This window comes from Nicotiana tomentosiformis, chromosome 11 (genome assembly GCF_000390325.3).
Source record: "Nicotiana tomentosiformis chromosome 11, ASM39032v3, whole genome shotgun sequence".
Classification (NCBI taxonomy): domain Eukaryota; kingdom Viridiplantae; phylum Streptophyta; class Magnoliopsida; order Solanales; family Solanaceae; genus Nicotiana; species Nicotiana tomentosiformis.
The window spans coordinates 119,543,084-119,615,172 of NC_090822.1; the positions used below are offsets into that span (position 1 = coordinate 119,543,084).

Genomic DNA, 72,089 nt, shown 5'->3' on the forward strand with positions numbered 1-72,089 from the left:
CTTTGTCTATTTTATTCTTATGTAAAAATCCAGTAAGTACTTGCTCCGTTTTTATAATATTAGCATAATGTATATGATCTTCTTCTACTTTATTAGAGAATCTATCTTTAATATCATTGTAAAATAGCTAAGAACTTTGCTTGCTTATTGTTCATTTCAGAATTTAATCTTCATATCAATATGTGTGCCTAATTCATTTTACTTTTATTACAAATTGTTGAATAAAAAATATTTGCTTCTTTGGAAATGAATATCTTCTGCTACTTCTACAATATTAGGTTTGTATTAGGGGTGTACAAACCGAATCGAAAAACCGCACCAAACCGAAAAGTCAAACAAAATTGATTAAAAAATCCGACTAGGTTTGGTTTGATTTAATTTGGTATTGAGTAAAAGAATCCGAACCAGTCCGACATATAAATATATATTTTATATATATACGTTTAAGATTTTATATAGATTTTTCTTTAAAAATATCTAGATATATTTGGGATTCTCTTGCGGGATATAAAATTTAATAGAATATGAAGTGCTTCATATTTATTGACCTTAAATACTGGGCTGTATGATCACTTTCTTATCAAGTGTTACTGAAATGTGTCTATCTTCTTGTTCTTCTATATTCATATCATATGTTAAGATCTATTAAATTCTTATATCTTTTTCGAATGTGAAGTGATTATTAATATTTAGGTATCATATTGATTTTTATGTTTAATTACTAAATTCGGTTAACCTGAAAGTGTACATCAACAAAAAATTATTGTTAGACGATTAAAAAAAACTATTATGTGTTACTAATAGAATTCTCCCATAAGAATATTTTAATCAATAATATGTTTGTCAATTTTTTATATTTTTACTAAATATATATTTACCTACCAAATATTTAACAAAGTAAGATTAAAATAATATTTAAGTAATAAAAAACCCGAAAATCCGACAAAACCGAACCAATCCAAACCTATATAGTTGGTTTGGTTTGGTTTTGATAAAAACCGAACCAACCCGGTCCATGTACACCCCTAGTTTGTATGATGTTGTATTTTTTATAGTAATCTATTATTAAGAAAAAGTAATTTTCTTTACTACAATAAGTATTTTATATTATCTCCACTGTATTAGGTTCGTATACTGTTATTTTCTTTACTTCAATAAAAATTGACCTTAAATTGGAATGAATAATAACTTTGAAATTTAAAAGTTAACAAGGTGATCCTTTTTATATGAGAAATAGGGTTGGATAGTAAAAAATTTAAAAGGTTAAATTCCCAAAAAAAAACGAAGGCATTATGAAAAGCTTTTCAAGGAACATAGAAATGAATTTTGATTCTGGGACTTGACAATACATTATTTATAACTACAAATAATATAAAATTTTGCACAAAAAATGATACGGAAATTGTTTTGATAGACCGGAGAATACAAGGCAAAAGAGGGTCGGGTATAAAAGAGATCATAAAAAAGCTGCTATGTACTGTTGGGGGACCCACGTGATTGGGAAATGGCCATTTCAAAAAAGCTGGGAAATTCATGTGGGCCCTGAAAATTTATCAGCTTGTACATGTGATAAAGCTAACATGTACAATACCTATAAAGCAGATAAAGTATGAAATGTCGGAAATACCCTTATAGTCAAACAGACATGTTGACCGAAAGCTACTAAACTCTCACTTATAGAATAAGAGAATTATTGATTTTTACAGTTACTTTTTTTTTTTTTTGGGAATTAAATGCTTTCAATTTTGCACACCGTGAAGGGGGGCTTGTTTTTCTTTTTTAGGAAAAGGGTTTTGTTTGACAATACCAACAAAATAAGATATTTATTAATCTTCATGTTGATTTTAGAGGTTAATTATTAATGTATCTAGTACACACAAAAAAATATTAATGTATTTAGTATACTTTGAATCAATTTTTTTAAAATAAGAATTAGATGAAACTCTCTTTAGATTCACAGAGTAAATGCAAATCATGCATTCACTGTATTCAGAAATTAAATACTTCAATTTTGTCACTATTCTCTTCTCTTGATTTGTCATATTGTAGGTGTCTAAAATATAAAGCAAAAGAAATGAAATTGACTTAGCAACAACTAAAGGAAACCGATAGTTCGAATTGAAAATGTGTTATTGGATTATCAATACGGGGTTATTTGGTTAATTAGGTAATATTTTACCTAATTAACGATTTGAGATACCCCAATAAGCTTTATTAATAATAATTTTATTCTTAGGTGTAAAAGCTACCTTAGGTAAGCTTTAATATCATTGCTAAAAGAATATTACATGGGCGTATTTGTTAAAAACCAGCAACCTCTATAGTTGATCGGTTAAGACATTACTTATATCCATCTTCTAAACTTTTAAAGCTTCTGATTAAAAAATTTATTAATATCTTGTTATCTCCTTGATTATTAAGGCATTATCTCGTCTTATCGGGTAAATCAATAATTGAATAGTTATGATCGAACCGATCAATTGATATTCAAGAACTGATATCTTATTGGTTCAATTATTGATTTAGCATATTTATAAACATATTATCGAATTGCCAAATCGACTAATACCCATCCAGCAACAACCATTTTGAGGGATCATTTGGGAACAAACTAAAAATCGAAAACCAGCATGACATACATTTATACTCCATTCTTTCCAAATTTATTGTCATATTTTGTTTCTCGAAATTCAAACTATGTGAGCTTTGATCGATATTTAAAAAATATAATATTTTAATGTATTGACATGAGAAAAATAGTAATTTGTAGTACTTTTTATATCATTTTTAAATATTAAATTGATCCTTGAAAGATTGCTTAAATTGACTATTGAAAAGGAAAACATGACAACTAAAAAGGAAGGAAGTGACTATTTAAGAACAATGGAAAGTTTAGGATCTAAGTTCAATTCTTAAAACTCTATGGGCGCAGACGCTAATTTTCAACCATCAAAGTGAGTCAAAAAGCAATTCACTTTATACTCCCAAGTTGTATTTCCTTACTTCAGAAAACCCCCTCTGGTTACACACATCTCCTTAAACCCCACTACGTACAATACTAGCAGCATAACGTACAAGCTAGAGAAACATGGAAGCGAAGATCGGAAAATTCATGGAATCGGTCGGAAATTTCTTCAGCGGCGGAGATCAGATTCCTTGGTGTGATTCGAATATTGTCACTGTAAGCACCTTATTTATCAATAATTTTGCAATTTGATTTATAAAGCTTTGGTGGGTTTATCCGTAAATTGCTATTTTATCAATACATCTGTTTTTTTCATTTGAAATTTTGTATAGTTGGTGTTTATCCTATGATCTCTAGGTATTCGTGCAGACTCAGTGAAAGATTGAGCATAGCGTTACCTATTAGTTGAGAATATGTTTGAGATGTTAGCACTTTTACTTTAGGTCCTTGTATCAACGAAATGATTTAGCCTTTCAGAGATTTATAAGTTCGGAAATATAGAGAACTTATGATAATTTTTATGTCTATTTGCATAATATTGGGATGATATAAGTTTAAATGGTGTAACATGGTCAGTGAGGATTCATATAGTTGACTCCAAATTTGGTTGGGACTGAGGCATAGTTGAAGTTTGTTTGTTTGTTGTTTCTTTATTTTGAAGTTGAGAAGGAAAGAACTAACTCAGATGGGTTTTGCGGCAAATTATGGAGTAGCCTGTTTAGGTGCATGCTGAGGGATTCTTTAGCTGAAGGTCGGGTGTGTGTGCGTGTGGTTTTTTTGGGGGTGGGAGTGGGGGGAATAAAAATGGTTAGGGATGGTTTGAACAAAGAAATGTGGATAAAGAGGAAATTTCAAAATTATAAGTTTCGGTTTAAGATTTTGGAAGGCACGTTTTCAAGTGGTTTTCAAATCAATCCAAAATAAGAGCTCAAAATGAACTTTGCTTTTTATTTTTTTATTTTTTCCGAGCAGTATGAATATGTTTGCAATGGGTTTGATTTATATAGAGCGGCGATCTGGAGAACATTTACATTTTAAGTGCAACATAATTGACTTAGCAAGTGATTTACCAATTTTAGCTTCCCCAGTCCTTCTTTGTTTTACTTTCAATAGTTGTCTTTTGAGGTCTTGATCTCATTTCCAGAAGGTAACATAAATCAGTAGCTTTAAGCAAGAAAGAAATATATGTTAGAGAAACACAACCACCCGAGAGATGAAAAGCTTCCAGGTAAAATGAGTAAGCTGTCGTGGCAACTTTACTACAAACTATTTATATGATGTATATCAGACTGGTGTTGCTTACTTTGTTGAAAGACAGTACCATTTTTAACTACTATTGGAGTTCAGATATGAGATATGACTCTCAAGTGATTTCTGAACTCAAATCAGAGGCACTTAAAGCATATCTGATGCCCACAAACCATTCCACTCAAGACAACAGAACAAAAGAGTTTAGGTCGGTCTGCTCACTTGGCTCTCTGGAGTCTGGATGATTGTGCGTCAATTTTGTGTGTTTTCCTTGAATAATCATTACACATTCGAAGCAGAAATTCATTGTGGGGTGCCAACCATCTCTAGGGATTCATGGTGTTGATAATTATAACAGGGACTAAAGGGGAGAGTATGTTTGAAGGATAGCATAGTAGATAGCATCTTAGGCAATCATTTGCCAACAAATATTTGGAAGATGTTGGTTAACGCGTCTTCCAGAAAGTTTGAAAACTCTCTCTGTATATCTTGCTGAAAGAGACTTGCTTGGTTTAAGAGAATAATGTGTAAATTTATAATTGATTTGCATTTGCTAGCGAGACCTGATCAAGGTAATATTGAGAGTATCTGAGTCTCTCACGAGGGCAATCTGTGTACACTGTACAGGGTTGTGAACATGAAGTTGCTGAGGCGGAAAAAGGTTCCTCTGATGAACTCAAAAGTGAATGCATCATGCGTCTGTCATGGGCTCTTGTTCACTCAAAACGGCCAGAAGACGTGCAACGTGGAATAGCAATGCTTGAAGGTGAGATCTTTAATCCTCTTGCTTTGGAATCCATGCCCCCTTTTCATTCTCGACTCTGGCATGTTCTTGCTTTTCATGCCCCCTGGAATCCATGTTTTGGCTTATAAATTTGTCTTTTCCCTAGCTCTTAATCGTTTTAGCTTTGTACTCCTCTCCCTCCTCCTATCTTCTCCTTTTGCGTTGCAATTTATTGTTGTAACTTCTCTTTTAACCAGCTTCCTTCCTTTGAAATATAGTTCCTACCTGGCTATTTGGAAGATGTCTGACTTATTTTGTCATTTGCAGCTTCTCTGGGTGGCAGTAACAGTCCCCTGCAAATGAGGGAAAAGATTTATCTTCTGGCTGTTGGCTACTACAGAAGTGGGGACTATGCAAGAAGCAGACAGCTTGTTGAGCGTTGTTTGGAGGTTTGATCTTTGTCTTTCAATCTTTGCTGGGATATTATCTCTTCACATTGGCATTAAAAACTTGAGATATTTGTTTCCAGGCTATGATGTTTTCTCTGTAAGTATGTTTTGGACTGAAGTTTTTGGCAGCTTGATTTATGAAATTTAGGAATTGCATACTTGAACTAAGCTCGAGTTCTATTAGCATTTCAGTTCTTTCAACCTCTGTTTTTCAAGAGTCTTAATTTGTAGCTGTTTGAATCTGTAGATTGCACCGGATTGGAGACAGGCTTTGACACTCAAACAAACTATTGAAGACAAAATCACAAAAGGTAGCAAACGGAATATGTCTTAAATTATTTATCAGAATCTGTTTCTGGTTAAAGAAAGAGTTTAGGGGTTACTCATTTTGCTTTGTCCTAGCAGATGGAGTTATTGGCATTGGCATTGCTGCTACTGCTGTTACTGCAGTTGGTATCCTGGCTGGTGGAATTGTAGCTGCTTTGTCCCGCAAGAAATGACCCATCGGTAACCACTAACGTGCATAACGGACTCCCCCGCACTGGTCTATGTATACATCTGAGGTTTTGATACTTCTTTCTTTATAGAAACACTGACAGCTGCAACTGAAGCAAGGATGTAGGGTAGCTTTGTTTGATGGTCTTATTTGTAATAATGATGACTTGTCTATGTTCGTCTAAATTCTAGCAGAAATGTTCTATACAACAAGAGTTGGTTTCCCTTCTCCCTCTGATATTCGGGTTTCTTTGCGTATTGAAATCATGAAGGTTTCGCCGAACTCTTAACTTGTTCATAACTGGCTATTTACACACAGTAGCGGATTCAGAAATTTAGACGCCATGGATTCCAGGTTGAGAGAATGAGTCTAAAATGTATATCTAACTCTATCTACACTTGTTTTTTACGCACACATATATAAGGAGACTTGAAAGGACTGGGTTTCTCGAGTTAGTAAACGCATGGTTGGATCTGCCATTGTCTACAGAGAGAAAAGCATCATTTTTTCTTGTACAATGGAATATTGTACAAGAACAACATATCTTCATCTCTCTACTCGCTTTTTCTAACTCATATTTTATCGGAAGCAACCTCTCTACCCTCACAAGGTAGGGGTAAGGTTTGCGTACATACTATCTTTCGTGGATTCCACTTGTGGGATTTCACAGGGTGCGTTGTTGTTGTTGTTGTTGTTGTCGTACTCTCTTTCCAACTCATTTTTCATCCCTGCGTTCGTGATCTTCTTCTAATTCGCTACTTAATCACCTTTCTCTATCCTAATCAATTTCACTTTTAAAGATCGTTTTTGGTTCTCCAAATCCTTAGAAAAATGCACACTTTAGCAGAAATTCATCAAAATTTATAGTTCTGCCTCAGTTGTCACACCAATCCCGTTAAATACTGACATTTTAACATAATTCTCGTTCTAGAAGTCATTGAAAGAAGTGTGTTATTTTGCTATAATTTCTGGCAGTTGCTATGTTGCTTTTGAAATGTATAGTAGTCGATTCTGTCCCTTTAAATTAAGTGTTTTTATGATTTATTAAAGGGCAAAGGTTCAAATATGCCCTTGTATTATACGAAATTGAGCACATTTGCCCTTCGTTAATACTTTAGCTCAAATTCGCCCTTACCGTCACATAGTTGGTCTATATATGCCATTAGAGTTACACAGTTAGCTCATATATGCCCTTTTCGAAACGGAATCCAATCAAACTAATTAGTTATTTCGTTAATTGTATTAAAGTGTATTACAAACACTATTTCCTTTTTATTAGTACTTTTTTTTTATTTACCTTTCTCTTTTCTTTCTTCTTTTTTCTTTTCTTCATTTTTTCCCCTTTTTCTTTCTCCCTTATCCGATTTCCTCCATTACTTATGTCTTCTCCATTTTCGTCACCAATTTCACTTGACAAAACTCATGAATTCCAATTACTAAGAAAATTCTCCCATAAGGTAATCAAGTTCCAATTTCACTAGCCCTCTAAATAAACGAAATTAAATTGTTCCAAAAATTATGGTTTAAACTTTAAAATAATAAAAGCATCTCAACCTTTAACAATACTCAAAAGATCAAAATATTTAAATTGTTTCCAGAAAGATAATTTAATGATTAAAAGCCTAAAGTTCAAGTTGTAATGTTATAAATTTAAGTTGTTAATCTTTTTTCATCTTTTTTCAACTGGATCTATTTTTTTTTTATTAACTATGAAAATTAGGGGTTTACATGGAACGGGTTGGTTCGGTTTTTATCAAAACCAAACCAAACCAAACCAATTATATCGGTTTGGATTGTTCGGTTTTGTTGGATTTTTCGAATTTTTTGTTACATAAATATTATTTCAATCTTACTTTGTTAAATTTTTTAGAACTAAATATATGTTCAGTAAAAATTAAAAAATTGACAAACATATGATCTATAAAAGTATTCTTATGGGAGAATTTTCTTAGTAATTGAAATTCATGAGTTTTGTCAAGTGAAATTGGTGACGAAAATGGAGAAGACATCAGTAATGGAGGAAATCGGATAAGGGTGAAAGAAAAAGGGAAAAAAAAAAGAGAACGAAAAGAAAAAAGAAGAAAGAAAAAAGAAAGGTAAAGAAAAAAAAAGGTACTAATAAAAAGGAAATAGTGTTTGTAATACACTTTAATATAATTAACGAAATAGCTAATTAGTTTGGGTGGATTCCGTTTCGAAAAAGGGTATATATGGGCCAACTGTGTAACTCTAATGGCATATATGGACCAACTATGTGACGGTAAGGGCATATTTGAGCTAAAGTATTAACGAATGACAAATGTGCTCAATTTCGTATTGTACAAGGGCATATTTAGACCTTTTCCGTTTATTAAAAAGCAAAAGGCGCAAAATAAATCGTAGTGATACATTTGGTAGCAAATAACAACAACAACCCAATTAATCCCATAAGTGGGGTTTAGAGAGGATAGAGTGTACGTAAACCTTACGGTTAACTTGAAGATAGAAAGGTTGTTTCTGATAGACTGTGATACATTTGGTAGCAAATTAGAAAAAGTCAAAAGACATTGTGAAATCAAGAAATGTTGCTTACATTAGGGAGAACATTGTAAAACAAAAGGATTCAAGTTAAAACATGATACATATGAGGTGCAAAATGTTCATTTCTACCAACTTTTTCGAGGGAAAAACGAGAAGTGAGGTATCACTATTAGTAGGGATCCGCTTTTATAGTAGACTTTGTCCGATCCCGAATATCATGACTTATCTTCAAATGTGTTTACTCTCAAGTAATCGATGTATTGGTTAATAAAATATATTAAGTCAAGTAATAAAACATGCAAGACTCTGTGGCCCAATGGATAAGGCGCTGGTCTACGGAACCAGAGATTCTGGGTTCGATCCCCAGCAGAGTCGGTGATCGTTTTTTTTTTTGCTTTCAAACATTTTTTCCAACTCTTTGCCGTTTGTCTGCTTTTAACATTTTCCCTCTTGTTTGTAGGACCTATAAATAAATAAAATGTTTTTTGTTTTCAAACATTTTTTCCATTTCTTTGCCATTTGTCTGATTTTAACATTTTCCCTATGGTTTGTAGGACCCAAACAACAACATATCCAGTATTATCCCACACTGTGGGGTCTGAGGAGGGTAGTGTATACATAGACCTTACCCCTACCTTGTTAGGATAGATAAGCTGTTTCCAATACACCCTCGGCATAAGCACCTCATTAATGAAAATATAGAGAAGAAGGAACAATCCAAAAAAGCCATATAAAAAGTAGAATAAAGATAACAAGATAGTAAGGTGATAACGATGAAAGAAAACAACGGTTAGTCAATTAAAACCTACTACCAACAGAAAGCGATACTGCGTGCCGATACTACTGTTAAGAACACTCTAGACTACCTACTCTACTACCCTAATCCTCGACCTCGATACCTTCCTATCAAGGGTCATGTACTCGGTCAGCTGAAGTTGTGCCATGTCTTGCCTAATCACCTCTCCCCACCTCTACTTGCATGAAGGTTTTTGTTGTGAGTTTCACGAAGATCTTATAAAAATCATTTTCCAGAAAAATTCATGGTTAACTGCACAAAGTGAAATAATTGAAGTCAAAAAAATATGACGAATATTACAGCTCCTTTTTCTTAAAGATAATTTTTGAGTAGTTTTGTGTGATAATGAGATCAATGAAACTGTACAAAGTGTAATTAGGTAAAATAGATTAGTCTCAATGTTCGCTTACCAAAACGTAAACATGGATTTAATAAAAGAGATCTTAACCTTTTCGAGTGGCTGGGAAAAAGTAAGATAAAAAATTAGAATTTAAATAGAGATCAAGATGATAAATGAAAGTCAAGGCTGAGTTACTGAATAGTGCTAAAAGATGAGAATCTATTAGTCAAAGAGGTAAAGAATCCCTACCTCTTATTAGTCTATGGATTTTAAACTTATATACACTGACAACGTAAACAACAACAACATACCCAGTATAATCCCACAAGTAAGGTATGGGGAGGATAGAGTGTACACAAACCTTACAACTGGTGAGGTACAAAGGCTGTTTCTAATAGACACTCGACTCAAGAAAAGGTGAAAAGGGAAAAAGAACGAAAGAAGAAGAAAACAAAAGACAAGGAAGAAGGGGAGAAGAGGAGAAGCCGAAGAAGAAAAAGTAACATCAAATAGTAACAACACGGAAATAAAATAAACAAAGCGAACGAAACAACAGGCAAATAATAGAGATAGAAGAATATGAAAATACAAGAGTGCTACTAATACTATAGGTAATGAAAGGGGAACTCTCGATTACCTACTAGCCTTCTACCCTAATACACTGACAGTGTAAAATCGCTTGAAAAGAAAGGCAGTGTTATTGAAGTCAATCAAACATCATCTGATCTCAAGTTCATTAAAAAATGAAACATAAACAAAAACTCCACCCAATACTTCAAAACAAATGCTATACATATACAAGATACATTCCAGCAAAATTAGGGACAGGAAAAAGAGAAAAAGCAAAAAAGAATTAAATCACTCCTAATATTCAACCTTTCATCATTCCTCTGTTATTATAGATATTTTGCAATTCACCGCGACTACAACTGTGATGCTTAAGGATGTACACTAAACCAATATTTGAAACTGCTATAACTATAAACAAATTCTTTAGTTTTCGTTCTGCCAACGAAAGCACAACGAAAGCTGCCATGTGATGATCTTTCAATAGCTCTTTCTTTAAGATCCTGCGAAATCCTTACCTTGCTGCTAGAAAAACAGATGCAATAGAAGAAGAAATTGACACGCTGCAGCTTTGGACGTTTGCTATGGATTAACGGTTGCATGCTTCACTTTCTAATAAAAAATCGTTCATATTAAACCTGGAGTTCCTGTCGTCTAGAATCGACTTCCTCAGAAAACGATCCACTTTCTTCTTCATGCTTAAGTGATTCCCCATTTGTATTACATAGTCGGGTTGATAATGTCGGGGATAAAGGTGTGTAACTTGTACCTGCATTTTGATATTACTTTTAGAGCTAGAGCATTTATGATATTAAGTATTTAGGGGAAGAATATCAGTATTTTTCATAAAAATTATAGTATGAAGAATAATGAACCTCTGAAAGATGAACTTCTCTCCATATCTTTGGTAACATGCAACAAGATGGTTCCGGACAGCACAACGATAAAACCACATATTCCTGATATAATGCTCCCAACATTCTGGCCATCCCAGTCCTACATAATTTAGTATAAATAGGTCGATAAGTATGACATCAGAGTTTCGGACAACTAATCATATTCCACATCATCAATATGCAGAAATGTCTTTGACATCCCTAACAGCATAGAATTTTTTGTTCTTGTTAGTCGATATTTCCAAGTCATGTATAATATTGATCTGAGATGACCTTAAATGGAGCGCTATGGTAAGTGAAGATTCATATATCAGACAGTGTTGTCAAAGGAGAAAAGCTCTAAAAAGCGCTCTAGGTCAATTGGGGCTTTAAGCGCAAAACACAATTTTAAGTGTGGGCTTTAGATAAAAAAGGCGCAATGCTAGAAAAAAATAAAAATATATATGTAATTCAATAGAAAAGTAACAACCTATTCTTGAAATAAACAACTCACAATCATTCATATTATTTTCCATAACAACTAATACACTTATTTGCCGATTATATTTGTAGTCTAGCATTGCTCCATTCAAGATAGAATTCATGAGCAATAAGGGGCACGTCTTTGGTGGCTTGCCTACACTGAAGCACAACTCAAGGGACGCGAAGCGCCTTAAATGAGCCTTTGACAACACTGATATCAGACCTAACTTGATTAGGATTGAGACGTAGTTGTTGGTGTTATTTCCAAGAAAGGGCGGAGCTACCCTTAGCAAAGGATGGTCAGTTGAACACCCTTTGCTGGAAAATAATAAATTGTGTACATAGATCAAATAATACTTTTTATACATACTAGTCTTAGGGTACGCGCTTTGCGCATGTACCTACATTAATAAGTATATATATTAAAAAGTTACATTAACATTTTTACCAATATATTTGAGTTATAAAATAAAAATTAAATAGAAAAATATAAGTTTATGAAAATGAAAATGTTGGTCGAAAGAGGACTTTCTACATATTTAAGTAACCATTTCTAACTGCTTTTAATGAATTTTAAAGTCCTACGAAATATGACTTCATACATAAATGAAAAGAGGCCTTTTCCGTACTTTTAGAGTATATGCAACTATGTGACTATCCCACGTGCAATTATAATGTGTCATTTTAAAAGTACTTATTAAATTTGATGTTGAGTAACAGAGTATCGTAATTGTAGAAGTTAGGCTATTTATATCTAATTATCGTATTTATTAGAATGTTTATTTACATTTTGATACATGAATTTTATAGAAGGCATGTTTGGTCAAAGGATAATGGATATTCTATTGTATACCAGAGAATCAATCATAATTTTTCACGTAAAGGGCTTTTCTTTTTCATTTTACTAAGATAATTAAAGTATGCAAAATTTATGGGAATTCTACATTTGATAATAAATCTAGAATTAAGAATAAGAAAAATCGAAGAAGTGCCGGTCGACTTTATCGACTTCCGTTGTAATTTAAACTTTGTCTTTCTCTAATTTCTTTTTTACTAAGATAAAATTAATTGGTTATAGTTATGCGCCAAAGAGTAATTCAAACATACAATAAGTAATAACTACTTTTTACTTATTTTGTGTTAATTGTTTAATTTATGGTATTAATTGTCTTTTATAAATTACTATGTTACATCATTCAAAAAAGAAAAATTTTGCAGAAATACATAAGAAAGAATTTAATGCATAAAATTTTGTCTACGAATAAAAGACATTCAATGTCAAACAAATTGATAGTTTTGTTATTATCATATCCTTATTTGAGTTAGAAATTGATAAGTTAACAACCTTTTTTTTCTGTCTTAGTTTAATAACAAACTTAGAATATCGAAATAGGAATTAGAAATATTGACTACCATATTTGTAAGTAGAAATATACTGCTTTTGAATTTCTAAATATGAGAACTTTTTACCAATATTAACCAAATTTTAGTTAAAATTAAAGCCCTAAGTATTTAGGTTGTAATTAAATGACTATTCCTAAATATTAGGAAATTAATTAAATGATCATTCCTACATATTAGGAAATTAATATAAATGACTGTTTTGTCTAGTGTGAACTCTATTTTTACAGGGTAAAAAAGACGAACGACATTTCGTTAAGGGCCTTCGTGCTCTTAATATATTAATATAATATAGATATATATTAAATCTTGAACACCATTAGCGAAATTCCTAGCTTCGTTCCAAGTCATGCTATTTTGTGACTGTCCGTAAACTTTGGGATAAATTCCCAAGAAGCGGATTAACTCTAATTGTACTCATCATTCTATAGCAAGCTCAACACAAAGCAACAAAAGAAAAAAAGGTAGATGCTAATACCTTAAACATGATGACACTGGCAACAATAGTCAATGTTGTGAACATAACATAGTATATAGGAGATACAACGGCAGTGTTGAAGGTATCAAGGGCCTGAAACATGGAAAGCAAAAAGTGATGTTAAAGAAGAGATTATCAGTTTACACTAGAAATCAGGAATCAGGAATAATAAGAGGAAGATGCTATCACACTATTTAAGATTGATACCCTAAAGAAGTTCAAGAATAAATGCTAAAATTTCAAGAAAGGCTGCATACAGTACCAACAAGAAAATGAAGTAGTGTCTGAAGATTGACAAAGAAAAAAAATAAAAAAAATATGATATCTGCAACGAGAACGACCTTCATAAAACAATAGTATCTAAAAGTTAATCTAAAACTCTTCAATTAGATGTTTTAGAATCTTTATCTAGAAACTGTTTTTTCAAGAGATATATGATACTGATTTTTCAGCCTTCCTCAAATTCTTCTGTCACTTCTTTCATTGCTTCATTGTTAATATACTTTGTCAATATACTATTATTCTAGAAAATCAACTACAAGGACTGAATGAAACCTAGACACATAAAGTTACTGTCATGATAAAATGAATTCATTTTGATGAAAATCAACCCATCATGCAGTTAAAGATTTTTGCACCTTTTATAAAGTTTTTGAGTTGCAATGAAATGGTTTTGGCATTGTTCGAGGGAAGTTGAAGGGGACCCTTGGAGCAATGGTAAAGTTGTCTCCGTGTGACCTATTACCTATATGTCACGGGTTCGAGCCGTGAAATAAGCTACTGATGCTTGCATCAGGGTAGGCTGCCTACCTTAAAACCTTGCATGAATGCGGGATGCTTCGTGCACCGGGCTGCCCTTTATTGTTTGAGGGAAGTTCTAAGTTGACAATGTTGGTATTTGAAAATAAGGAATAAGATAAAGCTCAAAATTATAATATTTTTCTATTCAATAATCTGAAAGAATAAACTTCTTGACAAAGCCTCTCTCTCATGACTTGCAATATACAAAATTAGAGGCTGCCTTGTACTTCTCTGATGCAGTAAATAGTATACTGATAAATAATAGCACAATAACTGACAGATTTTGAAGGGGTGGAATACGGCTTTGTAAAGATTAGAACATGGCTTATAATTTAGATAATGGTTGGAGCACCAATGAGGTTCCTGTTAGTATAGCTGGATGTGTTTTATAGAGAATAATATTTTCGCGTAGTTCTCTACAATTTGATATACTTCTTGTATATGGTGTTTCCCCCACAACATCAACAAACTATTACTTTATCGATAAAAGGAAAAGCACAACAAAGGGAGAAAAAAAGGCAAAAGAAAATGAACGGATTAGAAATATCGTCTATCTTTCCTTGGGCATAATATCTGACAGTGCAAAGGATTTGCATTATCTCAAATATCACCCAGATTGAAACGAATGTAGTGTCGTCAGCTGCCAATTCATTGGTTCCAAGATGATCAAGAGAAAAGCAATAAGAGATTAATATACAAAGAAGTGGAGATTCCGATAAGTAGAGAACAACATTACTTGGAGCATACTTAGAACCTCCTTTAGACTTGAAAAATTAGCAAGTAAAGGGGGGAAAAAAGATCTGGCAATCAGAAATATTATCAAGAGACTAAATCTAATACCAGGTAAATGTAAATATAACAAATTTGAACCGAAACTTGATGAATCAGGCTTCACGCAAGGATCATATAAAAAGACAGTTTTTTTCTTATTTTTATTGTTATTTTCATTAGTTAAATATCAGTAAGAGAAGTACAAACAGGGCAATTTTCCCAAACTGTTTACCTAATCTACGTAGTATCATAGTTTCTACTTTCTCACCTGGTTCTTACTTCTATAAATGAATAAATAGGAAAAAAGAGGGGCAAAAAGAAGGAAACAAGGAATTCAAAGAAAGAGGACAAGGTGAGCAGAAAATTATCAGGGCACTCTTAGAATCTCGAAGGATGAATTAGCAGTCAATTTGAAGAGGAAGTTTGTGGACAAAATGTGTTACATTACAAAAATAATTAGAATAGTAGCTACTCACCTTATTGAGATAGTTCATTTGTGTAACGACGCAAACTGCGACAACAAACATAAAAAACCAGGTTTCCGGATACATCAACTGGTTCTTTCCTTCAACAGTTAACTTTAGTGAAGTACCAAGGGCTTTAACACTCATAACCTGCATATTAAACAGAATAGAGGGACATAAATTCTAGTAATTACAGAGATTTTTGTTATTCACTTAACCGGCAGAAATAAGATTTGCAGAAATTGAGCATTTAGAAGATAGACCACAAGGCAAGAGCATCCAATTTAAAGTTTTACCGAGAGAGAACCCATCAATGAGCATATTCCAGTGAAAACAAGGACGTTCGAGTGTCCACATTGAGGAGCAAAGTAGAAGACAAGAATGAAAACCAAGACAAGCACCGATCCTACATAGAGCAAAAATGCTGGAATTGAAAAGAAAATGAAGTTAGAAAAGTGTAGATGGTCGCAAAGGAACTAGACGATTTGGTCAAGATAGAAGCGTCTCACCTTTCTGAGTTGCCATGTACCATATTTCTTTGACAGAAGCGATAGCATGCTCCTGTGGTGCGTGGATAACTATCACGATAGAACCAGCAATGCACATCACACAACCCAAAATTCCAAGAGGATGCAACTTTTCCTTCAAAACAATCTGAGCTAGTGCAGCACTGCAAGAGTTTTTGGCCATAAAAACAGTTAAACAACCAAAAGTATATCTTCAGTCTTACCGAATCACCAAGATTACACACCTGACAATGATACTCAATGCACCAAGAGGGGTAACAAGAACTGCCGGAGCAAATGCATATGCCACAAAATTCGCAACCTCTCCGACAATCACTATGAGAAGCAAAACAACAAGAACATCCTATGGACAGTCAGCCAATGGCCAAGAAAGAAAAAACTAGACATAGGACACACCTTACTTCTGTTAGAACAAATTCAGGAAACATATCAATAACATCAATAGGCTAGGTGGTTGATTAAGATAACTACAATAACAACTACTACTATGCCTCAATCACAAGCAAATTAAGGTCGGTTATATGAATCAACAGTGACCATATCGCTTCATTAAAGCTCATCTACGACCAATATTAGTACAAAATTATAAAAGAAAAAAGAAGAAGAAAGGACCACACTAACCAATTATTAATCTTACTTCCAAAAAAATTTCAATAAATTATATTTAAATATACACTTCTACCAGTCCTTTCTAGCAGTAGCACTGTATCAAAACATTCTAAGAACACACACACACAGACAAAATGCTGTAATTAAGGATATTAGGACAGCAGAAAACAGAAACAAAAAGGAGAAAACTTACTTGTGACCATTCCAATCCACCAAAGGGGCTCCAATAGATATGAATACCCACCAACACCTACAAAAATAAAAACCAAGAAAACTCAAACAAGATTCATGCTACAGAACAAGCAACAAAAAGCCAAAAAGATTAAAACTTTACACACTTCCATAATAGAACAAACAGAAAATTAGAGACCCCACATACCAGCTCTAACACCAGAGACTACAGCAGCTCTTCTAAGACCTTTTTTCTTGATTATAAAGCTTGCCCCTATAAACACACTTGAAAGCAAAGCCAAAATGATCCCAGTCATATTATCTTTAGAAAAAACCATGTTTAAAAAACCTCTGTTTCTTTTTTCTTTCTTCTTCTTCTTCTTCTTTTTTTCTTCATGGAAATGTGAAAATCATCAACTTTTCTTTATTGGGTCATCAAATCTTGAACTCAATCACAGAAAAGTTCCTTTCTTTTTTACACTTGTTGTTTTTTTTAATAGGATTGTATTGGCATATTGTATGTGCTGCAATTTGTCAGATCCAGCTCATTCTTGAAGATAGCACAAATGGGTCCTACGATGTCTGACACTGGAGAAAATACCAGCCTTAGATCATAGTCATCTAAGGTATATACTCATTCTTGATTCATGATTCTTGTTTCTTGTTTCATGTGCATATCCTCACATGCGATTTTTATGTTAAGAAAATATGTATGCCTCTTGGAAAATATTAATTAAAATGAGTTTTGAACTTTTTTTTTTATGTCTTAAAATATATTATTTATTTCAAAAATAATTAATATTAAAGGTAAAATAAAAAAAATATTTTTGTTTCGAACTTCTAAAATGATAACTAATCCGAAAAACTATTTTAAAAAATTATGACAGATAATTTAAGATGGGATATTACTTTTCCAAATTAACACAATTTTAACCGGGTAAGAACTTTTATGCTAAATTACATATATTAAAAATAAATTTTTCTACATAAAGTTATTTGACTTTTTAAATATTAATTGTGCCACATAATAAATTTTCTTAAGGAATGTTTTACTGCTCCCTTTGTCCAAATTCTTGTTGGGTTTGATAGTTGAAGTTATATGTATATACCAAAAAAGAAAAAGAATCTAATTAGTGGTCCTAAATTGACTTTTATGCTCATTTGACCAAACTTTCAGAGTAACAGAAACTAGAAAATGAGAGTCGTCATTTCTTAAAATAGGATACAAATACTATGAAATTGTTAAATTTGTGAAACACTGCAAATAATGCTTTTTTAATAGTCAAACATCAAGAGTTTTATTTGCTTGATTTTGATCTGACGATTGGGATTATTTAAATGACAACCATTTTAAATGATAGCTTTCTTTAAATGTGAGAATTTTACTGGTTATAGTGGTAACTATCATCTACAATCTTGATCACCATAAATTTCTTTTTCTTTTGAAGGAAGTGAGACAAATGATATTTTTTTTTGTTTTTCTTAATAATTTAGCTTCAATCTACTCATCTCTATGACTTGAATCTTATGTCAGTATATTATTACATCGTGCTGTATCGTTGACCTACTAGGCTGGAGTATATATCTAGTGATTTAATACTCCTTTCGTGAGAACAGTTCCATGTGAATATGCTTCACCCCTACATGTCCAATCAATTGTTGTGCCTCAACCCATTTCGGGAAGAACCAACTAACTCTAGGTTCGAGTGGTATTTCACCCCTAACCACGACCCCTAACCACGACTCCCTCGGTGATTCTTCAACATCAGTCGGTTCAAACCTCCACTTAAGATCACCCAAGTACGGGTCCATAAGCAATAGCCCTATGAAGACTCGCTTCGGCGATGACTCCGGTGGATTCCCTTAACCAAGCTACTGCCAACCAAATTGTAGAGGGATCCATTGGAAAAGATGCTGATACATCAAGATTTTGTGGTACTGACATTGCCATTTGCCACAACAAAGATGTAGAGTGACCCTTCGTTGCTTAGTGCAGAGCAGTCCTATTATTGATTAGTAATCTGATAAAAAAAGATAATTAATCAGTTGTAATATGTTAAACTACATTAATCATGTAAAAATATTCAATTGTAACTACTCCAGGTTGAGGTGAAGAAAGTAGTGGTCGTGCGCAGTGGAGGAGGAGAGGGCAGTGAGTAAACAACAAGAATAGCATTGGTCACCAACCATTTAACCCAAAAAATAAAATAAAGATGTGACAAAACAATTAGGAAGAGCAAATCAAAGCTAAAAGATCTTTACAGAGTAAACATAATTTCACTAAAAGAAAGAAGAAGATATAACTCAATGTAATAATACATTAACAAAAAAGAAAATATAAGTTACACAATAGCTATATCCAGAACATCAAGTGATTAAAAGTAACAACAGTTCAGGGAAAAAAATCATGAATTCAGCAAGCTCCGAGCAGCTTCCAAACTCAGTTCTTCATTCACCTGAAAGTCATGAAGGTTTCCAAAGTATAACTTACAGCAGAAAGTTTTTAGGCGATTGGCTAAAACGAAATGAAGATACACATTATAAGTGAATCATACGTAGAGAAAGCAGGAAAATTTTCTGCTTGGGTTACTTCAGAAGTATTTACTTACAAGTTTCCTGTAAACTTGTTGAAATGCCTTGCAAAAAGTTTCCGCTTCCGCTGGACCCATCTGTAGAAAGCCAGACCAACACCTTGTTAGTCGTTATCACAGATGATGTATTTTTCTTTTTTATAACCGAGAAATTCCTGAGAGGTAGCTGGTGTACGGTTCAAAGTTCCGTGGATAATCTGCCAGCCCCTCTTGAATACCAGGCTTTTAGCTTTCGGCAGGAATCGAACTCGTGACGTGCACCTAATCTACATATCATGTGTTGTGGTCTTACCACTCTTACCACTGAGCCAAAGCCCCGGGGGCTAGTAAGATGAAATATTGTACACAAACCATCTGATGAAGTTTTGTTCAAGACATTCTCAACCGTCTAACTAGGATTATAATTATTGAGTTCAACTCTCAACGAGAGCAATACTGCTTGCTTGGTCATTCAGCAGCTTTTTCAGTAGTTGTTCCTACCTAATCGTCCCTTCTAACATAGCACAAAACATAAATGACTTTTGAATTAAATGTGCTGTAGTTTTAGCTATATTATTTCGGTGTCAGAAAAATCTCCAGGGTGGTGATCATTTGAACTAATTCGCCTTCTAATGCCTCTAATTAAAGCAGTCCTCCTAAACGTTTCCACCAAATTCTATTACTTCCAGAAGCCTCATGCTAATCGAAAATGGGCATTTGGTTAAACTTGCATTAGTACTTAACCAACAAACCATTCAACTTCCTCCCCAATCTGAAGGTATCGATTTAGGAGTTTGTTTATGTATCCTCTTTGATCATTGATGGAATATGAACTATTTATCAAAATTTGATGATTTATCCCTAGGAAGAATCATTAAAACAGCCCAATGAAAGAATTATTAGGATGTACAGACCTAAGGAAACACTGTAGTAATGAACTCACTCCATCTGCTCAAGCAATTATATGAAGGAATAACAGATTCAGAACAATAAGACGTATTAATAACCCCCCTATAGTATGCAGACATGAATTCAAAGCAAAGTTTTGAATCTACTAGGCATAGCTGGACAATATCTAGTAGTACAGCATAGGGATCTTCACTCTACGCAAAAATTACATAAACAACGATTATAACAGGACACACCTTTTTCTCAGCAGCTGCTTTTAGTTTGCCCCAAAATGCTTCTGTAACAAGAAAGTGATTCAGTTACTGAGATCTTTCCATAAAGGTGTAAGAGATACAAACTGAGCAATCTCAATATTGCCAAATAACTTCATTACCATTAAAAATAATTTCAACTCTGAAAAGAATCAAAATAAGTAGAGTTTTTGAATTTTATTTTCAATATCAAAAAATTTAGATAGGTTTTTGGAATTTAAATTACTAACAAGAAGATTGCTGCAGAAACTTTAAGAGGGGACCTCCGAAAAGAGAAGAAAATGAAAACAAAAGACAGTACGCAGTAACTTAAGATGGATATTAAATGACTAACAATCTCTAAGAATATATACTTTAGAGAAATGAGCGCACCCTTAAGAAACGCAGTTGAGTAGGTTGTTTAGTTTTTACGATCTAAAGACAGCAGTATTCTCATGCAGGTTGAAAATTCCAAAGTTATTACTACATGATAAAGAATAGTTTTTGGTCATTTTCACCCGAGCAAAGCAACTGATAACGTCATAACATACCACCATGATCCATTGCTCGAGTACTGGACTCTACACTTCCCTTACTATGCCCGTCTAGCAATTGCTTCACCTGATGAAGCTTTTGGTGTTAGGAGAAATAATCATAACCTGAAAGCAAAGCTTCAGACGATTACATAAGGAAAAATTTCTGCCATACCTCCTCTTTCTGCTTGGATTGGGAAGTTGATTGCCTTGATGTATCCAACTCAAGCTGATGGGAACAACACAACACAAAGGAGAGTCAGCAGGTAAGACGATTAAAAAGAAAGCACTAGGAAACTGAAGAAGAAAAAGAACCAGCTGGAAAATAAATGAAACTAGCACTAGATGAGATCAATATGATCAGGATGGGAGCATGACAGGTATTGGGATATACTTGTCTAGAATTCACACTTTCACATCTCAGATATTTGAATTCTATTTCAGCAATCCCACATTCATTGAAGCATAAGAGTTTACAGTTGGACATCCCTCCATTTCACATCTTCCTCATTTACATCCAAAAAAAGTTGAGTTAAATCCCACCATACAGCAGAGTTTACATCACTCTTTTCTATTTTTGGACCCTAACAAAAAGGCTATGAAATCATGTAATACTACTCCAAAGGGAATAGAAGACAAACAACCTAATAGAGCCTTTAGGCTGGTATGGACTATGGAGTGGACTTTTGTTGAGATTTGAATACTTATGAGTGTATAACTGTAGATTCAGGGCAGAAAGAAGCTGAAAGAGGACAATTGCTTTTTATTGTTTAGACCATATCAGTTAATTCTGTGAAGTAATAGACCAAGCAGGGGATATTGATATTAATTTACAGTGATGAATTTAAATCACATTACACTAGAAAAGCAATTCAGTTTGACAACGTTTCTTCCAGTAAATGGAAAAGCCAGTTTTTTTATAGACGTCTCTTGCTTTATCGAAGGTTGATATAGAGAATAAATTCCTATATTTCTTATCTAAGCTCACCTACTGCCTTCTTTCCAGAGCAACATAAATTCTTTTTAAATAGATGCATATAAAGACAATGTTGGCCTATTAATTCATTCGCGCTTCAAGGGGAAAAAAAGGAACAATCAAGGTAATGGCTTCAAAAGCTCCTTTTATACTCCACAATTGGATTCAAACTTAACATAAACTTCACAGGCTGTTTGAGTTGCTAAAATCACCAGGCCTACGACTAAAAATTCAGCATCCCAATTTGGTCCAAGATTCCACAAAGCAAGTTGGATCAACCAAAAAAATGAGAACTTTAGCACGATAATTCTAGGAGAAGTTACAAATAATTATACATATATTATACACTAATTATGTATAATATATACATTTTTGGGCTATTTTATTGGCGGGCAGCTATTTAAGTTAATTTCTCATAATTTTTTAAAAATTGTAATTTCTAAGTCTTGATTAGAAAAAGTAACCCTAACACTGCAAATCTCAAAATTTAAAAATAAAATAAAAAGGAAACATTTTACTTGCAGAAAATTGATGATAATGGGGAAACTCAGATTACTTAATAAGCTCCAAGTTTTAAAAAAACTACAGCATGAAAACACCCAAAACATCAATTTGGAGCTTAATAACCTTAATCAAGTTCAAAATCAACTTGAATCAAGTCAGCATATAATAACCTTAATCACCCTACTTGAGAACTTGATTAGAAAAAACCCTAAACAACCCAGAACCCCCACCCCCCCCCCCCCCCAAAAAAAAAGATAATCAAGTGGGTATTAAGTGAAAAGGATACTTAATTAGAACCCATTTTTTCAATTTTAATGAATGATTTATTAAAGATTGCTCATTTATAGAGAGGAAAAAGGGGAGAGCTTTACGTAGTAATCGGGAGAGCGAACGGCTGGGAAGAGCTCAAGAAGGCGTCTAAATTCTTGCTCGTCCATTTTTCTGATCTCTCTTCTGCCAAAAACTGCTGGAGAAAGTGTGTTGTTAAAATTTGCTTAAGATGAGCGGAAACAAGCGTTGGGAAAGGAAAAGAAAGGAAAAAGGGAATTTATAAGCAAGCGTTGGATTTCAGATATTGCGATTTATAAAATAGCATTCTATTTTGCGCTTTATAAATTGCATTCACCTCTGCCTATTATAAGTCGCATTCAGCCATATATGTATGCTATATTAAAAGTACGAACACCTATCAAAATATTAGTTCGTCTTTTTTATGTTGGATATACTTGTAATAAATGTAATCACTATTTTTTTTTTGGGGCAAAATTAAAAATTGCCTTGTGCTTGCTTTTAGGTTTAGGATTCTTTAGAATTGGGATTCTTTCGTTATAGACTTTTTTTCCTTTGGTCTTTTCCCCCCTTAGTTTTAGGGATTCTTTAAATTTTTTATTTATTACGATGTGTATTGTAAATCAATTAATTTTAAAGACTTAATTATTTCCTTACATCAAAATAACTATATCAGATTTTAAAACTTATTCCTATGAAATCGGTACAATAACACTTCTATTTATAATCCAAGGAAACAAATAAAAGCAGGCGTAATAATTATTTCCTTACGTCATTATTACTATATAGATTTTAAAAACTCATTCCTATGAAATCGGTACAATAACACTCCTACTCATAATCAAGGAAACAAATAAAAAACTACTTAAAATAGAAAAAACCCTATATAAAAGAACCTTAACAATGAAAAGAATGCATTAGGCTACAATTCTATTGTTTTCTCAATCGTTTTGCTCTATTGATATTATAATGTTATGTAGTCTTGTTTTAGTGCTTTCTATGATTTATGCTACATGTTGGTATTACCCGATATATCGCATTAGTAGATATATCATTCTTAGATTTTGTGTTTATTTTCTTGATGCCTCTAATGGTGTTTCATGTGTAGTTTTTATTTCATAACTTTGGGAAATTAACTTTTTAATTGATGTTGCTTTAATACTAGGAATATGCATCTACTTAGGTTTTGTAAATTTCTATATCGGTTGCCTCTAGAAAAATAAAATCCCCCAACAATATTATTTAGGAACACAAACTTTAATTATTTTTAAACTCCTGCTCAATTGAACACCATCATATAAATCGAGACAGTGAGAGTATTACTTTGAATTATGCTAATTCCTCCTTTCATGTTATAATTTTCAGGACTTTGGATGACATTAACCTGATTAAATGGACTACGAGGTATGTGACATTCATATCTCTTTCACTGCTGTTGATTTATTTGTGTTTATTTTTCAAGTTTCCTACTTAGCATATGATCTTCTTTTAAGGTTTATCATAGATATTATCAGTTTCTTATGCCTAATTTGATTTTCATCAACAGTACTCTCACTGAGAGGGAGAGCCACCAAATATATTTACATGTTGATTTGTTCATCCATGCAATATAGCGACAATTGGTATAAATGACACATTTTTAATAATCACATTTTGATCTCGAAATGAATGTCAGGAAACATTTATAGTAGAATATTTTTTTTATGAACTCATTAATTTCTTACTCATCATTTGACCTTTAATAATTAAAGAACTTTATTGTTTTCCTTGTATTAGATTTTAGTTAACAATTTTTTTATTATTTTCGTGTATGACATTAGAAAAATAGTAAACCTTTTTTTTAGAGCTTTTAAGTTTTACTCTAAATTTTCATGTTCACAATAAAACAAGAAATATTCCAAAATATACGCATTCTTGCTTTTTTACACCTTTAAATCTTTTTTATTTTATTTTATTATAAAAGTATGAAGCTCTGTAACGAGACATTGGCAGATATTTTTAATAAACATATTACATCAAAACTATATCGCTAATAACGGTTTGATATAATCTATCTACAGAGGTGGATTCAGAATTTAATATTTATGTGTTTCAATAATGACTTCGAGTAAATTTTCTATAGTAACTAGATTTACATTCAAACATTTATAGATATTTAGTGAATTTTTCGAACACATTTACACTATTTGGACAAAAAGCTACCGAGTTCACGTGAACCCGTAGGTCGCAAGGCGAATCAACCCATGTCTATCTATTTCTATATCTATGTTATTATAAAAGCATGAATATTAAAACGTTGAATGTTAAATGACGAAAATATCCTGAAAATTTAACTGTCTTTTATGCCCTTTGAAAACTAATTAATTCGAATAATTATATGGCTTTCGATTGGATAAAATTGCAATACTTTTCTAACAAGTGTTTGAAATCAACTAAACTTGACCTATATACTTCCATGCTGGACAAATTTTGTGCTTGACCACGTCTAAGATATAATTGAAGAATTAAGGTAACTAATCACAAATTAAATAGAATACAACCACAAAGTGAAAATTCGAGTTGCGGGAGAATTTTATGAATTTTATCCTAATCGAAAATGTAATTGTGGGAGAAGTATGTTCTATGGAGTCCCAATTGAAGGTCTTATTATATTAAAATTGAGTGACCTATTACTACATTTCAAGTCTTCTCGGTTCTCCAAATTCTCGAAAGGGAAGTTCAATATACTCCATAAGAGTAGTGGAGAACCACTCATCGACGCTAGATTGAACTTCATATTTTAGACTTTAAAGTTAATTATAAATTTGCCAATATTAATGTGATTAAAATAGCATATCTATTAAAATTACAAAAGATACATCCATGACATTAGTTACATAACTTTGATATAAATTAAAGGAACTATATCTAATTTTTCCTATTTTTGTTAATATTATATACACGTATAAATTTATTGTTTTGACATGTAAATTTTTAATGATTTACGCAGAATGACACGTGCAACGCACGTAAACATAAACTAGTTTACTCAATAATGCTTAATCAGTTAAATTTTATGTAGGCGCTTAGTAAATACATTAAATATGCGTTATGCTACATTGAAGAATAAATTATTACTTTGTAGAGGACAAATCTCATCTTTTTTTAAAGTCATTCTCTACCAGAGAATTATAAATAAAGAGCTAAAATTTTGGGGGGAAAATTATATGAATACGATTAAGGATCCAAACGCGGATCGAGAATGGAAAAAAATTGAGGCGTGTCCATTAGCGAATATAAATCACATTCAATAATGTTACTTATAAATCTCATTCAAAAAATGCGACTTATAAATCACACGATTATAGCTTGAGGACGAATAAAAAAAGATTATGTTCTTTCTTTCTTTCTTTTTCTTCCTTTGTTCGAGAAAAAGGAAAATAAACAAATATGCTCGAAATAAACAATATTTTTTTTTATCATTTGATTGACGGAGAACAAAGGAAAGAAATTTGTTCGACATTCCTTCACATGAATAAAAAGTTTATGAACCTAAGTTTTTTTTTTTTTCAATAATTTGTACAAGGCAAAGAAGAGATTCTTTCAACTTTTACTTCAATTCAGCTGTGTCTAGACTGTGTTGTACGAAGCTGATCCTGAATCAACTTGACTTTCTCCAAGGCATCCCGAACCAAATCAGTACCTAACAACCTAGCCTCTCCCGGCTCAAACCAACCAACTGGAGAACGACACTACCTCCATATAGGGCCTCATAAGGAGCTATCTGAATACTCGATTAGTCGTTGTTGTTGTAGGTGAACTCTGCAAGCGGTAGGAACTGATCCATGAAGCCCTCGAAATCCATAACACATGCGCGTAGCATATCCTCCAAGATCTGAATGGTGCGCTCAGACTGCCCGTCCGTCTGTGGTGAAATGTTGTAGTCAACTCAACCCGTGCGCCTAACTCACGCTGCATGACTCTCTAAAAATGCAATGTGAACTACGTGCCTCGATCGGAGATAATGGACACCGGCACACCATGGAGACGAACAACCTCACGGATATAGATATGAGCCAGCTACTTTGAAGATTAGGTAGTCACCACCGGAATATATACATATATATATAGTTTCGTTCTCCATTTTATGTTCATTTGTATTTTTTTTTTGTCCAAATTTCATTTGAAAGTATACCTTGGCGTTTATTTGGAGTTTTTGATTTTGCAAAATCAGTTTTTAAGTTTTACTAAAGAATGGTTGTTTGAGCTAAATCTGGATTTTTTTTTTATGTATATGTATATACACACTGTATAATGTGTGCGTATACAGACATACTAAGAAGGTTCTTTGTGTATCTCGATGATAATGGAACGTGTGACCAGGAGGTCACATATTCAAGCCATGGAAACAACCTCCTACCGAAGTGCAAGGTAAGGTTCCGTACAATAGACTCAATATGGTCTGACCATTCCCCGGACTTGGCACATAGCGGGAGCTTAGTGCACTGTGCAACTTTTCTTTTTTCCTTTTTTACGAAGTTCAAAATGACGTCTACGCCAAAGAAAGCCTGGTGAGAAGTTGATAACAAGTTGAACAAATATGAAGAAGAAAAAGGGAAGCATAAATCAATACTCTTTGTATTAGATATGCTGCAATGAGCAGCCTGATGTAGTCATAGATGGCATCTTAATTTTGACAACAGAGTCTCAAATACATTATTTTTCATCAAATTTTGATAAGTATACTCTATAGAAGTGGCATATATATTATAATCTCTATCTTCTGGTTTTTGCACCTTAAGTGAGACCATTTGATCACATCTGGGCGCGAGTTGTTTACTTTCCTATATCTTGGATGCATCTGCTGTGACTCTGCTCAAAGCAATGGCTGCTTTAGATCCGGATGGCCGGTCCAAATACTTGCTGATGAACTCTCCGGCTAGCAAGAGTTTCTGTATATCGACGTTGGTTTTTATCCCTAGACCGTTAAGCATATAAACAACATCTTCAGTTGAAACATTGCCAGTTGCTCCTTTGGCATATGGACAGCCTCCGAGTCCAGCAACCGACGAGTCTATTGTGCTAATACCCATCTGTGGACAATACAACAGACAGTAGTAACATGAGTTGAACATTCTTGAAATCTTTTACACATTTGAAAACTCTGCAACAATAGCCAGACTAAGAGGGGAATATTAGAAGCTCAGTTGATTGGCTACCTAAACTTTCATCTTGTACTTGAATTCCAAGAGAAGAACTTACTTGGAGGGAAACTAAAATATTAGAAAGAGACTGTCCATAGGTATCGTGGAAATGCACAGCAAGCTTTTCAACAGGAACCACAGCCATCACAGCTTCAAGCATAGGAACAACACTTCCTGTAAAACAAAATAACATGGAAAGGAAGTTAAGTCACACACTTTTTTTTAGGAAGTCACTCCACAAATTTAATATGTAGAAACTCTGTTTTTCGTTCCTATCCGCTCTTACCAACCATCCAATTGAAATACGATTTAGATACCAACTAAAGCAAGATAAGAGGTCGAAGCTATATCTTAACTGTATATGTTGTATTTTCTAATCCAATAAGCTTGGTTACACTGGAAAAAATCCTTTTTTCAGCAACAAAATACTTTTGTTTTTGAACCACTTACCAAAAAGAAAAAACTTGAGTTTAGGAACCTAATCATAGAACTAGTTCAGAAACATAAATAGCATTTCAGTTGAAGTAATCACTGAAAAACTAAGGCATTTTTCACTGGAAAAGTAAAGTACATCGTTCAAAATATTTTACCTGGAGTAGCGACTCCTATTGTGTCTCCAAGGGAGATTTCAAAGCATCCCATGTCATGAAGTTCCTTTGCTACATATGCCACTTTCGAAGGTGAAATTTCTCCTTCGACTGGGCAACCAATAGCACATGATACATATCTGTCACGCATTGAAAGGTCAGATTTTTAAGTTTGAACCACATATGATGGTAAGGCATAAAATGCAACATGCTACAACATCCAAGCTGGCTGCAGCAAACTAATAAGATTTCTTCTTCTCTTTCCCTATAGAAATATTTATGAACACTTGAATAGATGATGGAAATACTATTTCTGTTATTGAATGCCTCAATGAGTTTAAATACAAGTTACAGTAACCATCTTTCTAGAGTTTTATGTAAACCAAATAACTGACGAATCCTATCTAAATCAAAGGGATAACTCTGAATACCTAACTATAATATCGATAAATGCAATCTAATCTAAAGAGATAAATACTAAAAACAAACTGATAGCTACTAGTAACAAGGATTGTTGATCCAATAATATTAAGGTCCTCATCCTGTCATTAGTCTACTAATGAAATTGAAGTTAGGAAGTGAGGTAATTTAGACGGCTCGCTTCAAAATTAAGGCAATTCAAATGATCATTAGAGGTCAATGAATTCGAACTCATGGGAAAAATAGAAAACGAAAGAGCATTTCATTTAATATAAAGATATGTGGGCATGAAATGCATACCCGCGCACGGGTATTGACAGCTTTTTGGCAGCAGAAGTAACAGCTCGATATCGGACAAGGCTTTCCTCAATACTGCAATTAATGTTTGACTTTGAAAAAGACTCCGAAGCTGATGCAAAGACAGCTACTTCTTTCGCCCCAGCTGCAACAGCTGCTTCAAAGCCCTAACAGAAATTCAAATAACACCAATATAATTATCAGACGAAGAAAGTGGTAGCTAAAGCATGAAATTTTTTCCAATAAGTGCTACATACTTTCATATTAGGTGTCAATACAGGCAATCTGGCACTTTCCAGATCCTTCACTGCCTCCATTACATCCTTGGCATCCGACAGCTATCAAAAAGAAGCAGGAGAATGAGTATAGTAAGGAAAAGTTTCACAGAATAAACGCATAAAAATCAAGCTATTTAATCACAGAGTCTAAAGCAAGCTTCTATATAGGCTATAGCCAATGTTTAAGTTCAGCAAAAGAGGTTTCCTTATATATAAAAGGAGGAAGAATTACCTGAGGTACCCATTTTGGAGAAACAAACCCCGTCACTTCAACAACAGGTAGCCCGCAAGAGACAAGTTTTTGAACTAATTCAACCTTCACTGATGTAGGAACAATATTCTTTTCATTTTGTAACCCATCCCTTGGACCAACTTCCACTATCTTCACATACTTTGGCATGCCATCAAACAACTGTTACCAGACAAAGAAACAATCAGGAAATTAGATTAAGAAGGACCGGAAATCTGTGCACGTAATAAAGAAACAATTGTCTTGAAATAAAACATTATCATTGTGTTGGATCTCCAACTGATGTACGATAAACCAAAAACATTCAGGCAAACCAGAATCACTGTTCATTCCATGTTTTCTAGACGAGCTAACAGAGGGACAAAAAGGACTTCGACGAATTACCTTGAACGTTTTACTCACTGTACTTCTATGGTTGCTGTAAGATTTATATTGATGATCTGTCAAGTACTGTGAATGAGACACAGTTCCACATACTCTATAATTAGTGCTAAAACTCTTGGACCTTCGACTTGAGATGCCGTTACGCGATCCATGTCTTCTCCATTTGAAATTCTCTCTCCCATATTCGTCATCATCTTCACTGAAGACAAACATATTAGGAATTTCATACATCAAATTCAGTCAAGCACATCATCAACAACAACAAGCCCAGTAATTTCCCACAAGTGGGGTCTGGGAAATTCAGTCAAGCACATCAAGGCGAAAATTCCTAAAAAAAAAAAAATCCACGTCGAGATGCCAAGTGGCGAGAAACTTCAAGGATTATTAGATAATAGTGCCTCTGTTAATGAACCACCAAATGATAGGAACTCTTTTATTCAAAGAAAGAGTGGAAAAAGTTGTGTCCTTTGTCACGAAAAAGATAACATTCTAGCTTTGTTTAAAACATTGCTCAAGACATTGATAGAAAATTAATGATCCAAAACAACAGAAACCATTATAATAGCAATACAAACAGATCTACATTATGAATAATTTTTCCTAACACCGATTTTTATGTTCATGCAGGCTTCAATTTTACCCAAGATATCGGCCTATTTGAACCTTTGTTACTCAAAAACAAATCAGTGGAAGGAGCAGGCACCTTGAAGTCAAATATAATAAGAATGAGCAAGAGGAACAACTTGCAAAAAAAGGATATAAGCATCTAACCCCGTGCAAAGACATATACAGTACAAGAAATGGCTCCCCATCACTATTTGTCACTCTAAGTTGTGCAGAGAGAAACACCGAAAAGCACAACCTGAGTCATGATATATACTAGCTTAATAAGAGCAACACTTTATCTACTTACACACAGCTGTTGGATGAGCTGCAACTTCTCCCATCAGTCCAGGAGTCCCCCATCGCCATATCTTCTCCTATAGGCCTGCAGCCACCAGATGAGAATCTCTCTAGCCAATCAATGTTGCTCAAACTTGGCAACCTGTCCAGGTTAAGAGGCTCTTCCAAGCTTGACATTGTTGGGGGGGATGAAGCTGCTGGAACGAGAAATAAAGCAAGACAAAAGTAAGCACTTTGCCTTAAAAATTCGCCAAGAGACTTTCTAGCAAGAATCAGATCCATAACAATTCAAGGGTTTGACCATCTTGTACTGTTGAAGTAATATTAAGAACTCAAATAAGTGTGGCTGGTGAGAGAAAAAAATCAATTGTAGAAGAGTCTATTGGAAATGCACATTGCACTATGCTCGTCAGGATAGTTTACTCGTTTTGTCGAAGCACATAGCTTTGTAGGTGTAGAGAAGGAGAATCATAAACCCATAGCAACAAATACCACTCAGAATTGATCACAACAGCATTCATTATCTTTTGTCCAAGCACATAGCTTTGTTTGAGCATTCCACCAATTTTAAGCCTGAACCCCAAAATTAAGCATATAAAAAAGGAGATTCACAAACACTAACATTAACTTATTCATCCCCTACATTGTGCAATGCTGAACTATCGACCTGCAATGAAAAACTTCTGCATCCAGTTCTCCCTCAGATGAGCCTCAAGACTTTTTCAAAGGGAATCATGCAGCAAATGATCAACATAAGCTAACTAAAGTAACCAAAGTTTAAACACTCTCACTCCCTAAAATGAAATGCACCATATCAGTTTCCCGCTAAATGACAAGAATTATGTAAACTGTATATGATCTCCGGTCTCCTCGACGAGGGTGTAGTATCATTGACACATCCTGAGCTGACTATGCACCAAATTTCATTGTTCTTTATCAACTTAAAAAAAAACAAAAAAACAGCCCGGTGCACAAGGCATCCCGCATTCACACAGGGTCCGGGAGAGGGTCGCACCCAAAGGGGTGTGATATAGACAGCCTACCCTAATGCAACCATTAATGGCCGCTTCCACAGCTCGAACCCGTGACCTATAGGTCACACGGGACAACTTTACCATTGCTCCAAGGCTCCCTTCTTCATTGTTCTTTATCAACAATTGCAACAAATAAAGGATTTCACTCAAAAGCTACACTCAACAGGAATTATGCACCCTTTAACATCAGAATCACAATTCACATCTTTCTTCCAAAAAAGAAGATAAATTCCTACTTAGTCTTCCCATATCATCAAGATCACAACTTTCTTCTCCAAAAAATAAAAAAAAATAAAAAAATTCCTACTTAGTCCTTTCCATAACATCAAGATCACAACTTTCTTCCAGTAAATACAAATTCTTACTTAGTCCTTCCCATAAATCAAACTGATAACCAAGATAACTAAAAGAAATCCAAGCTTTCACATGTATTCTTCTAAAACTCAGTTCAATTTCAAAATTTAACCAATACCAACTACCCAAATTAATCAATTTCCAAACTTTAATTCTTTTCAACAAGAAACAAAGGTGGGTTTAGCAGAAAAACAAGAAACTCACCTGAAAAATCAAGAAAAAGGTCAATACAAGAATCAAAGCTCTAAACTTTTTTTTCAGGGTATTTCTGAAAACAGTGGAAAAAATTATAATAAACTATAGAGGAAGTAATATTTACCCCACAAAGTACCCCACAAAGGAAACGTGAAGGAGAGTTCTTTGTTGTTTTGGGGAGAGTCTTTGTCTGTGTTTGGTGATCAGTAGCTAATATATATGGTGTGTGTATAAAGCTACAGTAATTAATAACTTTCAGAAACTTCTTTCTTGTTACTATTTGTTGTTTGTTTTTATTGTTTTTTCTTGTGATGTGAATTGAATCGCCAACAATTTGGAGGGAGTAGAGGTAGAGGTAGAGGTAGAGGTAGAGGTGGGGTTTATTATTAGGACAAGAAGGTGGTAGGTAGTTGTTATTGGTAGGCAGTTGGTCAAATTCTTTGCACTAAAATTTATTGGTTATAACTCCTATTCCCTTTAGGTTCTCGCAATTGCAATTATTTCCCATACTTTGTCATTGTGGGGTAGTCTACCGGCAAATATTTTGTTAATTTTTAAAAAAAAATAAAATTCAAAGGAAACCTGCGGCCACTATATTCGGGCGCGCACCGAATAACATACTCGCTGTGTAATATCTAGCAAATTTTGTTAATTTTTAGATTGTGTAAAAATAATTTTACAATAAAACTTAAGTTATATATACTGACAATGCAAATCGTTTTTATAGATTAACAGTGAATTTTAACCCGTAATACCAGGTTAATTATCAATTTAACTAGGTTATAAATTAATGATTATCAAAATATTTAAACTCCTTATATTATTATCTAAAAGCCTGTTAACTGTCTAAAAATATAAAGTGATAACTTGAAACTAGTTATATAAGTTAACTACTTAAATAATCATTTGTAATAGGAAAAACTAAAATTAGAAATTGGAGAAATGTACCTAATATTTAAGACCATACAAAGATATGTTAAATATGCCGAACCTTGGTAAAGATACGTGTAACTCTCCCCATTAGCTAAATCGAAGTGTATTATGTTACCTTAATTGAATTTGGTAGCTATTAATCTAGTGTGTTATACAAAAAAAAAAAAAAAAAAAAACTCCAATGCAAGCATTTATACAATTATACTTTATTTTTAAGTGAATATTTTCTTCCTCTAATTTTGTGTTGGAAAAAATGATTCTCATCCAACTTTAAGCTATAAATACTTATTTCCCCCTTTTTATCTTAAAATATTATTATTAACGGTGATTTTAAGAAGACAATGTCTATTTAATATCAACCTATCATTTATTTTTGTTTTTGTTTTGTTTTCCAAAGTATCCACTTCTCTTTTAAATTAGTAAATATTGTTTCTAAACCTTTAAAATTATCTTATATCAGCATAAGGTGCTATTTTTTATTTTATTTTGCTTTTAAGTAATTTTATAATCTGTTTATTTTCCTTTTTTTCGTTAATAGGGGACCCAATGGGTCAACGGCGACAAGGAGATTACGGAATTGAAACTTATACATTGTGCATAAGATATTGTTCTTTTAATAATTGACCAGTTTTCACGGAATATAATTTGTTATTATGTTAAAAATAAATGGTGATCTTGAATAGAAACGACTGGCAATGGAATTTATTATCTCCTTGTTTCTTATATTTTTAATTTCGTCTATTTATTTTGTTTCTTTATTTAATTTTTGTGACAATGTTTGAAGTGGTAGAATATAACTATTTTTATTTCCATTAAATGTAGCCGTCCATATTTCATGCCAGCTATGGATGTCAACGTAACAATTGGCTGCGTAATTTATTGAGTCTTTTAAAAAACAAAATGGAGTCAACTTTGTTGAAATTTATGGATACTAGACTAGGAGCTTGTTTGGATTGGCTTAAAAGCGGCAGTTTTTAACTTGAGAAAGTATTTTGCAATCAAAAAATAAACTTAAAAAAAGTTAAAATCTGCTTAAAAAAAACAAAACCAATAAGTTGAAAAACACAACTTTTTCTAAATTGGCTTAAAAGCCATATTGCTTTGACCAAGGATATTACATTCTTATCCCTTATAATTTTTCTTAATCCCAAAATTACCCCTAAGTAAAAACCCTACAACATACTATTTTTTTTCTCCATTCTCCAATATTTGTCAATTTCTTGAAGTTCTTAACGTGAAGCAAACAATAATTTTTAAAATAATGTTTGATACATTCCAATATTTTGTAAATATTGTTCTTTTGGCTTCTTTTTTGGTTCCATAACATTTAATTTTTTTGGTTGTTGAATCCTTCCTTTTTTTTAATTGGTGTAACTATATTCTAAAATCAAATCATTCAATGAATTTACGTGTTACCCCTGAATTTGAAGCTATGAACGAAAAATATAATATTATATTCATCATCTTCTTTATAATGTTAACAACTTTAAGGATATTTCAATCATTTTAACAAGAAAAAGTGCTTACCAGCACTTGTTTACCAAACACTTCATCAGCTTGTTTTAAGTTTCAGCACTTTTATCCAAACACGTAACTGCTTATTTATAAAACAAATTCCAGCACTTATAAAATACTTTTAATCACTTAACTTAAAAACCATTTTTTTTAAGCCAATCCAAACGGGCCCTAGAAGCACCAATGCTATTATTTTATATTAAGTGATTTTCTTATAAGTAAATAAAAAATTAAACAATATACATGCCAATTGCATATATAATCTTTAATCTAAATATAAAAAGATTGAGTCCTCCTTGTTAAAATTTTATTAATTCCTTACCCCCCAAAAAATAAGAATCCTCAGAAACATGGATAAAGTTATTTTTAGTTAAAATATTCTACGTTTATTAATTTAATACAAACATTGAATACAAATAATTATTTCCAACCATTCCACCCATATGACACACTAGAGTTCACACAATATTTTTTCTGTTTTTGTCTCTCTTGTGTTTTTTACACAATATTTCTATTTTTTTCTTGTCTTTTCCATTGGCCCCAATATTAATAAGGGGTCAATCTAGCTCACAAGTCACAACTCCAAAGGTATGTTTGTGGCCTGTTTTCTTTTCTTTTGGCATTTCATCCGATATTTGCTTTGGCGTGGTCTAATTAAATTCCGCGCCGAAATGTTCCAATTAGGAGTAAAGCACTTTTTATTAAAGGCATTATAGTCAAATGTAACTCTAAAATTGAATTTTGGGATTTTTTCCTTTCTATACACTATATGAAACTTATTTTCCTAAAATATTCAAATATTATAAATTACCCACTATAAACATGTTTTCCCTACAAAAATTATACAATCGCCTAATATAGTCTCCTTATTTCTGTGGGCATCTATAATTAGACGCGAGAGAGAGAATATTTTTCAGTTGCAAAATTTATACGCTGCAATCTACAACCAAAATAATACGCAATTAACTCCCAAGTTTCTGCATAATCATTCTCTACGATGATTTCCTTAGCTTTTTCACAAAAAAGGCAACAAATTCAAAGCAAAATCCTTTCAGAATAAACCGATTGCATATGAATGTAAAGTATTCTCAATTAGCTCTGACCATATAGTAGATTTCTAAAAAAATTATATGATTGCGAAATTGTTTTGCCTAGCTTGAATTTGTGGATACGACTGGATTACAATGTCAAAATTGGCGATAATACTTCAACGCAATGGTCAGTGAGATAGCTTCGGGAGATATATAGATTTTGATATTGACAGAATTGTAATCAATGAAGATTCAAGTTGTAGTGCTTTGAATGCCGCAATTGCAGAACACCTAATGACAAATACTTCTGTAAAAATCATCGAGATCAAATACAGAGTGAACGAACGGTGTCCTCCAATGGAAATTCGGAACGATATGGGTGCGCGAGTGTATATGGAGACGAATGAAATTACATGATTTGATAAGATCTGAAATGCCTTGTACTGTTTTAAAAATATTTTCATATGAGTAGAGAGGATAAAATGTTTCATAAAGTGTATAGCTCGGTAAAAATCGGTTGAATTTATACATGTTCATTCCTATATGTTGTTTGTTGATTTGTGAATTCAGCTAAGGTTGTGCCATCTCGCATGGATATTTTACAATGGTGCAGTAAGCCTGCATTTTCCCAACTGCAATTCTTTGTTGAAATTAGCAAACAAGGAATTTGGAAAATGATAACGTTTATAGACATTTGGGGGGAAAATAAAGGAATATTAGGCAATTTTTTTTATTTTATTTATTAATAATGAGGAAATACTTATCGGTCCACTAGAATCTTTGTAGCATGTAAGATAAACTCTTTTAACGCAAATCCAAGTCGTAATTTCTAGAAGAAATAGGACATGAACGGACCTTAATGAGGACAACTAGGATTCTTTTATGCCTCGAATTTAATATTTGAAAATTGGCATGGCATGCTTATTTCTAAGAACCTGTTTGGATTAGCTGATTGTAAATAACTGATAAGCGTGAAGTGCTAAAAAATATATTTAACAGCTGAAATTAATTTTTTAAATAAACATTTACGCGTTTGGATAGACATGCTGAAACTGATAATAAGTTGTTTGGTAGAAAAGTACTGATAAGCTATTCTTTTGTTAAAATGACTAAAATAACCTTAAAACTTTATAAAAGATTACTATAAATTAATAAGTTTCGTTGTAAAGAAAATGATGAATATTGAAAATGGAATAAAGAGAAAGTTAGAAAATTTATTTTGGGAAAAATATTTTGTGAATTAAAAATTATTACTAAGGATAAATTAGTAAAAACCCTGGTCAAACTAAAAGTGCTTATAAGCTGAAAAGTCATAAGTTGGAGGTGATCAATTTATGACTGATTTTAGCTTAAGCACTTAGTTTATAAGTACTTTGGGTGTTGCCAAACGCGTAAATAAACCAAAAGGTATTTATAAGTGAGTTTGACTAACTTAGAAGCTTAGCCAAACACTCTCTAAAAGCAATTTAAACTGTTATTTTGTGGGTAAGATAATAAATGAGAACTGAACAAATAAAGATGGTGAACCGTGAATATAAGTGGAAAGGAAAAATGTAGAATATGGTTTTTGCACGGAGTTTTGCCGGTTCAACAATGCAGAGTTTATAATATTCAAACAGATTTTGTTACGACCCGAAATTCCTATTTTCGGGACCGTGATGACGTCTAACATTTCACTTGCTAGGCAAGCCAATGTTATAATAATCTTAACCATTTTTAAATAAATTAAATTAAATGAAAGTCTGTCACGACCCCAAATTCCCTCCGTAAGATGTCGTGATGGCACCTAGTCTCTAAGACTAGGTAAGCCTATCAATGCAGAATAAAATTTAAATTTGAAATAAATAAACTACAATTCAAACAATTTCAACTCCCAAAACCCGGTAGAAATAAGTCACAAGCTTCTACGAATTTATCCTCAATGTCTCTATATATATATATTTAGGTCTAAAGAAAATAAGGAAGCAACACAATAATGATAGAAGTGGACTCCGGAATCTGCGGACGCTGGCAGATATACCTCTAAGTCCTCGTGCACAGGTACTCACTGATATCTGAGTTGGTAAGAAGTACCAGGATCTGCACAAAAAGATGTCCAAAAGCGTATTATGAGTACACCACAGCGGTACCTAGTAAGTGCCAAGCCTAACCTCGGTAGAGTAGTGACGAGGTCAGGTCAGACCCTACCGGAGAATAAATAATAACATGAAAAAAATACTTAAATAATATAATAAGATAAAATGATAATAGAAATGGATCAAGTAGTATGTCACATTTAATTATACCAAATAATGGCAAATAAATACCTTGTGGAAACAAAACATAATTTCTTTTCAATTTTAAGAAAAATCACAACAAAAATCAAAGGCAATTACGACCATAAATCAATATCAACAAGGGAACTACCGAGGTACCGCCTCATAGTCCCAAATCATAAATAAATCCACAATATCTCATTTCCTTATCTCACCGCGGGAGCCTTCACAATTTATTTTAAAGAAAATATTTTTTTCGAAATAGCATCCTGCGTTTTAGCCATCCTTATCACACCGCATGACTTTTAGTAGTTCCCTCTATTAGCCACGCATATCAAGCCACCCTTATCTCATCGCATGCGTTTCAATACCTAGACCTTATACCACCGCATGCGTATCAATATCACAATTTGCACCTCAAGTGCCCAAATATTTCAATTTGCCAAAGTAAATCAACAACGATATTTTTCCACAATAAAGAGCTCACGGCTCATGCCAACATACAATAAAGAGCTCACGACTCATGCCAACATAAATCATCAATAATATTTTTCCACAATAAAGAGCTCATGGCTCCATCACAATGAGTACAAAATTCTTACAAAAATATTCAGGAATAAATAATTTAGCAAAATAATATTTCAAAATCTTTAATACGTTGCTTCAATATCAAATTTAAAAATGTCAAATACTTCATATTAATAATATTTAATTTAAAGAAAATCAACCTTCAAATAATGCACAGAATAAAGGAAACCAAGTTTCAACTAAATAGGTAAAACAATTAGCAGGAAAAGGTCAAACAAATTTAAGGTATATATTTCAGATTAATGATAAAAAATATAATAAGATAAAATAATTTAATAAATGCGCAACAGTGATCTACATAATTTAAAAATATAATCTTTCACATTTAGCCCGTGTACACACTCGTCACCTCGTGTACACTACTTTCAACACATTTCAATAATCACATCAATATCAATCCTAGGGGAAATTTCCCCCACACAAGGTTAGATAAGTCATTTACCTCGACTTGTTCCAATTTAACCAAGTAATATGCTTTTTCCTCGATTTTTCGATTCCAGTCGACTCATATTTAGTCATAATTAATTCGATACAGTCAACAGAAATTATAGAATTAAATCTATAAGAAAATACTATATTTTTCAATAAAAACCGAAATTTTCTCAAAATTGGCATGTGGGGCCCATGTCTCGGAATCCAGTGAAATTTATGAAATATTAACGCCCATTCAACCATGAGTCTAACCATACCAAAATGACTAAATTCCAATAATAATCCGACCCTCAAATCCTCAAATCTATCCAAGAGGGTTTTTAAAATTTTCCAACTTAAATCACCAATTAAATGTTAAAAACAGTGATGGATTAGGGTAATCTAACCAAGATTGAGTTAAGAACACTTATCCCGATGTTTTCTCTTAAAATCTCCCAAAACTCGCCTCAATCCGAGCTCCAACTTAAACATTATGTCCAGTGGTTTCTTCTTCGCGAACGCGATCCTTGCCTCGCGTTCGCGAAGCACAAAAACTGTGTTGCCCAACTTTCCTCTTCGCGAACGCGACCTACGCTTCGCGAACGCGAAGCTTTGCAAACTCAGACCTTCGCGAACGCGTCCCTTACCTCGCGAACGCGTAGACAAAAGACTGGGGTTCCCTAGCTGCCTCACTCTCCTTCGCGAACGCGACGCCACTCACGCGTTCGCGATGTACACACTGCCCTACCCCCTCGCGTTCATGTTCTCTCCTCCGCGAACGTGGAGAACAAAATTCTCACTAGCTCAGAACACTCTTCGCGAATGCGAGGCTCCTCTCGCGAACGCGAAAGAGGAAACCAAAAAAATTGCAGCAGCAGATATCAGCTATCTCACCAAGGCCAAAATTGATCCGTTAATCATCCGGAACACGTCCGAGCCCCTCGGGACCTCAACCAAATATACCAACAAGTCTTAATATATCATACGAACTTAGTCGAGTTTTCAAATCACATCCAACAATACTAAAAACACGAATCACACATAGGTTCAAGCCGAATAAACTTTGAAACTTTTAATTTCTACAAACGACGTCGGAACATATCAAATCAAGTCCGATTGACCTCAAATTTTGCATGCAAGTCATAAATGACATAACAAAGCTATAAAAACTTTCGGAACTGGATTCTGACCCTGTTATCAAAAAGTCAACTCCCCGGTCAAACTTCCAAACTTAAATTTCTATTTTAGCCATTTCAAGCCTAATTTAACTACAGACTTCCAAATAAAATTCTGAACACGCTCCTAAGTCCAAAATCACCATACAGAGCTGTTGGAATCACCAAAATTCTATTCTGGCGTCATTTTCTCAAAATATTGACCGAAGTCAAACTTAGCATTTTAAGGCCAATTTAAGGAATCAAGTGTTCCGATTTCAACCCGAACACTTTTAAATCCCGAACCAACCATCCCCACAAGTAATAAATTTATAGAAGTACATACGAGGAGTTTTATTTAGGAGAACGAGGTTCTAAAAGTAAAAATGACCGGTTGGATCATTACAAAGTCAATTACTGAAATAAAGTGTGGAGGACCATAACAACTGAATCATATAAATACATCCCCGAATATGGTATCACAAGTACACGAGATACTAGAATAATATAAATAAAGGTCTAAAAAAATTCAAGATGTTTGAAAAATAATATACAGATAAGATAAAGTAGAAGGGGACTTCAGGTAATGGAAGAATCTGGATACTATGGGATACCACTAACCTGATTGTTAATGGTATTAAATGTGATGCTCAAATGATACACTGTCAGGTAAAAAATAGAATAAGAGATATTGACTTCTTACTAACAGTAGTATATGGATACAATGGGCTTGAACAAAGAAGAGCCCTCTGGGATACATTGCAGCAACTATATCTAAGTATAGCAGTCCCATGAATGATAGATGGGGATTTTAATGCAGTGTTATAACCCATTAACAAGTTATCTAGTAACTCAATAAGCTACTCAGAAATCCAAGATTTACTGTCTGCCTTCAACACACTGCATTAATAGAAGTGCCTTGGAAAGGTGACTACTATACATGGTCTAACAAGCAGCCTGGAACTGATAGGGTCAGCAGTAGATTAGATAGAGTATTTGGCAATTATGAATGGATAATGTCATGGGGTCATGTAGAGACAAACTATGGATTGACTCAAATTCCAGACCATGCTCCTATGCTATTATCTCTGACAACCTCCACATGGAAAGGTAGAGTGCCTTTCAGATTCTTTAACATATGGGTAGAACATGATGAATTTTCATAAATAGTTGCTAGCATATGGAGTTTACATAGTCCATATGGTACACTGAAATCAATTTGGGCAAGATTGAAAGATCTAAAACCTGCTTTGAAAGCTCTGAACTCTAAGGAATTCAAGGGCATTACTCAGAAAATTGAGAAGGCTAGAATAGAGCTGAGTGACATCCAAGGGAAAATTTCACAGGGTTGCACTGATGCTTTACTTGATATGGAGAAAAAAGTAATACTGAACCTTGAGAAGTGGTCTTTAATTGAAGAGAGTGTCCTTCAGCAGAAGGCTAGATCAAAATGGATATAACTTGGATATTCAAACTCTAAGTACTTCACAGCAGTAATGAAGGATAGAACTCAAAAGAAGCAAATCATAGAAATTACAACTTTGCTAGGAGACAAGGAGACTGACCCTGATGCTATCAAAAGAGAGATTGTTGATTTCTATAAAAGCCTAATGGGAACAACTACCAATACCTTGCCCGCCATCAACAGAATGTACATAAAGAATGGTCCTACACTATCTCACCAATAAAAGGGTTGATCTATGTGCAGAAGTAACCAATCAAGAGATTGTTGAGAGCCTCAAAGCAATTGGTGATGGTAAAGCTCCAGGTATTGATGGCTTTTGTGATGACCCTAAAGGTCATCTTATATTTTAGAACTTGAATCTGCGCTCTTTAGCCTTAAAAATCTCATTTTTACCCTCCTCGATTTGCATGCGCAGTCCGGGTAGATTTTCGGAAAGCTTTTATGTTGAAAACTAATGAAAATAAGAATTTTTGACATAAAAGTTGATTTTAGTTGATTTCGGCCAACATTTTTGGTAAACGGGCCCGGATTCATACTTTAACGGTCCCGATAGGTCCGTATCAATATATGGGACCTGGGCGTATGCCCGGAATTGAATTCGGAGGTCCCTAGCTTGAGTTATGAAGTTTTGATGAAAATTAATAGTTTGAAAATTATTTGTTTTTAAGAATTGATTGATGTTTGTCATTGTTAGTATCGGGTTCGTATTTTGGTTCCAAATCCCGGTACAGGTTCATTATGATATATAAGACATGTCTGTGAAATTTGGTGAGAAACAGAGTTGATCTGACGTGATTCGGACGTCCAGTTGAGGAAATAGAAAATTTTAAAGTGTTCTTGAGAATTTCATTTGATTTGGTGATGAATTTAGAGTTTTAGGTGTTATTTTAGCGATTTGATCGCGTGAGCAGTTCCGTATGATATTTTTATACTTGCGTGCATGTTTGGTTTGGAGCCCCGAGGGCTCGGGTGCCATTCGAGCGATGCGCGAGTTGAGTTCAAACCTCAACAAGGATGCTGGTGCACCAAATCTGGTGTGCCCGCGCCTACGAGCCTTTGGTCGCAGGTGCGAGCGAAAGCCCCGCAGATGCGACCCAGGCCTAGACTTCATTTTTCCGCAGATGCAAACTTTTCTCCGCATGAGCGGGACCGAAGAAGCGAAACCCTGTACGCAGGTGCGGCCCCAGTTGGCCCAGTCCTTCTTCGCAGAAGCGCATATCCCGTCCGCACATGCGGATGCACAGGTGCGAAGGTCGCTGGGCAATGAGCATTTATTTCGGACTCCAACCATTTTTCTTCTTGTTTTCAAAAGGATAGGAGGCCTAGGGAGATTTTTCAAAGACAGTTTCTTCCCAAAATCATAGGTAAGTGTTCCTTAACTCGTTTCTTTCAATCTTTTACTTCATTTTACTAGAATTCAACCTAAAATCTAGAGTTTCATGGTAGAATTAGGGGTTAGGCTAGAAACTAGGGATTTTAGGAATTTAGACCTCAATTTGAGGTCAGATTCCAAAACTAATTATGTATTCGAGCTCGGGGGTGAATGGGTAAAAGAATTTTGGTCTGCACCTCAAGTTTTGACCAAGCGGGGCCCGGGGTCGATTTTTTGACTTTTTGGTGGAAAATTTGGGAAATTTAATTTATGCAATATAATTGATTCCTTTAGCAATATTTGATAATATTGAGTCATTTTTGAATAGATACGAGTGGTTTGGAGGTGAATTCCAAAGGAAAAGCTGTGATTGAAAATTAAGTGGCCTTCAGAGCGAGGTAAGTATTGTGTCTAACCCTAACTTGAGAAAATTATGAACCTTACATTTCTTGCTAAGTAAAATCCATGTGAGCGGCGTATATGTGAGGTGACGAGTACTTATGCGCCGCCAAATTTACCTATTTTTTTCTCTATGTTTCTCTGTTTTTCTTATATTGTCATTTTCCATGTCAAATTGATACGTGTCATGCTAGTATTGTTTAATTTATCGTTCTTATCATGTTTACAGATTTTCTAGTGATAATTGAGTTCTTATTTCAAGTTGAGGTTGATATTATGGAACCATGTATTGAATTAAGTTGTGTACTTGTTATTCTGTCTCCCTGTTGTTATCTATGTATTGCATTATGGTAAAGGAGAGTGTTAATGCACGAAGGGTGATGTCGTGCCATATTGTGAGTGTTAATGCACGAAGGGTGATGCCGTGCCATGATATGAGAGTAAAAGCACGAAGGGTAACGCCGTGCCGTTTTTATCAATTTTATGGTAAGATTGATAGTAAAAGCACGAAGGGTGATACCGTGCATTTTTCCTTACTGTATTCACTATTTTTGTCTATTCATGGTATATTGACTGCTCCGGTGTTCATTCTATTGTAGTTCTTTATCTTGTATTCCCCTCAGTGTGTTCCCCTCCTGACATTTCCTGTTTAGTTCTTCATTTCTGTTATTCGTATATACACTGTTGAATTGTACAGGTTGATTTGTAGGTGCCTTGCCTTAGCCTCGTCATTACTTGGTCAAGGTTAGGCTCGACACTTACCAGTACATGGGGTCGGTTGTACTGATACTGCACTCTGCACTTTCTGTGCAGATTTTGATGGCGGCTCTAGTTGATATAGATTTTGCTATTGGTCCGCTGTCCCGAGACTCAAGGTAGATCTGTCGGCGTCCACAGACCTTGAAGTCTCCATCTATCAATTCTTTTCTACTGTTTCTTTTATTCATACAGTTGTATTTCTTTCAGACTATTACTTGTAGTAAATTCTAGAATGCTCGTGAATTGTGACTCCAGATCCGGGTGGTAGTAATTAATACAGTTTTATGATATTACGCACTTATTATATTTTATTTAAGTTAATTATTGATATTTATTGAATCGAAATAAGGAAATGGTTTACCGATTCTCTAACGTTGTCTTGCCTGGCAAGTGAAATGTTAGGCGCCATCACGGTCCCGTTGGTGGAAAATTTCGGGTCGTGACAGTTGGTATCAGAGTAATAGGTTGCTTAGGTCTCACGATTCACGAGCAAGCTTAGTAGAGTCTGGAGGATCGATACGAAGACGTTTGTGCTTATCTTCCAGAGGCTATGAAGTTTAGGAACGAGTTTCACTTCTATTCTTCCTTGTCGTATGATTTTTCTTTTGCAATATTGATTGAACTCTTCTACTCTTATTCTCTCGCAGATGGCGAGAACACGTACCGCTTCCTCAGCTGAGTAGAAGCCAGAGCCTCCAGTGACAACTCCTATGTGGGGCAGAGGTCATGGTCATGCCAGAGGCTGAGGTAGGGGCAGGGCTCAGCCTAGGGCCCGAGCAGCAGCCCCAACAGTGGAGCCTTAGATAGAGATTGGCGAGGAGGTTCCAGCCCAAACTGTTCCTGTTAGACCAGCTCAGGTTTTGGAGGGGTTCATTGCTACCCCAGTACTTCAGGACGCTTTGGTCCATTTGGTGGGCCTTATGGAGAGTGTGGCCCAGACTAGCGCATTTCCCATGGCACCAACAGTCTCCCAAGCTGGAGGAGGAGCCCAAACTCCTACCACTCCCGCTTCGGAGCAGATGGCTCCCCAGTATTAGGCTCCATCATCTCAGCCAGTCAGATTAGTTCAGTCGGTTATTGCGGCACAGGTCGGAGATGGGCCAACTATGTCTTCTGAGGCTTTATGGATATTGGACAGGTTTACCAAGCTCTTTCCTGTTCACTTTAGTGTGCTCTTTCAGAGGATCCCCAGGAGTATCTTGACAGCTATCACGAGGTTCTACGGAACATGGGTATAGTGGAGACCAATGGGGTTGATTTTGCTATATTTCAGATGACTGGTTCCGCCAATAAATGATGGATAGATTACTTGTTGACCAGATCAGCTGGGTTGCCTGATCTTATTTGGGACTAGTTCTTTCAGCTCTTTATAGAGCATTTTCTGCCTATCACATTGAGAGAGGAGCGTCACCGTCAGTTTGAGCGTCTCCAGCAGGGCGGTATGACTGTTACTCAGTATGAAACCCGTTTTGTGGATTTGGCCTGTCATGCCATTCTTCTGCTTCCCACCGAGAGAGAGAGAGAGAGGGTGGAGAGGTTTATTGATGGACTTGCTCAGCCTATCAGATTGCAGATGGCTAATGTCGCTAGACGAGTCGAGATGGTTCTTACTCAGGGAGGTCAGGGGTATGACAAGAGACCTCGTCATTCCGATGAGTTCAACGGTGCCTCATCTAGAGGCAGGAGTACTTTTGGTAGAGTCCATCCTCCCAGGCCATTTCATTCAGCGCTCCAGGCATCCCACAGTGCCTCAGGTGGTCGTGACCCGCAGATGCATTATTCCGACCATCTAGCCTACAGTGCACCACCAGCTCCTATTAGTGCACCTCCAATCCAAAGTTATCAGGGTGGTTATTTAGGTCGACAAGGTCAGTTTCAGGGTCAACAGTCACAGCAGCCGAGGTTGTGTTATACTTGTGGTGATCCGATGCACATTGCTAGATTTTGCCCTCGGGCAACAGGCAACTCACAGCATTAGAGTTCTCGTGCCATGGTTCCGACACCAGTTGCTGCACCACCTGCTCAGCCAGTCAGAGGCAGGGGTCAGGCAGCCAGAGGTAGGGGCTAGAAAGTTAGAGGTAGAGGTCAGGCCGTTAGAGGTGGAGACCAGCCAGCTAGAGGCCATCCCAGGGACGTAGGTGAGGGTGGTGGGCCCCAACCCTAGTGTTATGCTTTTCCAGCTAGGCCTGAGGCTGAGTCATCTGACGTTGTTATCACAGGTACTATTTCAGTTTGCAGTAGAGATGCTTCAGTTTTATTTGATCCAGCATCTACTTACTCATATGCGTCTTCCTATTTTGCTTTCTATTTGGTTGTGCCCCATGATTCTTTGAGTGCTCCTGTGTATGTGTCCACACCAGTGGGAGATTCTATTGTTGTAGATCGTGTTTATCATTCGTGTGTGGTCACTATTGGGAGTCTTGAGACTCATGTAGATCTTCTACTTCTCGACATGGTTGATTTTGATGTCATACTGGGAATGGATTGGCTGTCATCTTATCATGCTATATTAGATTGTCACGCTAAGACGGTGACCTTAGCCTTGCAAGGGTTGCCTCGATTAGAGTGGAGAGGGAATCTTGGCTATTCTGCTAGTAGAGTTATCTCTTATGTGAAGGCTTGGCATATGGTCGAGAAGGGGTGTCTAGCTTATTTGGCTTATGTTCGCGATTCTAGTGCGGAGGTTCCTTCCATAGATTCGGTGCCGGTTGTTCTGAGTTTCCAGAGGTGTTTCCTGCAAACCTGTCGGGGATGCCATCCGATAGGGATATTGATTTCTGCATTGATTTGGCTCCGGGCACTCAGCCTATTTCCATTCCGCCATATCGCATGGCCCCGCCAGAGTTGAAAGAATTGAAGGAGCAGTTGCAAGATCTGCTGGATAAGGGATTCATTAGACCTTGTGTCTCGCCCTAGGGTGCACCTGTGTTGTTTGTAAAGAAGAAAGATGGATCGATGAGGATGTGTATAGATTATCGGCAGTTGAGCAAAGTCACCATCAAGAACAAATATCCATTGTCGAGGATTGATGATTTATTTGATCAGCTTCTAGGTGCCAAGGTGTTTTCAAAGATTGATTTGAGATTTGTCTACCATCAGTTGAGGATTAGGGCATCCGATGTTCCCAAGACAGCTTTTCGGACTCGGTATGGGCATTATGAGTTTCTAGTGATGTCATTTGGGTTGACAAATGCCCCAACAACATTCATGGATTTGATGAACCAGGTGTTCAAACCCTACTTGGATTCCTTTGTGGTTTTGTTTATTGATGATATCTTGATCTACTCCCATAGTCGAGAGGAGGATGAGCAGCACCTTCAGATCGTTCTTAAGACTCTGAACGACAGCCAGTTATATGCTAAGTTCTCAAAGTGCGAGTTTTGGTTGAGTTCAGTTGCTTTCTTGGGTCACATTGTATTATCAGAGTGTATTCAGGTTGATCCTAAGAAGATTGAGGCAGTCGAGGACTGGCCTAGACCCACATCAGCTATAAAGATCCGTAGTTTCCTGGGTTTGGCGGGTTATTACCGTCGATTTATGAAATGGTTTTCATCCATAGCAGCCCGTTGACCAGATTGACCCAGAAGGGTGCCTCGTCCAGGTGGTCAGACGAGTGTGAAGCGAGCTTTCAGAAGCTCAAGACAACTTTGACTACGGCACCGGTATTGGTGTTACCCACAGGTTCCGGATCTTATACAGTATATTGTGACGCATCTCGTATTGGTCTGGGTGCGGTATTGATGTAGGGTGGCAAGGTTATTGCATATGCTTCACGACAGATGAAGGTTCATGAGAAGAATTACCATGTTCATGATCTAGAGCTGGCAGCCATTGTTCACGCGTTGAAGATTTGGAGGCACTACCTTTACGGCGTGCTATGTGAGGTATTCACTAATCATCGGAGCTTGCAGTATTTGTTCAAGCAGAAGGAACTCAATTTGAGGGTGATGTCGTACCATATTGTGAGTGCTAATGCACGAAGGGTGATGTCGTGCCATGATATGAGAGTAAAAGCACGAAGGGTAACTCTGTGCCGTTTCTATTAATTTTATGGTAAGATTGAGAGTAAAAGCACGAAGGGTGATACCGTGCATTTTTCCTTACTGTATTCACTATTTTTGTCGATTCATGGTATATTGACTGCTCCAGTGATCATTCTGTTGTAGTTCTTTATCTTGTATTCCCCTTAGTATGTTCCCCTCCCGATATTTCCTGTTTAGTTCTTCATTTCTGTTATTCGTATATACACTGTTGAATTGTACAGGTTGATTTGTAGGTGCCTTGCCTTAGCCTCGTCATTACTTGGTCAACGTTAGGCTCGACACTTATTAGTACATGGGGTTGGTTGTACTGATACTGCACTCTGCACTTTCTGTGCAGATTTTGATACCGGCTCTGGTTGATATAGATTTTGCTATTGGTCCGTTGTACGGAGATTCAAGGTAGATCTGTCGGCGTCCACAGACCTTGAAGTCCCCGTCTATCAATTATGTTCTACTGTTTCTTTTATTTAGACAGTTGTATTTCTTTCAGCCTATTACTTGTAGTAAATTCTAGAATGCTTGTGAATTGTGACTTCAGATCCGGGTGGTAGTAATTAATACAGATTTATGATATTCCGCACTTATTATATTTCATTTGAGTTAATTATTGATATTTACTGAATCGAAATAAGTAAATGGTTTAACAATTCTCTAACGTTGGCTTGCCTGGCAAGTGAAATGTTAGGCGCCATCACGGTCCCGTCGGTGGGAAATTTCGGGTCGTGATAGCTTTAATGCAGTTTTCTTCAAGAAAGCCTGGGACATTATCAATATTCAGATAATAGATGCTGTGAAAGAGTTCTTCTCGACTAGAAAACTCTATAAGGCTATAAATTGCACTAATGTTACATTGGTACCTAAAGTTAATAAACCCACCACAGTCAAAGAGTACAGAGCAATAGCCTGATGTTCAATCCTATATAAGATGATCTCTAAAATCTTGGGTTCCAGATTACAGAAAGTCATACCTTACATCATTTGTGAGGCTCAAGCAAGCTTCATTCCTGGTAGAAAGATTGCTGATAATGTCATTCTAGCTCATGAGCTTGTCAAATCTTACACTATAGCCCATATATCCCCTAGATGTATGATAAAGATTGGTCTCCAGAAAGCTTATGACTCAGTAGAATGGATCTTGTTACAACAAGTGATGAAGGAGCTTAGATTCCCTGACAGGTTTATTAGATGGATAATGGAATGTATTAAGACTGTCAACTATACTATTCTTGTGAATAGAGAAACCACAGAACCTTTCAATGCTGCCAAGGGTCTTCGACAAGGAGATCCCATCTCCCCTTTTCTCTTTACAATAGTGATGGAGTACTTGAGTAGATCACTGCATGAACTTAAGAAGGAGCCTCACTTCCAATATCATCCCAGATGTAGGAAGCCGTGCATTACCCTTCAAGTACCTAGGCATTCCTTTGTCTACAAAGAAAATAGCTCTCATCCAGTGGCAACCATTGATTGAAAAGATCACAACTAAGATTTCTTCCTGGGCTGCTAAAAAGCTTTCTTGTGATGGTCGTGTGCAGCTGGTCCAGTTTGTAATCTTTGGCATACAAACATACTGGGCTTAATTATTTATCTTACCTACTAAGGTACTGAAAATGATAGAAGCATTCTGTAGAAGCTACATCTTGTCTGAAACTAACACAATAACCAAGAAGTCCTTAGTAGCATGGAAAAATATCTGTACTCCCAAGTTAGCTGGTGGACTTAACCTCATTAACCTTCCTTTGTGGAACAAAGCAGCAATTTCCAAAACTTGCCGGGATTTAGCACACAAACAAGACAAGCTATGGATAAGGCGGATCAATGCATATTATATAAAACAACAACAGCTACAACATATGCCAATACCACAGCAAGCCAGTTGGATGGTGAGACATATAATTGGATCTAGAGCAACTCTGCTGCAGAAACAGAGTATAAATGATAACAACAAAAGCATTATTAGACAAATATACCTGCAGCTCCTAGGTGATTTACCAAGAGTAAGCTGGAAATGCTTGATTTTCCAGAATACTGCTAGGCCAAAGGCAGTCTTCACTATGTGGTTATTGCTCCATGGACGATTGCCAACTAAAGATAGGCTAGCCAACTGGGGTATAACTATTACCCCTCAATGTGTTATGTGTCAAGATCAGGATAAATCAAGGGAGCACCTCTTTGTTACATGCCCATACACTAGAGAACTGTGAAAAAAAGTAATGACTTGGGTTCAAACATCACATATGTCTACCACTTGCTGGGATCAACATCTTCAGTGGATCATCAAGCAAGGAAAGGGGAAATCCAAGAAGGCTAGCATCTTAAAAATGATCTATGATGAGATTTCGCATGCAATATGGATTGAAAGAAACACACGTATATTTGAGCAAAGGTACCGAGGGAGTGATGTCCTTATGAGGGAGATAACATAGATATGCAATGTTAGAGTAGCTACTCGAGCTAGGAGCTACATACAACAGTTTTGGCTAGGAACAGAGTAGATTCATTAGTTTTGTTTATAAATAGGTATCCTTTGTTTTGTCTTTCAGCTTTGAGATAGTCAGCTGAGTTAGCATGACTATGGTTTGTACAGTTTCTCTTTGGCGACTAATACAAAAGAAAGTTAATTACCAAAAAAAAAGAAGGGGACTTCAGAACTGCGGATGATGTGCAGTTATACCTCAAGTCTCCTTTGAGTAGTTGAATCCGAGCAAGTCTATGGTACGCCGCCGGGACCAACTCCAAAATATGCACAAAAAGGGCAGAGTGTAGTATGAGTACAACCGACCCCATGTAATCCATAAGTGTCGAGCCTAACCTCGACGAAGTAGTGACGAGACTATGACAAGACACATATGTAAACAATATGTGCAAGTATATACATATACGAAGCAATATTGAACATATTAATTAACAAATTTTACAATTTGGGAGGGAACATGTGAAGGGAAATGGTATGCAAATTTAAGCCAGGAAGTGTCACGTAGCAGCCAAATAATGCACCAACAACAAAATAGGTAGCTGAAATATAAAATTGGCACGGCACCACCCTTCGTGTATTTACTCTCATCCTTCCCATGAAATGATAAATAAATAATATGAATGGCATGGCATCACCCTTCGTGCTTTTAAACTCTTTCTTGCCACAATATGAAGAAAAAATAATTTAAATGGCACGACATCACCATTTGTGCTTTGACTCTCTTTCTCACTTTATAAATCAAAAAATAATAATGTGAAAATGATACGGCATCATCGTTCGTGCTTTTACACTCTTCCTCACCATGATAATAATAATATAAATAGTATAAATGGCACAGTATCACCCTTCATGCTTTTACACTCTTCCTTACTATTAAAATGATAATATAAATTCAGAAGAGTATTTAAATACGGGGATCTATACTTGTCAATCAATTCAATACCAGAATACCAACCTCACATTCCAAAATATTCAACAATAATTAAATTAGCAATAATTTCATGAAAAATAATCAAATAAATAATAATAAACTTAAGCAGGAATACCTTAATTAAATAGGCAATTATTCACAATGAACAAATTCCACCCACATGCTTTGACTCAACCACATTGCATAAGTACTCGTCACCTCACATATACGTTGTACCCGCACATTAAATCACGTAGCAAATAGACAAACAAGTCTTACTCCCTCAAGTCAAGGTTAACCACGACACTTACCTCGCTTTGCAACCAACTCAAGATTCCAATAAACCTTTACCTCGAGAATTGGTGTCTGAATGCCGCGAATCTAGTCACAAATAATTTAATATATTCAACACGAATTATAGAAACCAATTCTATATGAAAATACTAAATTTTCCAATTAAAAATTCGAAATTCAATTCAAAAATTAATAGTGGGGCCCACATCTCGAAACCTCACAAAATTTACAAAATGTGAACCCCATTCAACCAAGAGTCCAACCATATAAATTTTACCAAATTCCGACACTAACTCGACCTCCAAATCCCTAGGCCCAAATCCTCAGATTTCTGCTCATAAACATGTAATCTAGTCGAAATACTCGACGATAATTCAATATTATTGACTAACAATGATCAGAAGTGACTTACCTAAAGCTTTCCCGTGAATTCCCACCGAAAAATCGCCCCAAACTATGCTTGAAATGTCCATAATGACAAAAATGTCGGAACCCCTACGTTTTTAACACTGCCAGTGTTTCCGCATCTGTGGACTCGCTTCTGCGAAGAGGTTGTCCGCTTCTGCGAAGCAGCTCGCCCCTCCGCATTCCGCTTCTGCGATCAACAAGCCGCTTATGCGGCTTCGCAGATGCGACAAAAGCTTCGCACCTGTGCACACTACGCAACCCCTTGAAAGGTCGCTTCTGTGATGCTCACCTCGCTTCTGTGAGCTCACACCTGCGGTCAAAAATCCGCAGGTGCTATTGCACTAGAAGGCCAAAATTCCAGATTTTCCTTAAATCCAAATTTTGATCCGTTAACTCTCTGAAACTCACCCGAGGCCCCCGGGGTCTCTACCAAATATACCAATAAGTTCTAAAATATCATACGAACCTACTCGGGGTCTCAAATCACATCAAATCTGTAATTCGCACCTCGATTCGAACGTAATGAATTTATAATAATTTTAATTATAAAATTCACATTGAAACACGTCAAAACAGTCTGGAATGACCTAAATTTTTGCATGTAAGTTTCAAACGACATAACAGAGTTATTCTAACTTTCGAAATCGATATCCGAGCGTGATATCAATAAAAGTCAATTTGTGGTCAAACTTTAAAATCTTTAAGCTTTCAAACTTCTAAGTTTTTTGATAAATGGCGATAACTCAAGTTAGAGACCTCCAAATTAAATTTCGGGCATACGCCCAAGTCCCAAATTACGATACGGACCTACCAGGATTGTCAAAATATTGATCCTTGCATATTTGCTCAAAATGTTGACCGAAGTCAACTTAAGTTAGTTTTAAAGCACTATTTCACATTTTTGTCAATTTTTCACTTAAAAGCTTTCCGAAAAAATATACGGACTGCGCACGCAAGTCGATGAATGCTGAATGGCGCTATTACAGTTTTCTCCCGTGATATGAGTTACTACCCCTTGATCACTTACACTGCCCCAAACACTTGACTGCATTTTCCAACTGAAATGGAATATTACTACGAGGTCTCAGAGTACAGAATTGAATATTAAATTTAAAGATGACCTATCGGGTCATCACATATTTTTTACGAATATTCGGTTGATTTCATCAAAAATTGAGATATACTAAAAAATATAAAGTTATAATTAGTCTTTTTAGTCGTTAGGTACGTTATCCAAGAAAATTGATCTCCGTATAAGCTGCTCCTATTTCATATAAGATTCAGTAAACTATAATATTAAAATTGAAGTATAAAGTTATCTTAACATAAACTAATCCTAAATGTTACAAATAAATATTTTTTTTAAAAATCTAGTGAGCAAACCGCGCCTACAGTTTTAAGGGCCAAATTGTTAACATGCGTATAATTGAGGAGTGAAATAGTTGAATGAAGTAACTTATTATACTAAATCTGAAAAAAGATTATTTTCTTCCATTTTAGTAAAATAATGAAAAGTATCCGAATAGTAATTAAAAAGGATGGAGGTATTTGTATATATTATCCAGGTTAAGTAATCTATATATATATATATATATATATATATATATATATATATATATATAAAGGAATAAAGTTACCATATATAATTGGCATTGTGGTTGCAAGCAGGTCATGCAGACAGCTTACAAGCAGCTAAAAAAAAGCCTTGCAGCTGCTTCCTTACTATATATTACCATATATAATTGGCATGAGATCCAATAAACCGAAGACAAGTATAGAGAGAGATTGATATATTATTCAAACTTCAAATCAATCTCTCTCTATACTTGTCTTCGGTTTATTTACTTTACAGTTTTTATTTTATAACACAAAATAAATTATTATTTTTTCTTTTTGAAAAATATTTTTTTGAAGAGTCAATTTGTATAAATGGACATCAAACAAATAACAAAACTTTGGCTATACAATTGATATCATTATTTTCTATTTAACACCTTCAAGGAATTGAAGGGTATAAGCCGAAACCTCTTCATTTAGCTGCAGTCAAAACCAACATTGCAAAGGTATAGAATTTTTTTCGTTGAAGAATATTAGTTTTGAATCATTAGATTATGTGAAAGATTTTTTTTTCTCAAATTCAACAAGAGGGATATTGGTTTCTAATTGATAGTTTCTATAGCGATTTTCAAGTGTAACAAAAAGTATATTTTAAAAAATAAATTGGTATGACATGAAATAGTTATTTTTAAAATGTAAACAAATTATTTCGAAATGGGATTATTTTTTAAATTAAAATATAATTTTTAAAATAAAAGATAAGATGTTTTTAAATTTTAGTAGAGAGTTTTTAAAATGGTAATAGAATTCATATCATGGATAAAATCAAGAAACCGAAATCTTACGGATTATTACATAAATATCTAGTCAAATTTATTGTTTACTTTTTATAGCTAATTTACGTAGATGATATACCAACAATACACAATTATACACCTGCTATATATAAATTATATATATATTTCACATCCTCAACTTTTTAATGTAAGTGGTTGGGTGAGCACCTGTTTAGGCTGATAAGATAAATCCAAAAGAAAAATATGACAAAATTTCAACCAAAGACTAAAAATATAAATAAAGTTTTTATGTATACAATTTCTATTAAAACTCATCCTTTTATTACGAAATAAATTAATTTTTTGTAACAAAAGAAAGAAATACATAAAAAATAAGATAAAGAAAATAAATATAGAAAAAAATGTATGAAAAATCTAAAAACCAGAAATAAGAGACGACAATGAATTTCTTCTTCTGTTTCATCTTTGTTCAGTGTAAAAATTTGGAATCGAATCTCATCGATTTCAAATATTTTTTTCAACTCATATACATATATTATAAGATAAGAATATCTTAGAATACTTTTTTTTTATTTACATTGTGTGTCGTTTTAAAAAAAATTACTATTACTAACAAACTGGTATGATATTCGAATTTGAATTTGAATGTAATTTAAGTAGTTTGCATTGAAGTTAAGCCAAGTATGGTATCGAAAAAAAACTACTTGGTAATTTTAAGACAATATATGCAATGTTATATAATAACAATCAATTAATCTAACATTTAATGATTCAAATAACAAAAAAATATGTATATGTAGGGTATTCAAAATTCAAAATCTGTGGCTAGATATATCGATAGACTCAAAATGGAGTCATACTGAAATAAAGTTTCAACGGCCAAAGAATCATTTAAATTCTTAGATAGCCGATTAAAGTGGATTTTAAATTAAGGATAATATCTTCACTTGCATCATTATAAAGATAATCATTATTGAAAAATATATAATGTTTTAGAAATTAAAATTTCAAAATAGAAATATTTTTTTTAAACATAATAGCATACCAAATAAGAATTTAAATCGTAGTAAAAGAGTCACGTCGTAACCAAAGAATCGTTCATATTGTGCCAACCTTTGTGCTTTGCCATAGCTCATGAATACGAGTTATTATTTCGCTTTGTGACTTTTTTAGGTTTCAATGACACTAATAAGAATGGTGCAAAAATAAAATTATCACTACGAGATTTGAGAAAATGTTAGCCTTTTTTCATGTAGTGTTTATTAATTAATATCTAACGATTATCTATAATTATCTAGAAGGTTTAAATTTTAAGGTTATTTACATATAATTCAAATAACTCAGATATTTAACATGGTTAATGTCACATATCAAAATGGAGTCATACTAGAAAAAAAATCATTGGCTGAAGAATTTTTTAAATTTTAGATAGCCGATTAAAATGAGTTTTGAATTAAGAATAATATTTTCACTTATATTATTATAAAAAGAATTATTATTGAAAAATAAAGTTTTAGAAACTAAAATTTTAAAATAGAAATATTTTTTGAAAAATATCAACACACCAAATAAGAGTTCAAGCAGTAGTAAATGGGTCAAGTCATATCTAAAGAGTCTTTCATAGTCTCAACCTTTGATTGTTTTGCCATCAATATGAGTTATTATTTTGCTTCCTAACTATTTTTTGGATCCAATGACACCGGCATGAATGGTACCAAAAAAGAAAAATAGAATTATAACTAGGAGATTTGAGAAATTTTTAATCATTTTCATGTAGTGTTTCTTAATTAATATCCAATGATTATCTATATTTATCCAGAAGGCTTAAATTTTAAGATTATTTACATATAAGCCAAATAACTCAAATATTTAATGTCACGACCCAAGTATACACCGTGCAACCGAAATATCTCCTGTATATAAATCTGGGCCAACCTATCCGAAGTATACGTAGTCACAACCGGAATAAAGTGTGCCGACTTGGTCAACCTATCGACAATGACCCAAACTGCATCAAACTTCCGCAAGGTCCGCGGCAACCCAACTACAAAGTCCATAGTAATGCGTTCCCATTTCCACTCCGGTATAGTCATCTGCTGAAGTAGGCCACCCGGCCTCTGGTGCTCATATTTAACTTGTTGGCAATTTAGACACCTAGCTACATACTCAACTATGTCCTTTTTCATCCGCCGCCACCAATAATGCTGCCTCAAGTCACGATACATCTTCGTAGCACCTGGATGAATAGAATACCGAGAACTGTGTGCCTCCTCTAGGATCTTTTTCCTCAGTCCATCCACATTAGGAACACATAGACGATCCTAGAGTCGCAGAACACCATCCGCGCCAATAGTAACTTCCTTGGCACCACCCCGTAGTACCGTTTCTCGAAGAACCATTAACTGTGGATCATCAAACTGGAGAGCCTTGATCTGCTCAAATAGTGAAGACTGGGCCACAACACATGCAAAAACTCGGTTGGGCTCTAAAATATCCAGCCTCACAAGTCTGTTAGCCAAGGATTGAATATCCAAAGCTAACAGTCTCTCCTCTACTGAAATGAAAGCCAAACTACCCATACTCTCTGCCTTCCTACTCAAGGCGTCGACAACCACATTCGCTTTGCCCGGATGATACAGGATAGTAATATCATAATCTTTTAGTAACTCAAGCCATCTTCACTGCCACAAACTTAGGTCTCTCTGCTTGAACAAATGCTGCAAACTGCGATGATTAGCGTAAACTTCACAAGACACCCCATAAAGATAATGCCTTCAAATCTTAAGAGCGTGAACAATTGCAGCTAACTCCAAATCATGTACCAGGTAGTTCTTCTCGTGGGGTTTTAGCTGACATGAGGCATATGCAATAACTTGCCCCTCCTGCATTAATACACAACCCAAACCAATGCAAGAAGCGTCACAATACACTATATACATCCCCGAGCCGGAAGGCAACACTAACACTGGTGCTGTAGTCAATGCTGTCTTGAGCTTCTGAAAGTTCAACTCACAATCATCAGACCATCAGAATGGAGCACCCTTCTAGGTTAATTGGGTCAAAGGCGCTGCAATAGATGAAAAACCCTCCACGAACCGACGATAATAACCTGCTAAACCTAGGAAACTCTTGATCTCAATCGCCGAAGTGGGACGATGCCAATCCTGAACTGCCTCAATCTTTTTAGGATCAACTTTAATGCCCTCGCCTGATACAATATGCCCCAAGAATGCTACAAAATTTAGCCAAAACTCACATTTGGAGAACTTAGCATATAGCTTTTGTTCCCGCAGTGTCTGAAGCACCACTCTCATATGCTGCTCGTGCTCTTCCTTACTGTGCGAGTAAATCAAAATATCATCAATGAAGACAATGACAAACAAATTAATATATGGCCTGAATACCTTGTTCATCAAATCCACAAACGCTGCCGGGGCGTTATTCAAACCAAAGGACATCACTAGAAATTCATAATGACCATATCTAGTCCGGAAAGCAGTTTTCGGAACATCTGAATCCCGAATCTTCAATTGATGGTACCCCGACCTCAAGTCGATCTTAGAAATACCTTAGCACCCTGCAACTACTCAAATAGATCATCAATACGCGGAAACGGGTACTTGTTCTTAATGGTGACTTTGTTCAGTTGGCGATAGTCAATACACATTCGCATAGTTCCATCCTTTTTCTTCACAAATAACACCGGTGCACCCCAAGGCGATACACTCGGTCTGACGAACCCTTTTGCTAGTAACTCCTTAAACTATTCTTTCAATTCCTTTAATTTTTTCGGAGCCACGCGATACAGTGAGATAGATATAGGCTGGGTATCTGGAGCCAAGTCAATACAAAAATCAATATCACGATTTGGTGGCATGCCCGGAAGATCTGAAGGAAATACATCAGAGAATTCTCGAACTACAGGTACTGAATCAATAGTTGGAGTCTCTGCATTAGTTATCTCAAACATAGGATTAATAAGCCAAACAACCCTTCTCGAGCATATGTCGAGCTTTTAGAAAGGAAATAACATCATTAGATGCGCTGACAGACGAACCCTTCAACTCCAACCTAGGAAATTCCGGCATTGCCAAAGTAACAGTCTTAGCATGGCAATTTAGGACGGCATGATATGGGGATAGCCAGTCCATGCCCAGGATAATCTCGAAGTCGGTCATATCAAGCAACAGAAGATCTGCTCTAGTCTCATAACAACACTGGACCAATAGATCTGATTCACAATAACAGAATCGCCCACAGGAGTAGACACATAAACATGAGTACTCAAGGACTCTCGAAACCCCCCAGGAAATGAGCAAATATAGACGACACTTATGAATACGTAGATCCTGGATCAAATAATACGGAGGCATCTTTGCCGCAAACAGAAATAATACCTGTAATCACTGCATCTGAGGCCTCTGCATTTGGTATGGCCGAAAAAGCATAGAACCGGGCTGGAGCGCTAACTGGTTGGCCTCCACCTCTAGGACGACCCCTACCTACCTGCCCTTCACCTATGGGTGGTCGGACGGCTGGTGGAGAAACTAGTGCGGTAATCATAGGCTGTTGACCCTGCTGCACTGGTCTACCTAGAAGCCTGGGGCAGAATCTATGCATGTGACTGGAATCCCTGCACTCGTAATAACTTCTCGGTGCGATGGGTAGTTGACTAGGAGTATGACCCTAGTGACCCGAGTACCTACTGGAAGAACCCTGAATAGCTGGTGGGCGATAAGAACTTTCTGGCATAGCACTGAAATAAGGTCGCACTGGGGCACCCAAGGAGGTGATGGTGCTGGATATGGGGGACCTGCTGGATTGCCCTCTCACGAACTGACCTCTACCCCCAGACGGAGCTCCTCTAAACTCTCCAGAATATCTAAATCGCTTATCCCGCATAACCTATTCTTGGCTACGATGACGCACACCCTCAATCCTCCAGGCTATCTCCACAACCAACTTATAAGAAGTCCCCATCTCAATCTCTCGGCCATAGTGTCCTGAATGCTAGTATGTAAACCCCCAACAAACCTCTGCACTCTCTCTGCCTCTGTAGGGAGTATCATAAGTGCATGGCGAGATAACTCAGATAACCTCACCTCATAATTGGTCACTGACATCTGACCCTGCTGGAGCTGCTCAAACTGAAACCGCAACTCTTCCCTATGACATGGTGGAATATACCTATCCAGGAAAATATGGGTGAACCTGTCCAAGTCATGGGAGGAGAATCTGCTGGTCTGCCAAGAAGATAAGACTTCTACTATCTACGGGATTCGCCCTCCAGCTGAAAAGTAGGAAAGTTTACCCCATGAAACTCCAATATCCTCATATTGTGTAGTTTGTCCCTGCACCGACCAATGAAATCCTGGTGATCCTCATGCCGCTCACCCCCAAAGACAAGAGGATGTAGTCTAGTCCATTGGTCCAATAGCTTCTGCGGCTTGGCGGCCGCAGCTGGTCTGGGCTCAGGTGTAGCTGCAGCTACTGGCTGGACTCTACCCACGGGTAGTGCACCCTGGGTCTGATATACAATCGTTGCCTGTCTATGAGCATGTGCGATAGGGGTTTGTGCTCCCCCGCCCGCCTGAGATGTGGCTGGGTCTGCCAGAAATAAACCGGCATGAGTCATAGTATCCATGAACTGCAACATACGGCCCATGACCTCCTGGAATCCCGGTGTAGACATGAAATTCACCAGAACTGGCTCTACTACGGGCACCTCGCCCTGTTCCTCAATAATAGGATCCTCCGCTGGACCCACTGGTGGCATAACTGGAACAACTCTGGGACGTCCTCGTCCCCTACCACTGGTTGGAGCCCTCCCTCTGCCTCGGCCTCTAACAACAGGGGGAGTAGCTCTTCCCTGGTCCTGAACCTCATTAGAGCGCGTTCTCACCATCTATGAGAGAATAAGAGAAATATATTTAGTACTACTTTATTTGCACGATGGGATATGAAGAAAGGTAGATTTCCTAACACCCTATAGCCTCCCAAAGATAAGTACAGGCGTTTCCGTACTGAATCGCAAGACTCTATTAGGGCTGCTCATAACTTGTGAGACCTACGTGAACCTAATGCTCTGATACCATGTTGTCACGACCCAAACTCACCTATAGGTCGTGATGGCGCCCAACATCCCAGCTAGGCAAGCCAACTAATGATTTAAACATATATGCATTTCTTTAAAAAATTATCCGAATAATCAAACTCCTCAAAATTTCAAAAAAATTAAGAAGATATGAGAAAAATAATATAAATTAAATCCCGATTAAAATAATTAAATCCACAAATTCTACTAGTGTGTGCCAAGACCTGGTGTCACAAGTGTATGAGAATCTAGTAGATTATACAAAATTTTAAATACTGTCTGAAATAAAATAGACAGAATACAAATACAAGAAGAGGCACTAGTTGCTGCAGAACGACTCAGAAATGTAGCTCACCACTAAGTCTCTGGATAACGTGGGTGCACTCCGATAGGTCCTCCGATAGTACCTGTCTCAGGTCCTGCACAAAAAGTGCAGCAAGCGTAGCATGGGTACGTAAACAATGTGTACCAAGTAAGTATCAAGCCTAATCTCTAAGAAGTAGTGACGAGAGGTCGATTTTGACACTCACTATGGGTCCATAATATTACAATAGAATATATTGAATTAAACATGATTTTTAGATGAATAACAATAATTTTCTTAACAAACAGAAATAATTAATTCCTTACATTTTAATAATTTCTAATTTATCAATTAACTTCACCAACAACAATTAAAATATCAAGGTATTGTGTAATTATTATTATTAGGCATGATTTTTGCTGAGGTCGTACGAACCGATCCAGAGTGTCGTGTATACTGCCGAGGGACGTGCGACACGATCCATAGATGCATTTATGCTGCCGAGGAGTTCGGTCCGCTCCACAAGAAAGGAAGACATTTCTTATGAACCTCCGGAATGAGAAGTTATTATAATATTAACATGTAGGATGTTCAGTCTCTATTAACAATTAAATAATTTACACAAAATTCGAGTATATGAAGTTTCTATCTTTTACTATTTCCTCAAACAATTTACAATATAATTGCAATAATTTTATTAAATAAAAGGAGCAATTATCTCAAGTAATTCATGATTTGAGTCCTAAACTACCCGGACATTAACATAATTAGTAGCTACGCACAGACTCTCGTTACCTCATGCGTACGTAGTCCCCACAATTAGCAACAATTATTAATGTGAATCGGCTATGAGGTAAATTTCCTCTTACAAGGTTAGGCAAGAGACTTACCTTGTCTCAAAGCCCACTTCCCGATCACAATGTCGCAAAAAATCTCAATTCGGTGCCGAAAAATCTGAAACTATCCAAAACTTATATAAAATAATTAATACATCCTCAAAAATTCAAAATTAGACTATTAAATAAATTACCCTATCCAAAAATGGTAATTTCCTAAAAGTTACCCTGGGCCCTCGTGCCCGGATTTTGAAAATTTTCGGAGGAAATCGTTACCCACAATCTCAAGAACTCAAATATACAATTTCCATCCAATTCCATAACCATTTTCGTGGTTAAAATCTCATTTTTATACAAATTTAGGTGTTTACTCTAACCCTTGATTTCCATAATTTACAGGTTATAATCTACCCATAATCTATGTATTTAACTCAAAGTGTGTAGAATTAACTTACCTTCAAGTTGCTAGATGAAATCTCCTCTCAAAATGTGATGACCCAAAATGTCATCTTTAAATTTAATAATTAATTATATGATCTAAGCACTATTTACCATTACTCGACTTGCGTGTGCAGTCCGTAAAAGTTTTTCGGAAAGTTTTCAGGTGAAAAATGAATTAAAATGTGAATTAGAGCTTTAAAACTCAACTGAGTTGACTTTGGTCAACATTTTGAGCAAACAGACTCGGATCAGTGTTTTGACATTTTTGGTAGGTATGTATCATGATTTGGGACTTAGGCATATGACCGGAATCAAATTCCGAGGTCCCTAACCCGAGATATGGAATTTTGATGAAAAATTAAAAGTGTAAGTTCAAATAGTGACCGGATGTCAAATTATGTGCAAACGACCCCGCAATAGAATTTTGATGATTCCAACAGCTCCGTATGGTGATTTTGGACTTAGAAGCATGATCGGATATTTATTTGGAAGTCCGTAGTGGAATTAGGCTTGAAATGCCGAAAGTTGAATTTTTGGGAAGTTTGACCGAGGGGTTGACTTTTGGATATCGGGGTCGAAATCCGATTCTGAAAATTTTCATAGCTCAGTTATGTCATTTATGACTTGTGTGCAAAATTTGAAGTCATTCCGAATTGATTTGATGTGTTTCGACACAAGATATAGAATTTGAAAGTTCAAAAGTTCATTGATTTTGATTTGAGGTGCGATTCGTCGTTTTGATATTGTTTGATGTAGTTTGAAGCCTCGACTAAGTTCGTATGGTATTTTGGGACATGTTGGAATAATTGGTTAAGGTCCCGAGGTTCTCGGGTGGATTTCGGAAGGTAAACGGAATGGATTTCGGACAAAGAGTGCTGGAAATTTCTGTTGCAGAAATTTCATGCGTGGAGCTAACTTTGGAAGCTTATATCTCGCAATTCATAAGGAATCCGAACATTTTCAAAACATGAAAGTTGTAGTCGTTGGATTATAGTTTCCAGCAAGTTAAACCATTTATCATTTGGACATTTGTACATGAAGTTATGATCAATTGAAGGAAGGCTGGTAGAGCAGTTTCTGGTGGACTTTTAGTGACGAAAAATGGACTTTTAGTGACGGATTGGCAGAAACTTAAGGACCAAAAATGGTCATTTCATTCATTTCGTTTTGGATTTTTGGAGCACGGTTCTTGGGCGATTTTCACGAAAAAATATTGGGGTAAGTGTTCCTTATCCTATATTGATTATATTTTATGATTCCATACTCATTTACATCATGAATCCGTGAATTTATGGAAGAAAAATCAAGATTTTTGCAAAATCTTCCAAAAATAAAAATTTAAGATTTGGAGGTCGAGTTGTTATCGGATTTTGGTAAAATTGATATGGGTGGACTCGTAATTGAATGGGTTGTCGGATTTTATAAGTTTCGCCGGATTCCGAGATGTGGGCCACACGGGCAAATTTTGAGCTAATTTCGGATTTTAATGAAAATGTAATATTTTCTTATAAAATTGATTACTATAATTTTTGTTGACTGTATCGAATTAATTATGACTAGATACGAGTCGATCGGAGTCGAAATATTGAGGAAAACGCATAATACTTGGTTAAATTGGACCAAGTCGAGGTAAGTGACTTATCTAACCTTGTGTGGGGGAAATTTCCCCTAGGATTGTTATTGATGTGATTATTGAAATGTGTTGAAAGTAGTGTGCACGAGGTGACGAGTGTGTACACGGGCTAAATTGCGAAAGATTATATTTTTAAATTGTGTAGATCACTGTTGCGCATTTATTAAATTATTTTATCTTGTTATATTCTTCATCATTGATCTGAGATACATACTTCAAATTTGTTTGATCTTTTCTTACTAATTGTTTTACCTGTTTAGTTGAAACTTGGTTTCTTTTATTTTGTGCATTATTTGAAGGTTGATTTTCTTTAAATTAAATATTATTAATATGAAGTATTTGACATTTTTAAACTTGATATTGAAGCAACGTAGTAAAGATTTTGAAATATTATTTTCCTAAATTATTTACTCCTGAATATTTTTATACTAATTGTGAGGGAGCCGTGAGCTCTTTATTGTGGAAGAATATTATTGTTGAATTATTTTGACATGAGCCGTGAGCTCTTTATTGTGGAAAAATATTATTGTTGAATTATTTTGACATGAGCCGTGAGCTCTTTATTGTGAAAAAATATTATTGATGAATTATTTTGACATGAGCCATGAGCTCTTTATTGTGGCAAACTATTATTGATGATTTATTTTGGCATGAACCGTGAGCTCTTTATTGTGGAAAAATATTGTTGTTGAATTATTTTGGCAAGTTAAATTATTTGAGCACTTGAGGTGCAAATTGTGATATAGTGTGATGTTGATACGCATGTGGTGGTATAAGGTCTGGGTGTTGAAACGCATGCGGTGAGATAAGGGTGGCTTGATACGCGTGGCTAGTAGGGGTAACTACTAGAAGTCATGCGGTGTGATAAGGGTGGCTAAAACGCGGGATGCTATTTCGGGAAAAAAATGTTTTTTTTTAAAAATAAATTGTGAAGGCTCCCGCGGTGATATAAGGAAATGAGATATTGTGAAATTATTTATAACTTGGGACTACGAGGCGGCACCTTGGTAATGCCCTTGTTGATATTGATTTATGGCCATAGTTGCTTTCGATTAATTGTTGTGATTTTCATAAAGTTGAAGGAAATTCTGTTTTGATTCCACGAGATATTATTTACAATTATTTGGTGTCATTAAATGTGACATACTATTTGATTCATTTCCAATGTCATTTTATTTTACTACATTGAGAAACATTTTACCATGCCATTATTATATTCCAGTAGGGCCTTACCTGACCTCGTCACTACTCTACCGAGGTTAGGCTTGGCACTTACTGGGTACCGCTATGGTGTACTCATACTACGCTTTTGCACATCTTTTTGTGCAGATTCAGGTACATTTTACCAGCCTAGACGTCAGTGAGTTACCTGCGCATGGAGACTTCGAGGTATATCTGCCAGCGTCCGCAGACTCCGGAGTCCCCTTCTATCATTTATGTTGCTTCCTTATATTTTATTTAGACCTTGGCATATAGAGACATTGAGAATAAATTCTTAGAAGCTTGTGACTCATTTCTACCGGGTTTTGGGAGTTGAAATTGTTTGAATTGTAGTTTATTTATTTCAGATATTTATTATTATTTTGCACTGATAGGCTTACCTAGTCTTAGAGACTAGGTGCCATCACGACATCCTACGGAGGGAACTTGGGGCCGTGACAAGTTGGTATCAGAGCACTAGGTTCATAGGTGTTATGAGTCACAAGCAGGTTTAGTAGAGTCTTGTGGATCGGTACGGAGACATCTGTACTTATCTTCGGGAGGCTATGGAACTGTTAGGAAAATATTCACTTCTTTGATTCCTTATCGTGCGGTATTGATTTAGCTTGAAACATATATCTCATGTTCCTTTGTATCCACTCGTGTATGACATTGCGCACTCAATATCAGTTGTGCGTCGACGATTTGTGATGCCGCAGATGGACTACGAGGGAGCCAAAGATGCTCAAACATTGCCTTAACGTGTGGTTCCGACTGAAGATATGGGCGTATTGAGAGATCACCTAGTGAATCATGTGCGGGGTGCAACGGACATTGGCGTCTAGTTAATTTATACGAGCTGTGAAGGTTATTATTGTGGATCATCGGACGTTGTGACCTATGACTTCACGCCGTCCACTATCAATGGGTGGATTGCGGGGTCATGTATTATATCAGTTTTGGGCCTGATATGTATATATGTGGTACTGAAAGGTTCCCTAAAATTTACACATGTTTAAGGCCTGAAATTTCGTAGAGGATAAGGTTGGGACTTGCGGTATGTCCGCCTCCTTAATAATCCTATACTTCAATACCAAAGGAGTTATAGAAACAACTCTAAATTTATAGAAGGTCTACTCAGCGTGGACGTCACTGTTGCGGATTTTGGGGTACTTCGGAGTAAGTACACTTGTTGACGAGAGTTTGGACTATGTGGTTCGTGATAAGATTTGTCTGTATGGAGCTCTACTTTCATGATCGTTGTGTATAAATAGGGGTAAGGGTTACCCCAAAGAAGAATCGAAGAGTTTGTTAAGAAATTGCTCAGCTCAACAGTGTTGAGTCAGCATAACAAAATAAGAAATTTGCCTTGGGAGAGATAATTCTCCACCATTGTTCGTGGCAAGCCTATGAAGAGGGCAGACCAGCCAATGTAACACCGCCCACTTGGCTCAGTTCTCAGAAACGCTTTTGAAAGAGTTTGTTTTCTGGAGTCTCCATAATGCTTGGCGCATAGGGTTTGAACGGTTGCGTCATGTCACCATTGACGATGTCAGAATATGCCATCAAGTTCAATAAGTTAGCCCGTCATACTCCTACTTTGCTTCCTACACCCAGAGGGCGAGTCCATAGACTCATTAAAGAACTCAATTATGATCATAAACTTTTGTACGACTCGGGAGCTACAAGATGATACTTCATTGCTGCTAGTTGTACAAATTACCAAGATATTAGAATGTGTTCGGGGTGAGGAAAAAGGAAACTAAGGAGACCAAGACATCTGGAGGTTCTGGGGGATTCAGTGGATTCTACTCTGCAAGTACAAATCATTATGGCGGGGGCTCGGGCAGTCGGCCAGCCCAGTCCGCACATCGGATTACTCGGGGTGCTCCAGTAAGTTCTTTTAATGCACCACCGACATGAGTTCCTACAATGGTTATTCCAGTTATCTGCACAGACTCAATATGAGCAGCCTAACCCGCAAAAAGGGTTGTTATGAATACGGTGATACTAGGCACATCATGAGAAAATTGTCCCAAACTTGGGAGAGACATATTTCATCAAAGCACTCAGGCTACGTGCCCCATTGAAGTTACTACACCACCCACACGACCAGTTAGGGGTGGAGGACAGACGGGTAGAAGGCGTCCTAGAGGTGGAGACCCAGCCATTGATATATTTATTTTACGGTATGGCGGAGGTCGCTACATCAGATGGTGTCGTTACAGGTACGACCTTGATTTAATATAAAGGAATAATTTTCTTAAGTTGATTCGGTTCTCAATATCGAAATGAGTCTTCCTATTGTGCTCCACTTATGAGTGAGCTTCATAATTCTATAATTTACTTATGTGTTTATCCCTATTGGGAGATTTTATGGAGATAACTACGCCTATCATTTCGTGTTGGTCACTAATAAGAGCTGCGGGGCTAAATGTGGCTTTCTATTACTCATTTCGGTAAATTTTGATGTAAATTCCGAATAATTAATTGCAAATTATGAATTATATGCCCTACCGGTATGGGGTTCATTATGTGTTGTGATTTGGTGTAACCGAAATTATTTAAAAGGAGAAAATAGAAATTTTCAATTGGCATGATGTGCATATTACTTGTGATTTAGAACTGAGGACGAGATCCTCACATTTTTATATAAATTGATATGTTTAAACCGGGCTACGAGCTGCGGTGGAAGTTATATAAGGACGGGATCCTTGTGAGAAAAATTCTTGTGTTTAAGTTCTCCCTTGTGAAATTAAATTTGTACTATAGTACTAATAGGGAGTCATGCGTGTTAGGCTTATTTGAAAATTCTTATATGAAATTCTCTGTGCATAGTTGTCATATTCGTGTTGTAATTATTAATTTTTAACCTACGAGGTAGGTGCCCGCCTAGGTGGCGTTAAATGTGACTCGTTAATTCGGGTAAATAATTATGAAGTCTTCATGCCTCGCATCTAGTTATCAGTATTGTGAAGGTTTGCAACGAGATTTTTGTTAACATGAGGTTAAATGACGATTCTGTAATTGATTATGAACAACTATTAAGACCAAATTGATCCAAGAGGGTGCCCCATTTACAGGGTCAGACGAGTGTGAGTTAAGCTTTCAGAAGCTCAAGATCACTTTGACTCCGACACAAGCGTTGGTATTACTTACATGTTCAAGGTCTTATACTGTGTATTGTGACGCGTCGCGTATTGGTCTCGGCGCGATGTTGATGCAAGACGGTAGGGTGATTGCCTATGCGTCTAGACAGTTAAAGGTACATAAAAAAAATAATAATAATAAAAAATTCGGTCCACGACCTTGAGTTAGCAGCTATTTTTCGTGCCCTGAAGAATTTGGCTCCATTATTTGTACGGTGTCCATTGTGAGGTCTACACCGATCACCAAAATCTACAATATCTGTTTAAACAGAAGGATCTTAATTTGCAGCAGCGGAGATGGTTGGAGTTACTTAAGGATTATTATATCACCATTCTCTATCATCTTGGGAAGGCCAATGTAGTGGCCGATGCCTTGAGTCATAAGGCGGAGAGTTTGGGCAGCTTAGCATATTTACCGGTAGCAGAGAGGCCTCTAGCCTTGGATGTTCAGGCCTTGGCCAACCAGTTTGTTAGACTGGATGTTTCCGAGTCGAGCCGAATTTTGCTTGTGTGGTTTCTCAGTCTTCTCTTTATGAGCGTATCATGGAACGTCAGTATGATGACCCCCATCTGCTTGTCTTTAAGGACACAGTTCAGCACGACGATGCCAAGGAAGTCACAATTGGAGATGAAGATGTATTACAGATGCAGGGCAGGCTATGTGTGCCTAATATAGATAGTTTTCATGAATTGATTCTCCAAGAGGCTCACAGTTTGCGGTACTCCATACATTCGGGTGCTACGAAGATGTAGCAGGACTTGAGGCAACATTATTGGTGGAGGAAGATGAAGAAAGACATAGTGGAGTATGTAGCTCGGTGTCTAAATTGTCAATAAGTAAAATATGAGCATCAACGACCTAGTGGATTGCTTTAGAAGTTAGTGATTCCAGAATGGAAATGGGAGAGGATCACTATGAATTTCATTGTTGGGCTCTCACGGATTCAGAGGAAGTTCAATGCAGCTTGGGTGATTGTGGATAGATTGACCAAGTCAGCTCATTGCAATCCTATGATGACTACCTACTCTTTCGAGCAGTTGGCTCGAATCTATATTAGCGAGATTGTCAGATTCCACGGCATACCGGTATCTATCATCTCTGACCGGGGTACGCAGTTTACATCACGGTTCTGGAGGGCAGTACAACGTGAGTTGGGTACTCGGGTAGAGTTGAGTACAACATTTCACCCTCAGATAGACGGGCAGTCCGAACGCACTATTCAGATACTGGAGGATATGCTTCGTGCGTGTGTGATAGATTTTGGGGGTGCTTGGGATCAGTTCTTACCACTTGCGTAGCTTGCTTACAACAACAGTTGTCAGTCAAGCATTCAGATGGCTCTGTATGAGGCCTTGTATGGTAAGTGGTGCCAGTCCCCAGTGGGTTGGTTCGAATCGGGTGAGGCTAGGCTATTGGGTACAGACTTGGTGCAGGATGCCTTGGAAAAGGTTAAGTTGATTCAGGATTGACTTCGTACAGCCCAATCTAGACAGAAGAGTTATGCGAATCGGAAGGTTCGTGATGTTGCATTCATGGTTGGTGAGCGGGTATTGCTCCGGGTTTTGCCTATGAAGGGTGTAATGAGGTTCGGGAAGAAGGGCAATTTGAGCCCTAGGTATATTGGGCCTTTTGAGATTCTTGAGAGAGTTGGAGAGGTGGCTTACAAACTTGCACTACCACCTAGTCTCTTTGCCGGTCATCCGGTATTCCATGTTTCCATGCTTCGGAAATATCACGGCGATCCGTCTCATGTGCTAGACTTCAGTTCGGTTCAGTTGGACAAGAATCTATCTTATGTTGAGGAACCAATGGCTATTTTGGATAGGCATGTTCGAAAGCTGAGGTCAAAGAATATTGCTTCCGTGAAGGTTCAGTGGAGGGGTCATCTGGTTGAGGAGGCGACTTGGGAGACCGAGCATGATATGCGCAGCTGTTATCCACATTTATTTACCAGCTTAGGTACTTTTTCTAACTCCATTCGAGGACGAACGTTTGTTTTAGAGGTGGAGAATGTGATGACCCAAAATGTCATCTTTAAATTTAATGATTAACTATGTGATCTAAGCACTATTTACCGTCACTCGGCTTGCGTGTGCAGTCCGTAAAAATTTTTCGGAAAGTTTTCAGGTGAAAAATGAATTAAAATGTGAATTAGAGCTTTAAAACTCAACTGAGTTGACTTTGGTCAACATTTTGAGCAAACAAACTCGGATCAGTGTTTTAACAGTTTTGGTAGGTCTGTATCGTGATTTGGGACTTAGGCGTATGCCCAGAATCAAATTTCGAGATCCCTAACCCGAGATATGGAATTTTGATGAAAAATTAAAAGTTTAGGTTCAAATAGTGACCGGATGTCAAATTATGTGCAAACGACCCCGCAATAGAATTTTGATGATTCCAACAGCTCCATATGGTGATTTTGGACTTAGGAGCGTGATCGGAATTTTATTTGGAAGTCCGTAGTGGAATTAGGCTTGAAATGCCGAAAGTTGAATTTTTGGAAAGTTTGACCGAGGGGTTGACTTTTTGATATCAGGGTCGAAATTCGATTCTGAAAATTTTCATAGCTCAGTTATGTCATTTATGACTTGTGTGCAAAATTTGAAGTCATTCCGAATTGATTTGATGTGTTTCGACACAAGATATAGAATTTGAAAGTTCAAAGTTCATTAATTTTGATTTGAGGTGCGATTCGTCGTTTTGATGTTGTTTGATGTAGTTTGAAGCCTCGACTAAGTTCGTATGGTATTTTGGGACATGTTGGAATAATTGATTAAGGTCCCGAGGGTCTCGGGTGGATTTCGGAAGGTAAACGGAATGGATTTCGGACAGAGTGCTGGAAATTTCTGTTGCAGAAATTTCGTGCGTGGGGCCAATTTTGGAAGCTTATATCTCGCAATTCATAAGGAATCAGAACATTTTCAAAACATGAAAGTTGTAGTCGTTGGATTATAGTTTCCAGAAAGTTAAACCATTTATCATTTGGATATTTGTACATGAAGTTATGATCAATTGAAGGAAGGCTGGTAGAGCAGTTTCTGGTGGACTTTTAGTGACGAAAAATGGACTTTTAGTGACGGATTGGCAGAAACTTAAGGACCAAAAATGGTCATTTCATTCATTTCGTTTTGGATTTTTGGAGCACGGTTCTTGGGCGATTTTCACGGGAAAATATTGGGGTAAGTGTTCCTTATCCTATATTGATTATATTTCATGATTCCATACTCATTTACATCATGAATCCGTGAATTTATGGAAGAAAAATCAAGATTTTTGCAAAATCTTCCAAAAACGAAAATTTAAGATTTGGAGGTCGAGTTGTTATCGGATTTTGGTAAAATTGGCATGGGTGGACTCGTTATTGAATGGGTTGTCGGATTTTATAAGTTTCACCGGATTCCGAGATGTGGGCCCCACGGGCAAATTTTGAGCTAATTTTGGATTTTAATAAAAATATAATATTTTCTTATGAAATTGATTACTA

The 72,089-nt window shown here is 35.8% G+C and overlaps 5 protein-coding genes and 1 non-coding gene across 9 annotated transcripts; 3 read left to right on the forward strand and 3 right to left on the reverse strand.

The window, feature by feature from the left end:
• The first annotated feature begins 2,856 nt into the window (after positions 1 to 2,856).
• Positions 2,857 to 6,164, forward strand: LOC104120159 (mitochondrial fission 1 protein A). Its single transcript, XM_009631885.4, has 5 exons — positions 2,857 to 3,181; positions 4,841 to 4,979; positions 5,265 to 5,386; positions 5,634 to 5,697; positions 5,792 to 6,164. Exons 1-5 carry the CDS (start codon positions 3,089 to 3,091, stop codon positions 5,884 to 5,886), a joined length of 513 nt encoding a protein of 170 aa, XP_009630180.1. The 5' UTR covers positions 2,857 to 3,088; the 3' UTR covers positions 5,887 to 6,164.
• Positions 6,165 to 8,704: 2,540 nt separating this feature from the next.
• Positions 8,705 to 8,777, forward strand: TRNAR-ACG (transfer RNA arginine (anticodon ACG)). Its single transcript has one exon. It is a non-coding gene; the product is annotated as a tRNA-Arg (tRNA).
• Positions 8,778 to 10,289: 1,512 nt separating this feature from the next.
• LOC104120158 (probable magnesium transporter NIPA6) lies at positions 10,290 to 17,210 on the reverse strand. Its single transcript, XM_009631884.4, has 9 exons — positions 16,894 to 17,210; positions 16,708 to 16,764; positions 16,130 to 16,220; positions 15,888 to 16,048; positions 15,675 to 15,802; positions 15,391 to 15,528; positions 13,343 to 13,435; positions 10,981 to 11,101; positions 10,290 to 10,874 (listed from the first exon to the last, which is right to left on the reverse strand). The coding sequence occupies exons 1-9, from the start codon at positions 17,021 to 17,023 to the stop codon at positions 10,738 to 10,740; spliced, it is 1,056 nt and encodes a 351-aa protein (XP_009630179.1). The 5' UTR covers positions 17,024 to 17,210; the 3' UTR covers positions 10,290 to 10,737.
• Positions 17,211 to 18,942: 1,732 nt separating this feature from the next.
• On the reverse strand, positions 18,943 to 23,007 carry LOC104120157 (uncharacterized). Its single transcript, XM_009631883.4, has 6 exons — positions 22,779 to 23,007; positions 21,103 to 21,156; positions 20,946 to 21,015; positions 20,401 to 20,441; positions 19,295 to 19,354; positions 18,943 to 19,141 (listed from the first exon to the last, which is right to left on the reverse strand). Exons 1-6 carry the CDS (start codon positions 22,842 to 22,844, stop codon positions 19,091 to 19,093), a joined length of 342 nt encoding a protein of 113 aa, XP_009630178.1. The 5' UTR covers positions 22,845 to 23,007; the 3' UTR covers positions 18,943 to 19,090.
• A 4,282-nt stretch (positions 23,008 to 27,289) lies between these two features.
• On the reverse strand, positions 27,290 to 32,926 carry LOC104120156 (hydroxymethylglutaryl-CoA lyase, mitochondrial). 4 transcript variants are annotated; one of them, XM_009631880.4, is made up of 9 exons: positions 32,705 to 32,926; positions 31,008 to 31,191; positions 30,095 to 30,293; positions 29,693 to 29,872; positions 29,440 to 29,520; positions 29,186 to 29,349; positions 28,469 to 28,605; positions 27,937 to 28,052; positions 27,290 to 27,767 (listed from the first exon to the last, which is right to left on the reverse strand). In XM_009631880.4, exons 2-9 carry the CDS (start codon positions 31,172 to 31,174, stop codon positions 27,519 to 27,521), a joined length of 1,293 nt encoding a protein of 430 aa, XP_009630175.1. In that variant the 5' UTR covers positions 31,175 to 31,191; positions 32,705 to 32,926; the 3' UTR covers positions 27,290 to 27,518. The 4 variants fall into 4 exon arrangements, with proteins under 4 accessions (XP_009630175.1, XP_009630177.1, XP_009630174.1 ...); XM_009631882.4 differs by having other exon boundaries at positions 31,008 to 31,194; positions 32,705 to 32,873; XM_009631879.4 differs by having other exon boundaries at positions 31,008 to 31,194; positions 32,590 to 32,766.
• Positions 32,927 to 50,115: 17,189 nt separating this feature from the next.
• On the forward strand, positions 50,116 to 50,709 carry LOC138902091 (uncharacterized). Its single transcript, XM_070189901.1, has one exon. It carries the CDS (start codon positions 50,116 to 50,118, stop codon positions 50,707 to 50,709), a length of 594 nt encoding a protein of 197 aa, XP_070046002.1.
• Positions 50,710 to 72,089: the final 21,380 nt, after the last annotated feature.

Coding starts and splice junctions, on each gene's coding strand:
- LOC104120159 (XM_009631885.4), top strand. CDS start 3,089: ATGGAAGCGAAGATCGGAAAATTCATGGAATCGGTCGGAAATTTCTTC. Junction 3,182..4,840: donor GTGATTCGAATATTGTCACT/GTAAGCACCTTA, acceptor TACACTGTACAG/GGTTGTGAACATGAAGTTGC. Junction 5,387..5,633: donor TTGTTGAGCGTTGTTTGGAG/GTTTGATCTTTG, acceptor TTGAATCTGTAG/ATTGCACCGGATTGGAGACA.
- LOC104120156 (XM_009631880.4), bottom strand. CDS start 31,174: ATGTCAAGCTTGGAAGAGCCTCTTAACCTGGACAGGTTGCCAAGTTTG. Junction 29,873..30,094: donor CAGTGAGTAAAACGTTCAAG/GTAATTCGTCGA, acceptor GTCTGGTAACAG/TTGTTTGATGGCATGCCAAA. Junction 27,768..27,936: donor ATATTTTAGTTTCCCTCCAA/GTAAGTTCTTCT, acceptor TATTGTCCACAG/ATGGGTATTAGCACAATAGA.
- LOC138902091 (XM_070189901.1), top strand. CDS start 50,116: ATGATAGAAGCATTCTGTAGAAGCTACATCTTGTCTGAAACTAACACA.
- LOC104120158 (XM_009631884.4), bottom strand. CDS start 17,023: ATGGTTTTTTCTAAAGATAATATGACTGGGATCATTTTGGCTTTGCTT. Junction 15,803..15,887: donor GTACATGGCAACTCAGAAAG/GTGAGACGCTTC, acceptor TTTCAATTCCAG/CATTTTTGCTCTATGTAGGA. Junction 10,875..10,980: donor GAGAAGTTCATCTTTCAGAG/GTTCATTATTCT, acceptor ATCAAAATGCAG/GTACAAGTTACACACCTTTA.
- LOC104120157 (XM_009631883.4), bottom strand. CDS start 22,844: ATGGACGAGCAAGAATTTAGACGCCTTCTTGAGCTCTTCCCAGCCGTT. Junction 21,157..22,778: donor TTCGCTCTCCCGATTACTAC/GTAAAGCTCTCC, acceptor TGTTCCCATCAG/CTTGAGTTGGATACATCAAG. Junction 20,442..20,945: donor TCGAGCAATGGATCATGGTG/GTATGTTATGAC, acceptor TTCTTGTTACAG/AAGCATTTTGGGGCAAACTA.